The sequence below is a fragment of the Salvia splendens genome, chromosome 3 (assembly GCF_004379255.2).
Source record: "Salvia splendens isolate huo1 chromosome 3, SspV2, whole genome shotgun sequence".
In the NCBI taxonomy this organism is placed as follows: domain Eukaryota; kingdom Viridiplantae; phylum Streptophyta; class Magnoliopsida; order Lamiales; family Lamiaceae; genus Salvia; species Salvia splendens.
The window spans coordinates 42,858,063-42,930,151 of NC_056034.1; the positions used below are offsets into that span (position 1 = coordinate 42,858,063).

Here is a 72,089-nt window from a genome sequence, read left to right on the forward strand (position 1 = left end):
TGTATGCTCCCAGGCCGAGCCGCAATTCAATTTTTATTTTTTAAAAATTGAGGAGATGAGTAGTTAGGGGAAATGGAACTGGAGAAAGAAATGGAAAAAGACAGGAGGGGAAGAAGATGACTGCGGGAAGAGAGGAGGGGAATGAGAGAAATGGAAAAATTTTAGGTTTAATATATTTAATAGGCTGAGCTTTATTTCAATTTTATGTATTTAAGTAGGATAATTTGTTCAATTTTAATGGGCTGGCTTTTTTAATTTTTAATTTCTATGTTTGTAATTTTTAATTTTCGAATGAAGAATGAATTTTTTGTGTTATAATTGCTCAATGTTTTCTATTTTACAAGTAAAATAGCTTGTAGTTGTGAATATTGTAATTTAATAGTTGGAGTCTGGATGAGGCCTGCAGAGTTATGAGAGTTGTGACCCAACGTAGAAAATGAGGAGAATGATGATACGAAGGGGACTTGAAGCTTCACTCCTGAACGAGCTTAAAAGTACCCACTACCGTGCTCTTGCCAATGAGCACGATTGTGAGCCCGACGCCACTATTTCTGGCTGCTCTTAGGCAAGAGCACAACACCCACAGCTGTGCTCTTCCGCAAGGACGAGCACAAGAGTCCCACCATTTTATTATTCAATTTAAATAAAAAAATTTCCATAATATTAAAATTCATTAAAAAAATTGAAATAATATTACAAATTACAAATTACAAATTACAAATAAAATAAAAAAGACATAATTAAAATCCTAAAAAATAAAAATTACATAATTAAAATCCTAAAAATTAAAAATTACATAATTAAAGCTAAAAATATCCCTGTGGAAGACTATTCATCCGGCGGTACTACCCCAAATTGTTTTTGGAGGCCCAATATGATGGCCTCGTGCGATCGAAGTTGCAAGGGGGTCATAGTTGACCTATCGGCCATATTGAGTTGGGCAAAAATCGCCCACAACGAGTTGGTGGGGGGTGGAGGTGACACATAGGGCACGGGAACGGGAACGGGAGCGGGTTCGGGAGCATCGCCGAATGAAGTCGAGGCGCGACGGCGGTTGGCCGCCGCCTTCTTCCTTCCTTGCGGTCGGCGTTGGGAACCGCTCAGGCCGGCGTCGGGGCTACCCAAGTTAGCTCCGGCGAGTTGGCTAACCACGTCTTCGGAGCCGACGTCGGATAGGGATACCGACCTTGACCGTTTGGAGGAGCCGCTAGAGGAGGGTGTTACGTCTCCCCTATACTTCGGATGCGACCGCGTCTTCTGCCAAATGTTGAGGTACTTGAACGCCTTGTAGTTCATGGATTGGTAGGTCGACATGGCGGAACTGATGATGTCGACCTCGCTCCGGCCGCTCCTCGCCGACCGCTCTTCCTGGAGGTAATACCCTTGGAACTTTTGGATTTCTTCCTCGGCTCTGTAGATGGCGTTGCGCACCATACTCTCGTTGCGCTCGATTGTTCCCTCCGGCCGATTTTCATTGTAATGCGCCACCAAAAGTGATCGCCGGATTGGTTCGTGCCAACCTTCGGATCTTCGGAGATTGACAAGAACGCCTTGAACAATTGCTCCATCTCCGCCGGAGTGTACGGTGTGCGGACACCGCGAGTAGGAGGAGTCGGAGTTTGGGAGGGGGCGGTCGACCTCGCTCTAAGTTTGGGTGTCCACCAGTATAGCCCTTCGGGGGCATCTTGGTCGTTGATCGAGTAAGGCCGGTAGTCACCTGGAACGCCCGAACTTTGGGTTTGAGGAGAGGTCGAATATTTTGTTTCCGGACTAGGAAACGGAATTAAACGAACCAATCGGGGTTCCAACCGTGGGAGCCCGGAGGGTGATCGCCATGGCCGGATATTGTTATGTTGTATGAGTGGAAGAAAGAGTGAGAATGGAGATGAGAGAATGTAGATGAGAATGTAAATGAGAGAATGTAGATGAGAATTGTGTAGTGTGGTGTGAATTTTTTGGTGTGAAAGTGAGGGTATTTATAGATGAAAATGTGTATTTTTGGGGGAAAAAATAAAAAAAAAATTAAAAGTTGGTAGAAAATGGATATATTTTTTTTGGGAAGTGAGAAAATATTTTTTTTATTTTAAATCGGTTTTTTTTAATTAAAAACCGATTTTTTTTAAAAAAAAATTCGAATGCAATAACTATATCGTTGTCCAATCATGTCCGACCACATCACCTGCTCGCTGGCACGGACGTGCTTGATGCATCGAGCAGCGCCGTGCCAGCAGCGCAAGCGCAGCGGCGGACGACGTCTTCCGTGCCGCTGGCACAGACGGACGGACGCCGTCCGTTCACCGTTGCAGATGCGGGCGTCCACTATGGCACGGACGCCCGACCGCCGCGCCGCCCCCCTTCTCGCACAGCCGCCCCACCGCCGCGGCGCCCACATCCACCCCGTTTCCACACTATAGGGCGCCGCGGTCATCGCCCCACCCATTCTTCCTCCATTCACCCCAGCCGCGGGGTCGCCCCGAATGCGGCTATCCCGCGTCCGCCACCCCCACCGTCCCCAAATGTTGTCCGCCCACCTTCTCCACTATAGCCGCCCGCCCACCGCCCCAACCCGCGGCTATAGCTGCGGGCGTCCCATAGTGGACATTCTAGTGTCCACTATATGGGGCGGACAACCCCCTCCCACCGCCGCCCCCCTTCTCGAACCGCCGCGCCGCCGCGTCAGCCGCGGCTATAGCCCCACTCCTTCTCTCTCTGCCACCCTCAGCCGCGTCCTCGCCCCGCACGCGGCGATTCCGCGTCCGCCGTCCCTCCCCTCACCCGCCACGTCCACCCCCGCGGCGGACACCCTTCCCACTATAAGCCGCCCCGCTTCCGCCCCGCCATCGCCCCGCTCGCGGCTATAGCCACGTCCACGTTATAGTGGACGCTCTAGGTGGGCACGCCCAATAGCCCCGCCCCAGTTTTTTGTCCATAGCCCCAGTTTATTGTCCACAGCCCCAAAATTCTATTTCCGCTACTATAGTGGACACCTCCAATAGCCCCAAATTTTATAATCAACTTTCATTTTAAAATGTTTCAAGTAATTACGAACAAATTTATCGGGCTATACGTACGTAGAAGAAGTCGACTATACGAATTAAAAATAAAATTTAAATTTAAATTTAAATTTAAATACAAATTAAAGTGTAAAAAAAAAAATTCAAAATGAAACCGCCGCGGCGGTTGTCCGCTGCTATAGGAGCCGCGCCTATAGCCCCGCCCGCCGCGTCCTCGCCCCGCACGCGGCGAAGCCTCGTCCGCCGCCCTCCCCCCACCAGCCGCGTCCGCCCTCGCGGCGGACACCCCCCACTATGACCGCCGCGTCGACCGACCCCACCGCCCCCCTTCGCGGCGACCGCCACGTCCACCTTATAGTGGACGCTCTCACTATAGTTTTTGAATTGGCGTGAGTCAAAAACTTGGAAAAAGGCTTTACTAAATCAAGTTTTGCACTTGGTGCGAGTCAAAAACTTGGGAAAAAAATACTGACTAAAGTTTTTCTAAAAAGAGAATCACTAGTAATTTTTCATCCATCCTATAATAATTCAAATCCTCGACTTATTGAAAAGACGAAAAGTATCTTACTAACTGTGCTACGATTCCATCCACTTATAAATTAAACCGCCAGATTATTCTTTCCTTTGAAAAATTAATGGCAATCATCCCTAAATTAAATAATCAACTAAACTTAATACTAATAAGTTACAAGTATACATGCTGTGATTAATATATGGAGATTTTGTTATATTCAGTTCGATACATATCATATGAAAATCTAAAAGCCCACGCGACACTTGTTTTTGTAGGGTTGATTGTAAATAGTGACGTTGGAGCCTAGCAGTATTGTAAATAGGGTTGATTACTATATATATATTTAGTAATAATATATGTCAATCTATGAACAAAAATATTTCTTTTACCTCCAAAATATGTAAATATATCAGTACTATCTTTTATATTTAATCACGTTTTTTTTTTCAAAAAAAAAATCCATCCTTTGATCTATTCGTTTATTTTTATCGATCATTCTCTTAATTATTATTTTCATCAACCATTTTTCTCGCTCGCAGCCTTTACTACAGTAGTATTTTCTCGCAGCAGCTTATGACAAAGACGGCATCATTATGAATAAGGCTGTACTATAAATTACAACCTTTGAAAATACTACAGTGAAAGTCAGTGACAATAAAGAAATATCCAGTCGTAAGTGTACAACAAATCATGAATTATTAAGCATTACAACCTTTGAATACAACAAATCATGAATTAATAAACATTACAACCTTTGAATACAGCGAAAGATAGTGAAAAACAAGAAATAGAAAGATAGTCAAACACTACAAACCTAATACACCCTCTGTCGTCCTCAAAATAGTTGGAGCATTTCTTTTGAGCAAAATTTAAAAAATTAATTTGTTAATGATTAAAGTAAAAAGAGTAAAGTAAGTGAAGAAATAAAATAAGAGAGAGAGTAAAGTTTTTATTGAAAAAGGAAATGACTCTACATTAGAAATAAAAATAAAGGAATATGACTCAACTACCTTCACAATGAAAGGAAATGACTCTACATTGGGATTAAAAATAAAGGAATATGACTCAACTAACATATATAGGGAGTATGTAAAATAAAATAGTATGCTAGTAGCTAATACTCAGCCTGAAAAAAGAATAATTATGTCGCAATGGTCATCACTCATCACATTAACTATTGAACTAAGTTATTGCCAAATTACGCATTCTACTTTTTCTCAACGATGAACATTCAACATTCAACAAACATAACTTATAATATTTCACTGTCACTAATAAAAAATCACGTGATAATTAATCCCCATCACTATTTAATGCTATAATCCTATCAAATCAAATCAAATCAAATCAAAACAAGGCAAGGCAGAAAATGTCGACGGCAGATGAAGAAGCGCGCAAGATAGCGATTGAGTACGCTTCCGGCGCGGTGCTTCCGATGGTGGTGAAAGCCGCCGTCGAGCTCGATCTCTTCCAGCTCATCCACAACGCCGGTCGCATTTCGGCAGCTGAGCTTGCCGCTCAGCTTCCGACGAGCAACCCCAGCGCCGCGGCCACGCTCGAGAAAATCCTCCGCCTCCTCACCGGCCACTCCATCCTGAGCTGCGAAGGCGGAGACGAGCGGCGCTACGCTCTGTCGCCGGTCGGGAAGTTCTTCATCAAGAATGAAGAAGTGGGGTCGTGCTGCGCCGCTTCGTTGATGACCCAAGATAAGGTCCTCATGGAGAGCTGGTAAGTCTTTTTCAGAGAATATAAATTAATTTTGATATAAAATTATTTTTGCTCCATTATCTTTTATTATATTTTATATAAGGCTTGAGTGTTTACTACAGTATAATTTAATGAATAGGTATCACCTAAAAGATGCGGTGTTGGAGGGTGGAATTCCGTTTGAGAGAGCACATGGAATGAGTATATTTGAGTATGCATCGAAGGAACCAAGATTAAGCAAAGTCATAAATGAGGCAATGGCTGAATCTGTTTTTATGTACAAGAAACTGATGGAGGTGTACAACAATTTTGAGGGGATTGGAAGCGTAGTTGATGTTGGTGGTGGAACTGGAGCATTGCTTAGCATCATCATTTCCAACAATCCTTCCATTAAGGGTATCAATTTTGATTTGCCTCATGTCGTTCAACAAGCTCCATCTTACCTAGGTCTATTTCTCTCTCACTCACTCATCATCATACTTTTCTATTTACATATACATGTATCTAAGTTACATATTATATGGGTTCAGGTATAGAGCATGTTGGTGGAGATATGTTTGCCAGTGTGCCCAAAGGAGATGCAATTCTCATGAAGGTACATTATAAACTCCATTATGTTATCATTTCAATAAAAAAAAAACAATAAACAAAGACAAAACAGTGCCAAGATTTTACGTTGAAAACTCCGAGACAAAAAAAATTAGGGTAACAACCATTTAGACTTTTTTAAGGTTTGGTGGCTAATAGAGAATAAATACCCAATTTAATGGCCTCACAGGCCTCTGTCCGTGAAATGTCGTCCAGTTTTGCTATTTTGATCCATACGTGAAATGTTGTCCACTTTACTTTTTTTCTATTTTTGATAAATGGACCCTACTTTCTAATAACTCATTACACTCACATTATTTTATAAAACTAAGTATATAAATATGAGGCCATTTTCCACTAACTTTTTCCTTACCCTTTTCTTCAAACTCGTTCCGAGTCAAACATGGACAACATTTTGCGGACAGAGGGAGTACTATTAGCCACATTTAATATTATCTTCTTTCCATTTTGGCCCCTTCCGTTTTCATTTTTGTTACTCCCTCCGTCCCCAATAATTGTCCACTTTGGTTTCAGCACGTGTTTTAAGAGATGTAAACAAAACTGGATTAAAAAATTAATTGAATACGAGTCTCACATTTATATATTATTTTTATAATAAAATGTGAGTAAAATGAGTTAGTAGAATGTGACTTATATTTATGGTAAAAAATAAAAATGAATAATTAATGGGGGACAGATAAAAATGATAAAAATAGATACTTAATTTGAGACGCAGTGAGTGTTATAGATCTCTTTTTTATTTATCCATCTATCAACCAATAACACCTCAATCATTTTATTTTATCAGAATGTTCTGCATAATTGGGACGACGAAAAATGTGTCAAAATTTTGAAAAACTGCAAAGAATCTCTGTCAGAAAACGGGAAGGTGGTAATTGTCGAAAGTGTCCTTTTGGAGAACCCGAAGAGTGGGGAAACTGCAGTGGAGTTGTTGAATTTGCTGATGTGGAGCTATAATCCGGGAGGGAAGGAGAGGACAGAAACGGAATTTCGCATCTTGGGAAAGCAAGCTGGATTCCAAGGATTCCGCAAAGTCTGCTGTGCTGCTGGTTCTTGGTTCATGGAATTTTACAATTCAAGTGCTGAATTTCCAATATAAAGGAATTCTTGATTGTGCTTGTGTTTAGCTTTTCGATTGGAGAACATTCTTCAATCAATAAATATAATAAGTTTGCTTTTATAATGTGTGACATGCAATCTCATGTATTGTAATTCATTGGTATTTACCAATGACTTCATTCATAAAAACAATAATTTGTGATTTAATTATTGAGTTGTTTAATCATGCACGCAACTTGTACCAAACCCCATTTTACATTAAGTTGGAATAAATTTAATTAATTATAGGAATGTGTTTTATAAGGAAAATGTATTTATTATACTCACTTATTTAGATTATCCATTCACTTAAAAAATAAATGACTATGATTCGAATTGTTGTGAGTTGAAACTTGGAAAAAAAACTTGGTAAAGTTAAATCTACAAAGTAAATTAGATTCTCAAGCAGTGCTTTATCCTACTAAAAAGTTAGTATCAATACATGGTGTGGTTGATATGTGAAGATTTTGTTAAATTCAATTCGATACATAGGGTTCATTGCAAATAGAATTGCAATAAACATAATTTTCTCATGTAAATATGATTTTTGGGGAACAAAACGGCATCGTTAGGAATATCAAGAACTATTTATACTTCACTTATTTGTTGCAGTAGTCGTAAATGTATAACGACTCAGGAATCGTTAGAAATTACAAGTTTACAACCTTTGAATATAGTCAAAGCTAGTGACAAAAAAGAAATTGAAAGATAGAGACAAAAAAGAGATTCGATCTTTTTTGAGTTAGTCATAAATGAATAACGAATCAACAATTATTAGTATAAATAACCTTTGAAAATGGTGAGAGATTAATAGTACCTTTTAATTAAATAGTCAGAGATAGTGCCAAAAAAAGAGACTACCATTAGTTTTCGGAAGAAAATGTGTCACTGTAAGTAAAAGTTTAGTAGTGAAGACACGTTACCAAAAGCAAATACTTTCTCCATCCTTGATGAAAAATTTCATTTTTATTTGGTTACTATAACAATTGAAAATCTATTTTTAAAAATATATTTTGAGTAAGTAAACCTCATACTCTAGTTATTATTCTATGGCTTATTCTATGGCATCAGCAGGGGTGACCTAAGGCGTGCCCTACATGTCAGCATTTTATCCTCCTACCCTTTCACCTGCAGTGGGCGCCCTAAGAATTTCCTTTTATTTGAATATTTAAATAAATACAAAAATTGGGAAAAACCTTCATTTCATTTATAAAATTAATACATTACAATACGAATTAAAAAAATACGCAAACTCAGCGACGACAGTTACGGGCCCACACTTCTTCAATCATGTCGTTCATGAGCTGAGCATGGTCTTGTTGGTTGCGCATTGAGGCTTGTCTAGATAGAACCTCATTGAAGCCCGTCGGTAATCCTTGAGCGGGGGGCGCGGTCGCCGTGCTGGAGGAGCAAGATGCACCTTCATCATCAATCCAATCGGTGATGCTCCCACCTTCATGTTCGACTATCATGTTGTGCACGATAATGCACGCATACATGACATCAGCGATGACTTCCTTGAACCAGAGACGTGTCGGCCCTTTCACTATTGCCCACCGTGATCGGAGCACACCAAATGCCCGCTCCACATCCTTCCGCGCAACCTCCTGCTTTTGCGCAAATAAAACTCTCTTCTCACCGATTGGACAACTGATCGTCTTCAGGAAAATAGGTCACCTTGGGTATATGTCATCGGCCAAGTAGTACCCCAGGTGGTATTGGCGCATGTTGGAAGTGAACTCGATGGCCGGGCCGTTGCCACTGCATTGCTCGGTGAAGAGGGTGGATGAATTGAGGACGTTGATGTCGTTGTTCGACCCGGCTACACCGAAGTATGCATGCCAGATCCAGAGCCGATGGTCAACGACGTCTTCGAGGATCATCGTCGGGTGGCTGCCCTTATATCCACTAGTAAATTGGCCTCTCCACGCCGTCGGATAATTCTTGCACTCCCAGTGCATACAGTCGATGCTCCCTAGCATCCCAGGAAAGCCGTGCGTCGTCTCGTGCATCTTCATCAGGCCCAGGCAATCTACAGCAGTCGGCTTTCGCAAATATGTGTCGATGTAAACCTCCACAACTCCCCTACAAAATCTCTTCAGGCACTCGCAGCCTGTTGTCTCTCCGACGTGGAGGTACTCGTTGAACATGTCCGCCGTGGTGCCGTAGGCCAACTGACGGAGTGCAACCGTGCACTTCTGCAACGGCGTAAGTCCGGGTCTGCCATGCCATCTTCCCGATACTCGAAGTATTCATCACGTGACTCCAACGTCTGGACAATGATGAGAAAAAGGTAACGAGGCATTCTAAACCGGCGGCGGAAAACAGTCGGGCCCCACCGTGGTTGCTCGGCAAAATAGTCTGCAACTAGACGTTCGTGAGCTGCGACGTGTTCGCGGAGGACAAACGTCCGACGTCGAATAGGCCTGGGGTTCTGCTCCACCGCCGCCTCCTCGCGCTGCATTTCGGCTAAGCATTCCGCCATTGCGTCTTGAACGGCTGCATTTAAGGCTTGAGTCAAGGTCGGACTACCACCCTCCGAGGAACTCCGGTCGTCGTCGTGGTTCAGTTTGGTTTGTGAGAGATGGAGAAATGTGAGAGATGAGAGAAATGAGAGATGTGAGAAATGTTCGTATGAAAAATAAAATGAGGCATCGGACGGACGATGGCGCGGTCGATGCCATATCGTCCGCGCTTCGTCCGCGCACCCACAGTGACGGACGATGGCGCGCCCGAGGCATCGGACGGCCTATTTGGACCCTTCAAATTATTGTAGTAGCTATGTTTCTTATTCTGATTATTGAAAAACATTTATACTATCACTCCTTATATATTTTAAATTTGTCGCCGTCTAATTTTTGGCTCCGAATAATTAATTCGTGACATATTTATTCCTTTTAAAAAATTAAAATTTGTCGAATTCTGATCAATTCTAACTTAAAAATGTTTTTTGTACTAAATGATGTCATTTTATTAAAATAAATACTTCTATTTTTTCATTTTTACTTTCTTATTTTAATAAAATGGCATCGTACTATTAAACATCAACAAACTTCGTTTTGAACATGGACGGAGACATGTATAAAATTAAAGTTTAATGATTTAATAATTTTTCAAGTCTTATAGAACCGACCAACATTTAATAAAATTTAAATAACTTTTATGTCTTTTTTAATAGTATTTTCATTTGTTTAGACTTTGGCGCATATAACAATTGTATATTTGTATGTCTGTCTTGTTGCACTAATATAGATCCAATAATATAATTCCCTCCATCACATTCAAAATGATTATCACCATTTTTTTTAATTTTTGGAATAAAATTTTCATCTTCTATCCTTATTAATATATTTAATTATTTTTTTTCTATTTTACGTATGTAACTCTATCTAAAATCTTGTGTCATTCAAGAAAATGATAATCTTAATTGAAAGAGAGTGTAAAATATAAGAGTTGATATCGATGGTTGAATTTAACTTGACTTTAAAATATTGTATTTACCTTCGAATTTTGTACTTACATTTACATTTTTTGGCCGAATGAAATTCACAAATAATGAACAATGTTTTACGAGTAATCGGTATTTACTACTATCTTATATATCTACCATAAGGTCCATAACTTATTGATATATATTCTTATAAAATATTTTAAACTTCAAGCACAACAAATAAATACTACTATTTTCATTTAAAATCTCCATATAAGGAGTTGGCGTCGACTCAGCCCATTAGCCCATTTCTAGAAGACCAGCCCATAAATGTCTGTGTTAAATGGGCTTAAACTAATCTATTATCCATTAGTTTAATTAACCAGCTTGCCTTGATTTGGTTTGAAAAGTTGACTTTTGTTTACCATTTTACTCTTAATTTGTTTAATGGATTGGAATGTATATTAATAAAGTGTATTCTATTTCATTGTAAATTTGTCTCGAAGAAAAGAGGTATATAATCATTTTCTCTATAAATCTCTAACTTCTTTTCTATAATATTTTTTAGTAAGTGAGAAGAAATGTGTTGATTTTTACTAAAAAATGAAATGACTTTACTACTATGAAACGTATCAAAATGACAAAATGACTTCACTTATATAGAGGAGGGAGTATAAAATTAGGGAAAAAATATGAAGAATTAAAAAGGGGATATCACAACAAAAAAATAAAGTGAATTAGGTAAAAGATATGAAGAATTAAAAAGGGGATATCACAACAAAAAAAAATAAAGTGAGGCTATCAATACAACTACAATTTAGTTTTTCTCTTCCTTTCTCGTATTTTAACAGTTTCGTATTAAAACGTCTCATTCTCCAAGTCTCTAGTTTTAGGAGATGCATTAAACACACGCATTGCTACCGCCATCTAGCAATATCTCTCCAATTAATTTGCATCAATTATTCAATGTCTTCACGTCAAATAATTGTAAAATGAAATTCATAACAATATAAATAACAAAATTACTTCAATAAATCCTACTCCCTTTATCCCATTATTAGCGATTCGTATTCATTTTTGGGACGTCCCACTTAAAGTGAGCCATTTTTTGATAAAATATAATACAATTATTCTCTCTTATCTAATTGAATTTTCTACTTTGTTCTCTCTTCACTCATCAACTTTATTCTCTCCTTTACTTAATTCTTTCTCTCCTTGACTCTTTAAACATCATTTTTGAGATCTCATGTCCAAAAGAATTAAGATTTTAAAATGTAATCAGTGTTGGATTTCGTTGGCGCGTGTCCAAATTTTTTTTATGAGGTCATCTTGGAGGGTAGCATGAGCTTGTTTTTCACGCATAGAAGCATGTCATATTGCAAATTCTTGGTAGTAGGGGGTGCACCTTGAGCTAAGCAAAGAACAACGGTCAATCTAGAAGTAGAAGCAGCGTGTTCATCATGCCACTTAGCAACATTGTCTCCTTCATATTCAACTATCATGTTATTCATTATAATTTATAATACATGCATACAAGATTTCAAAGAATATCGACCAAAGCCACAATCGTGCTAGACCTTTTACTTTCACCCAACATATGAATTTGGAATTATAAAATAATTACCCCACTCCCACCCCCAAAACTACCCCACCACCGACCACCGTGGCGTGCCCTCGCAATAGGCGGCGCCACTTGCCGGGACGTCTCGGGTGGCGCGGCGCCTCCCTCCCCTTGGCCTCCATTGCAGATGGCCTTAATACATCATGTCAAAGTGTAATGGACAAAATATTTGTAAGTTTCTATTAACAGGAAATAAAAAAATAGATATTATGTTTCAGTATATATGTGATAGGATAAAAATATGCCATAAAAGAATTGAACAGTGGTGCCCCGCCAGTAAGTGTAGTGATGGATCCGCGAATTTCTGATGTTAGTAAAAGCTGGTAGAGAATGAAAACTACAACACACAGAATTTACGTGGTTCGATTTACTGAAGTAAATCTACGTCCACGGGAAGAAGGGAGGGCAAGATTGTATTGCTTGATCTGGGATTACAGCTTACAACACAGACTTGCTATATGATTTTATCTCTAGAGAGCTTAACCTTCTTCTATCTGATCTAAGTTCTATTTATATCTTGAACTAAGATCGTGGCTTGCATCACCACCCTAAGTCGTGGATGTCGTGTAGGTCATGGCCTAAGATCGTGGATGTAGCGTAGGTCATGGCCTACGATCGTGGCCTGAGTTGACACCACGTGGTAGTGGGTGTGTTGGACATCCTGTATGGGTCCACTAACTCCTTGTTCGGTCGAATACTGAGACCGAACTGCTTTGGTTGCCGATCTGAGAGTAGAGCTTGATGCCGACCTGAGAGCAGAGCTTGATTGGATGGCTTTTACCGAGCTGTAGGCTGAGGCCGAACTCTTTGGTAATGCCGAACTCATACTCCTGCTTTGGTTGCCGATCTGAGAGTAGAGCTTGATGCCGACCTGAGAGCAGAGCTTGATAGGTTGGCTTTTACCGAGCTGTAGGCTGAGGCCGAACTCTTTGGTAATGCCGAACTCATACTCTTCCTTGGGCTTTGGGCTGATGGGCCGTCATTGCTGTTGGGCTTGTTTAGTACGCACCCCATCACTACCCCCCCGAAAAGCGAAGTGAATCACTTCGGCGAAGCGAGTCACTTCGGCATTCTGGAAAAGGGTACGGGGGAGGCTGAAGTCAGGGGACGTGCCCTGCGCGTGACTGCATTAAATGCGGCATTAAATGCGACAGTAAAATCCGGCCGTTGAATCCTGAAAAGGTGGGATATGAAACGGTGCGATGATTTGAAATCTTTTCCAAATCTGATAAATACCGCCTTTCTTCATCATTCGAACACCTTTGCTATTGGCTTCTTCTGCACTCTCTATCTTTTGCGTGAAAAATTTCCTTCCGCTTTCAAAAATTTCCACAGGATTTCTTCAAACTTTCAAAGAGTAAGAACCATGTCTGCTTCTTCTTCGTCTGAGTCTGGTAGCGGTAGAAAAGGGGGTAAGGGGTCTTCTAGCCGGAAAGAATCCGGGGAGAAGACCGTAGAGTATTTTCACAGTATCTTGAGTAAGGATACTGTGATATCCCTTCACGAAAAATACTCTTTTCCTGGGGGGAAGGTGGTGGTACCTGACGGTGATCATAGGGCTGACTCCCCGCCGGAGGGTTACGCCACCGTGTACGAGGCCTGCTTAGAATGCGGGCTTCGTTTCCCCCTCCCTTCTGCCTTTATAGAATTACTAGATTTTTTTCAGTTTCCTTTAGGCCAGGTGACTCCGAACTCTTGGAGGCACTTGTCGGCCTTCGCTGCCGAACTCCGTAGGTTAGATAAGGATCTGTCTCTGCGGGCAATCCTTAATTTTTTTCAATTTAAAAGGAAGGGATCTTGGTTTTACTTGATCCCCTTACAGCCTTTTAGGGCATTCTGCAAAACCAAGTGGCCGAAATGGCAAAACCGCTTCTTTTTTTATAATAGGACAGCGGCTCCGGGCTTCCCCTGGAGAGGGCCGAAGTCCGTGATTCCTCATCCTCGGTTAGAACCATTGGCCGAGCTCGATGGCGAGCTCAACAAGATTCCCATAGTTAGGAAACAATACACGGAGTCTGAGCTCGTCAAGGGCGACGTCGTGTTCGACATCTCGTCTTCGGACGAAGAGGCCGAGGGTGAGGATTTCTCTTTACCTTTATGTTCTACTGCTTTAACGAAGAAAACTAACCTTGCTTTCTTGCTTTTTGGCAGTGTACATGCTGAACAAGGCTACCCGAAAATCTTCGGAGTCCAAGGAGCCGGAGAGGCCGAAAACCACCAGCTCGGCGTCTGATGCCGAGAGGACTCCGAAAAGGCAAAAAACCTCTTCGGATCCGAAGAAGCCGGAGTCAACTTCGGCAAAGGGGAGGGGGAAGGCCCAGAAGCCCCCGAGAGCGCCAGAGAAAGACGTGGTCTTGGCGCCTCCTTCGGAACATATCTGTGAGCCGTTTTTATGGCCCACGGACTTCGCCGAGGTGAATTCTCTTCTTGATTTTCTGGCCTTGCTTTTTTCCTGTATTTTTTGTGGTCCCTTTGTTGACTTTTTTCTTTATTCATTTTCAGAGGAACGATATGCTCTCCAAGCTCGTCGCCGTCGAACTCTCCAAAGCGTCCAATGACTATGCTGAGATGCAGAGGAAGTTGGCGGCTGCTTGTCATCGGGCCGAACAGGCTGAGGCTAACTTTGAGAAGGCCAGAGCTGCTAGGATCTCGGCCCAGGATGAAGCTCAGTTTGCCAAAAACCAGCTCGTCATCCAGCGGGAGCAGACGAAACGGAGGGATGCTGCTGCCGTGGTTGCCCAAGGGGAGGCTCTCCGTGTTTACACGGAGAAACTCTTTTTGAGCAGCCAGTTCTCGGCCTTTGTCGGTAGTCTGGTAAGGCTAATTGCCGATAAGGGCGAGCAGGGGGCCGACGTCGTGCTGCCTCTGTACAGCCGAGAGATAGCAGCTCGGCTTCAGAATCTGCCGCTCCTTGAGGAGCTCGCTTCATCTTCGGTCCTGCTTTCTGCAGACCGAGTCCGGAGTTGTCGAGCTGATCGGGACGAGAACCTGGAGGCTATCTTTGCCTCCGTGGGACCCGTTTCACCCGCTTCGACTTACCACGGAGAGGGTGAGGCCGAGCCGCTGGAGCTGGAGGCCGAAGTCGAGCGGGCCGGGCATCCGGAGAAGGAGGCCGATCAGGAGGCGGAGGCGAGGCCGGCAGGATGCGAGGCCGAGGCTGAGGTAGCTCAGGAGAAAGAAGCTGAACCAGACCAAGGAGCCGGAGACGAAGCTGACGGAGTATGATTTCGTCTCCCTTCTCTTAGTCTAGTTTCTTCCTTGTAAAATGGCCTTGAAGCCCTCCTAGTGTAAAAAATTTTCCTTGTGAATGAAAAATTCTCTACACTTGTCTTCGTATAGCTTTTCGTACTCGCCTTTATTCCTGTTGTATTTTACTATCTGCTCGGTACAGCTGCCGAACTAATATAGCTGCTTTGTACTCAAGGAGATGGAGATACTTCACTGGAAACGGCTGTACTCTTCGGCTTTAGACGAAGCTGAGAAAAGAGCTATAGCCGATCAGACGAAGAATGACGAGCTTCTGGCTCGTTTAGTGAAGCTGGAGGCCGATAATAAGGACTTAGAGTCCGATAAGAAGGATCTGGAGGCCGAGCTGAATACGGCCATTGCTGAGAGGACTGCGTATGAGGATTATATCCGTGAGCGCGGGGGAGTTACCATCTCGGATGTTCAGAGTCGAGTTGACGAACTGTGGGAGGAATATCATGTACTCCGTATGAACAATGTGCTGGAGAGCCCGGCTTGCCAACAAGTTGTGACATCACTGCGGCGTTGGGCTTCTCTGTACAACATTGTTCTTTCTCGGCGCCCCTCCATAGAAAGATTCCTTCGGCATATCGTGCCAACAGATGCTCGCACTCCAGATCAAACCTCTGGTTCCCTTGTTCAAAATCCTACTCCCAGCCAACAACGAACTCCGGAACAGCCGGAAACGTCAAGACGAGAACGGGCTCAGGAGCAACCGGAATCGTCAAGACAGGGACGGACTGAAATTCGCCGAGGAGTTGTGACTATGAGCGAGCAAGATCAGCAGATGCTTATTGCAGAGACTCTTCATCGCCGAGGTGTTAGGACTTCTCGGGCTCGGGGAAGAGGCGTTGGGTCGAGGATAGCATCTCGTCGACCTGCTTATTCTTCATCTGCTCGGAACAACCGAACTCGGCTTCCAGAGGATTTTGCAGATAGGTGGCTTAACTTCAGCAACCCTGGACAGTAGAATAGTCCTTCGTAATAGCGTAACGCCATTTTGTAGGGTAGCTGAGTTGTATGCCGAACAAGATTTGAAAAATGAAATTTTGTTTTCGCTTCTAATACTGTATTTACAGCTTAGCGAAAAAATTTCATCGTACTCGTCCTCGGTCTTATGAAGTAAACTTCTTTGACCGGACTTGGGCCTTGGTCTTATGAAGTAAACTTCTTTGACCGGAATTGGTCCTTGGTCTGATGAAATAAACATCTTTGACCGGACTCGTCTTTGGTCTGATGAAATAAACATCTTTGACCGGACTCGTCTTTGGTCTGATGAAATAAACATCTTTGACCGGACTCGTCTTTGGTCTGATGAAATAAACATCTTTGACCGGACTCGTCTTTGATCTGATGAAATAAACATCTTTGACCGGACTCGTCTTTGATCTGATGAAATAAACATCTTTGACCGGACTCGTCTTTGGTCTGATGAAATAAACATCTTTGACCGGACTTGGTTTGTGTTCTAATTTGGCGATTTTTGTCGCCGGGATCGAACTTTCCCTTGTCCTAATTCGGCGAGTTTTATCGCGTGGATCGGACTTTCCCTGTTAACCGAAGTGGTCTTATGCAGTAAACCTCTTTGACTAGACATGGTCGTCCCCGGTCTTATGAGGTAAACTTCTTTGACCGATCTTGGTCGTCCTAATTCGGCGAGGTTTATCGCGTGGATCGGACTTTCCCTTATTGCAGTTCGTTTCAGACGAAGTGCTTTGTTAAGCTGAATTGCGGTCTTGTATCCTCCTTGGAAGCTTGGACTCACAATCGTTGGCTTATTGCAGTTCGTTTCAGACGGACTGCTTGTTAAGCTGAATTGTGGTCTTATATCCTCCTTAGAAGCTTGGACTCACAATAGTCTTTAATAATCGATCTAAAAAGGGGATCAGTCTTTAAAGAACGATATACCTTGGTACCATTTGTAAGAGACGACAAGCACATAGAGACAAAACACATAGAGAAAAAATGAAAAGGACGAAGGAAAAAAACTTTAAACCCCTTTTTTTTAAAAAACGACAAGTAAAAGGTACAAGTAAAAAACAAACAAATAAAAACACATACCCCTATGACCGAACTAGACACGAGACGGACTGACCGGACTTTTGTCTCTTACAAGTGGAACTTCTTGAGGTTGGAGACGTGCCATGTTCGGGGTACTTGTTCTCCTGACATGTGAGTCAATTTATAAGACCCTTTGCCGAGGACTTCTGACACCCGATATGGACCCTCCCATGTGGGTTCGAGTTTGCCCAGCTTTTCTGCTCGGCTTACTTCGTTGTTTCTCAAGACGAGATCTCCCACTTGAAATTGAAGCTTTTTTACCCTTTGGTTATAATACCGGGCCACTTGCTCCTTATACTTGGCTGCTTTTATGCACGCCAATTCTCTTCTTTCTTCGGCGAGATCTAGTTCTGCTCTCAGTCCGTCGTCATTCATTTCTGAGGAGAAATTTAGAGTTCGGGGACTGGGTACGCCGATCTCCACTGGAATTACGGCTTCAGTGCCGTACACCAGACTATACGGAGTTTCACCGTTGGAGGTTTTGGGTGTAGTTCGGTAGGACCATAGGACTTGAGGGAGATTTTCTACCCATTGTCCTTTGGCTTGTTCTAACCGAGCTTTTAACCCTTTCACCAGAATCCGGTTCGTTACTTCCGTTTGTCCGTTTGCTTGGGGATGGGAGACCGAAGTGAACCGCTGTTGAATGTTCAGCTCTTGGCACCAATTCTTGAACGTCTTGTCGGTGAACTGAGTCCCATTATCCGAGATGAGGATGTGGGGTATGCCAAATCGGCACACTATGTTCTTCCAGACGAAGTCCAATGCCTTTGAGCTCGTTATTGTAGCTAATGGTTCAGCCTCCACCCACTTCGTGAAGTAGTCCACGGCAACGATAAGGAATTTCATTTGCCGAGGAGCTTGAGGAAGTGGTCCCACTATGTCTATGCCCCATTGCATGAAAGGCCAAGGGCTTTGCATAGTGTATAGATCGGTCTGCGGCATCCTTGGGACATTTGCATGAATTTGGCACTTCGTACACTTCTTGACGAGCTGCACTGCCTCTTGTACCATGGTTGGCCAATAATATCCCCATCTCAGAACTTTTTTAGCTAAAGCTCTGGCTCCGATGTGGCTACCGCACGATCCTTCATGAACTTCTCTGAGGATGTAGTCCGTCTCTTCTGGTCCTACGCACCGCAATAACGGCTGGAGGTAAGACTTTCTAAAGAGGACTCCTTCATGAAGTTCGTACCGAAGAGCTCGGGACGTGATCTTCCGAGCTTCTCTCTTATCTTCGGGCAATTGTCCTTGATCCAGATACTGCAAGATCGGCGTCATCCAGTTCGGCGAGCTGGATACTGAATGTACCTCGGCTTCATCAATGCTTCGATGCATTAATTCTTCCGCCTTTGAGCTCGGATCTGAGGCCAATTTACTTAAGGCATCTGCTCGGCTATTTTCCACTCTGGGAATGCGGATTATCCGAAAATAGGAGAAACTTCGGCTGATGCTTTGCGCTTTGTCCAAATACTTCTTCATTCTCTCGTCACGAGCTTCACTTGTACCCAACATGTGATTTACTATGACTTGTGAATCACAATGGACTTTGAGAGATTTGACGAGCAGACTTTGCGCTAACTGGAGTCCGGCCAGGAGGGCTTCGTACTCGGCTTCATTATTAGTAGTGGGGAATAGGAAACGAAGTGAGTAGGTTACCTCGTGTCCGTCGGGAGCGACAAGTAAAATACCAGCTCCACTTCCCATCTTGTTTGAAGCTCCATCTACGAATCCGCTCCAGCAGTCCGGCGGCTCTACTTCGGATTCCAAGGGCTGTGCTAGTTCGGCATTGGCAGAATTCTTCTGTTCGGCAATAACGGGAATTGCTTGATCGAACTTCGCTTCTGCAAGAAAATCCGCCAAGGCTTGTCCCTTGATGGCTTTCCGAGGTAGATATTCAATTGTGTGCTCTCCCAACTCTATAGCCCACTTGGCGATTCTGCCTGATGCTTCTGGTTTGGTCAACACTTGCCGAAGTGGCAGATCAGTTAAGACGCATACCTTGTGAGCATAGAAGTATGGCCGCAGTCTCCTTGCTGCATTTACTAATGCTAGAGCAATCTTTTCCAGAGGTTGATACCTGGTTTCTGGACCTCTTAATGCTCGGCTTGTAAAATAGATGGGAAGCTGCTTTAGGCCTTCTTCTCGTACAAGCACCGCGCTGATGGTTTGATCCGATGCCGCTAAGTATAAGAATATTACTTCGGCTTCGGTTGGAGCAGAGAGAATAGGAAGCTCGGCTAGATAACTTTTGAGCTCGTCAAAGGCCCTTTTCTGCTCGGCTCCCCACTCGAACTTTGGTGCCTTTTTCAACACCTTGAAGAACGGCAGTTGCTTTTCGGCTGCTTGGGAAAAGAATCGATTCAGTGCGGCTAGACATCCGGTTAGCCTTTGCACGTCATGTATGGACTTCGGCATTGCCATGTTCTGAACGACTTGAACTTTTGAGGGGTTTGCCTTGAGTCCGTCCTTTGAAACCCAACAACCCAGAAACTTTCCCGAATCTACCAAAAAGGTACACTTTTGGGGATTAAGTTTGAGGTTGGCTTTCTTGAGCACGTTGAGAGTGGACTTGAGGTTGTGCTCGTACTCCGAAGTGCTTTTGCTTTTGACGACTATATCGTCAACATATACTTCGACCTCCTTTCCAATCAGGTGCCGAAAAAGCTTGTCTACCATCCTTTGATAAGTGGCTCCGGCATTCTTTAAACCGAATGGCATCTTTTTATAAGCGAAAATGCCGAAATCAGTAATGAAGGCCGTTTTTGAAGCGTCAATCTCATCCATTAAAACCTGATGGTATCCTTTGTATAGATCAAGAAAACAAAAAATTTCAAAGCCTATCAGAGCTTCTACTTTTTTATCTATGTTCGGAAGGGGATAGCAATCTTTGGGACAGTGCTTATTTAGATCGGTGAAATCTATGCACATCCGCCATCCTCCTTCCTTTTTCTTGATCATGACAGGATTGGCCACCCACGAAGGATACTTCACTTCGAATAACACATCCGCCTTCAATAATTGACGGACTTCGTCATGGATGACTTGACTTCGTTCTGCCGCAAAGAGTCTTTGCTTCTGTTTTATCGGCCGGACCGAAGGATCAATATTTAAACGATGAGTGGTTACCTCGGGGGGCACTCCGGTCATGTCCAACGGAGACCATGCAAAGACGTCTTTGTACTCCTTGAGGAGCTGGATGGTTTTTTCCCGAAGTAGAGGCGTTCCCGCGAAGCCGATCTTAACCGGTCTGGATGGATCGTCTTCGTACAGCTGAACTGTCATCGAATTCGGCTCCGGTATGACTTCGGTCATTGCCTCTGACTCCGGCTGCTGTGATTGCTATGCTTGGTGGTGCCGATCTGACTGCTCGGCACTTCTAAGCGCAATTTGCAGACATTCCTTTGCTCTCTTTTGGTCACCTCGGATGACCGCTATCCCTCCTTTAGTAGGGATCTTGATGGTGAGGTGATAAGTGGAGCAAATGGCCCGAACTGTGTTGAGCCAGTCTCTTCCCAGGATGACGTTGTACGGGGACCGAGCTTTCACCACAAAAAACTCAATCATCGTACTGGAGCTAGTAGGCGCTTTCCCCACCGTGATCGGAAGGCTGATAATACCTTCAGGGCGGGTGTCCTCCTGGGCGAAGCTCTTCAGGGGATGCGGAGCCGGGCTGAGCCGAGCTGGGTCCACTTCTAGTTTGTCGAAGCACTCTTTAAAAAGAATGCTGACTGACGCTCCTGTATCCACAAACACCCTGTGGATCAGTTTGTTTGCCACTCCGGCTTGGATGACAATGGCGTCTTGGTGAGGAGAGATGGCCGGGACGGGATCAGCATCCGAGAACGTAATCACTTCGTCCTGCTTCAGCCTTTTATGCGTTGGCTCCTCTCGATTGGAGCCCCTGCGCTCTGACTTCAGGGACGACTTGGTCTTCCCGGCAGGGAGAGCGTCAATAGTCAGGATTACTCCATCATATTGCGGCTCGTCATCGTCTTCGGGATCCGGCTGCCTTTTCGGATCCTGAGGAGCGCAGTTCGCACCTCTCTGCTTCTTATTCTTCTTTGACTGCTTGCTTTGGTATTTTTTCAATGTCCCTGCCCTCACAAGAACATCGATACCTGCAGCCAAGTTTCTGCACTCCTCGGTATCGTGACCGTGGTCTTGATGGTAGGAGCAGTAGTTATCCTGGGGTCGGCGCGCGGCCGATTTCGTCATCCGCTTTGGCTTTTCGAACAGGTCAGAGTGTAGTTCGAAAATTTCCGCTCTCGGCTTGTTCAGCGGTACGAACTGAGCGGGCGGCTTCTCGGGATTGAGACGGGGTCCCAATCTGTCTTGCACCGGGGTCCTTTGAATCCTTTCAAAAGGAGTTCGGCGAGGATGTCCCTGATCGCCAAAAGGAGTTCGGCGAGGATGTCCCTGATCGCTATGATCGGGCTTCCTCCTGTCTCCTCGGGACGATGAGCTGTCTAACGACCGTTTGCGACGGTCTGCCTCATCGGCCCGGGAGTACTGGTCCGCAATGTCCCACATTTCCTGAGCTGTCTGCGGACCGCACTCAACGAGCTTCCTGTAGAGAGCTCCGGGCAGGATTCCATTTTGGAATGCCGAGATGACAAGCAGATCGTTGAGATCGTCTACTTGCAGGCATTCCTTGTGGAATCTTGTCATAAAGTCGCTGATTTTTTCGTCGCGACCTTGACGAATGGAAAGCAGCTGAGCCGAAGTGATTCGGGCTTCCGCTTTCTGAAAGAACCTCCTGTGGAAGGCATCCATTAGATCTCGGTAAGATCTGATGCTGCCCTGGGGGAGGCTATCGAACCACCTTCTCGCGTTCCCGATGAGCAGCTCGGGAAACAGCTTGCACATGTGGACCTCGTTGAGACCCTGGTTCGCCATGTTATACTGATAGCGCCCCAAGAAATCGTGAGGGTCCACGAGCCCGTCGTAAGTCATCGACGGAGTTCGGTAGTTCTGTGGTAGGGGAGTTCGGGTGATGTCGTCCGAGAACGGAGTCTTCAGTGCTCCGTACACGGCGAATCCGATATCTCGTCGGTATGGAGGAGATTGAGTTCTCCTGTGATTCCGGTACCGAGGAAGAACAGGAATATGTCGGGGTTGAGGATTCTTCTTCCTGGAAGACACGGCACTACTGCGGTAGTGACTTTCATGTCTGGATGAGGAAGGAGAATCCTCCGTTTTCGTCTTCGGCTCTTGGCTCTTTTGCAGGAAGGCTAAGAACTCATCCTGCTTCTCAGCCAAGAACAGCTTGACAGCCTCATTCAAATCAGGCTGCTGGGAAGACTCAGTGGGACGATTTTTGGAGCGGCCTGTTCCTTCGCCATGAGAACTGGTGGTGGATTTATCCCTAGGCTGTTTTCCAGACCTATGGGATGGATTGGCTTCCTCCTGGTTCTCACGGGCAGGAATACGGGTACTCTGCGATCTGGTATGCATTTTTTGGGTGGAAAAAAATGGATCAAAAATTCGCTTTATCACAAATTTTGTTCTCTGCTTCCCACAGACGGCGCCAGTGATGGATCCGCGAATTTCTGATGTTAGTAAAAGCTGGTAGAGAATGAAAACTACAACACACAGAATTTACGTGGTTCGATTTACTGAAGTAAATCTACGTCCACGGGAAGAAGGGAGGGCAAGATTGTATTGCTTGATCTGGGATTACAGCTTACAACACAGACTTGCTATATGATTTTATCTCTAGAGAGCTTAACCTTCTTCTATCTGATCTAAGTTCTATTTATATCTTGAACTAAGATCGTGGCTTGCATCACCACCCTAAGTCGTGGATGTCGTGTAGGTCATGGCCTAAGATCGTGGATGTAGCGTAGGTCATGGCCTACGATCGTGGCCTGAGTTGACACCACGTGGTAGTGGGTGTGTTGGACATCCTGTATGGGTCCACTAACTCCTTGTTCGGTCGAATACTGAGACCGAACTGCTTTGGTTGCCGATCTGAGAGTAGAGCTTGATGCCGACCTGAGAGCAGAGCTTGATTGGATGGCTTTTACCGAGCTGTAGGCTGAGGCCGAACTCTTTGGTAATGCCGAACTCATACTCCTGCTTTGGTTGCCGATCTGAGAGTAGAGCTTGATGCCGACCTGAGAGCAGAGCTTGATAGGTTGGCTTTTACCGAGCTGTAGGCTGAGGCCGAACTCTTTGGTAATGCCGAACTCATACTCTTCCTTGGGCTTTGGGCTGATGGGCCGTCATTGCTGTTGGGCTTGTTTAGTACGCACCCCATCATGTAGCTGTTTTCATATCCACACATATCTTTACTTGTGTGCTTCCATTATTCTTAGACATGAGGCTCCACAAACACACAATCTATTCTTTTTCTTATACTAAAGTTATTGCCTAATTGACAGGGCCGTCCCGACAAAATCAGAGGCCCTGTGCAAAAATCTAAAATGAGGCCTACCACTATAGAAAAAAAGACAATGCATTTTAAAGCTATATGATAATTAAAGAAAAAAAGACAATGCATTTTAAAGAAATATACTATAGAAAAAAGACAAATTGATGCGTTTGCGCTGCTCCCAATCGCAATGGCCGACGATGGCAGGCGCTGCAGAAGCGATCAACGATGGCTCTGGTGAGCTGGTCCCTGTTGCGGCGTTTGTCGATGAGGAACACCGAACACGAACAGGCGGCTCCCAGGTCTACGATCGGGAAAAGAAACCGATCAAAATTGGAGTCACGGTGCTAGAAAAAGGCCTGGGCGTTGCTATACAAGAGAAATAGCTTTGTTGGGCTGAAAAAATAGGAATACATGTATATGGGCTGAAATATTTCAGAGGCCCCTGAAAATTGGGTGCCCTGTGCGGTCGCACGGGCCAAGGGATGAGCCTGCTAATTGATAACACATGGTCCACCATTTTTACATTATTTTGCATGTTAAAATGAATCATTTCTACTGACAATTATTTCATAGTGACTCATCCTCAATTTTAATCGAGATATTGATTTTGTTGTAATGAATCTATCGATTCTTTTTTGGGGGAATGATTGACATCATTTTTGTTATTCTTTTGATTTGGAATCCGATGGGAATATAGTGGTGAAATAAATTTGAGTCTCCGATCTCAAAAATTAATGATGAACATGTTTTCGACGAGATTTCATTTTTTTCTAATGAAATAATTTCATTGCGAATGCATTGAGTTAGAGGTTTAGTACAATGATATCGAAAATGAATTATGCCGCCAATTTTGAAACTTCTTGGGAAGAAATTGATCCGGATATAATTTTGTTTATTTAATTATGTAAATTTTATAATTTTATTTTTCAACATTTAATTGTATTGTTTTACTTAATATAAATTGAAATTTAAATTAAATTGCATATCAATTTAATTACAATATAAAATTGAGAATTATATGGAATGAGAAATAACTAGAAAAATAAAAAATGACAAAAATGAATATTTTTTGTGAAGTGCTTAGTGCTCTAGAGTTATACATGTAAAAGCACTATGGATGTCAACTGGGCCAGTCTAGCAGGTTTTAGTTCTTTCGTACTCGGGTTGCGGGCTCATAAATGATAAAGTTAAAGAGAATGTTTAAAAGATTTTCATAAATGGATATTGATTTTTTATATGGGATGGACGAAAAAAGAAATTCGGCCTAATTCTATAGGATCGGAGTGAGTATAATTTTTTAGCCCTAACCCTTTAGTTTTACCGGGCTTATCAAGTCAGTCCATCGAGTTCAGGTTCTTCCTAATAAGCACATGGCGTAAGAATGTGTAAAAATAGTCGCTCAATCTATGAATAATGGTTGTAAAAATAGTCGTGGAATCTATTACCATAAGGCTAGCTATACTTAAGTGACTCAAATGATTCTATTTCGAATATTTAAGCAATTAACAACTTTATAGTTTAGGAAAGCATAGAATTTGTTATTTATATTTGTAGATACATGCATGCAAGTGTAACAAAATTTGGTTGCAAGTCTACACATCTAGCCATATAATTTTTCATATTAAAAAGTAAGTAAATTTTGTTATTTACAAAAATTAACAAACTCAACGTTAACTGCATGCATCATAGACTTCAAAATTACTCATCACAAGATGTAACGATATTATATATTTATCCCAAAAACAGTACATAAATATAACAGAGAATATTGAGGATTTCTCATGGAGTACATGTTTTTATTTAAGGGACAAACTTAGTTGGGTACGCATTTTGCAAACCGTGGAATCAATCAAGACATTATTTATTAAGATGATTTATCAAATTCTAAAGCACAAAAAGGTAGAAAAAATTATATATGGTGGACATCCAATAACATTGCAATGGCACTTATGCCACCATAAAAAGTCAGTTGTTTTGCTGCTGAATCATATTCTTTGGTGAATTAAAATCGCATTTTCTTTAAGCAAAGTGATAAATAATATTCTTCACTACTTGCTTGCTCTGCACATGTGTATATTATATGCATTTTTTCTCTCATTATTATTTTAGTTCTATTAATTACGGTGGAAAGCTGAATTTTTTAATAAGCCAAAGTATTCCTAAATATAAAAAATAGAAAATAAAGATCTAAATATTATTACTAATTGGTAAAATATTAAAAGGTATACATTCAAACTTATCAATTGTTTTTTTTGAAATTTATCGCGAATTAACTATTGATTTCGACCAATTAGTAGTCAAACCAGGAAAAACTATATGTCTTCCATATATTCTTTAATTTATATCAGAAAATTAAAATAGGATCATTAGCTTAGAATTTTTTGGTATCATTTCAAAATTTAATTTTTTTTAATTTCGTCTCCATCCGTTTCATTAGTGTTGACACATTTATTTTTTGCACTCGTTTAAAAAAATATTATAAATAATTAAAATGAAGAGAAAGTGTAAAAAAGAAATGTATTAACGCTAATAGAATAAAGAGAGTACATTTTATTTAATCCACGTCAAATTTGCGGTGATTCCACTCCACGTTTAAGTACCCAAAAAGTTATTTGGAGATAGAATTGCATAGTTTTCCATAGTCAAGGTATTACTCGATCAACATTGACAGTTTATATGAAAAAAGTGACATAGTTTGGATAATTGGATTATATTTGACCGTTTAGCTATATAAATTTTATATTTTCTAAATTTGTTTTGGAAGTATAGACCCTAAATATATCCAATCGAAAAAAATAGTCTATGACTCGATAAATATTTTTTGACTTGATGGATAGTATCAAAAACTATACTACTACTAGTAGTATTTAACTAATTTGTGATATGTCCTTCAGGACACCAAATAGTACTTATCATCTATTCTTTGTATCAAATAAATAGATTCGGTGCACCAAACAAAATGATTACCTCCTATTTTGTATTGAAGTTTAGAGATCAAATCCAACAGTCAAATGATTGTATTAACTTTTTTTTATAACATTAAGATGCCCTAACGATCATAAGAGTGAGCTAATGAGACAAATTATAAGAGAAATTCAACTAAACAACGACAAAATTAATGATCTAAATGGTAAAATTAGCAAAAGCTAGAAGGCACTCACGACACTATAGCTTCATAAACAAACACATATCAATATAAGGATGTGATAAAATAAAACTTTAAATATTGTACAAACTCCAAATTATGATCTGGACCGTCAGAAAATGTCAACAGATGACTAAATAACAACAATAGAAAATGTCAACACAGTGTCAACGGTTGATGTTGTGTTGAAACTGTGTTGAAATTTTGTGTTGCTGTTATTTTGTCATCTGTTGACATTTTCTGACGATCGAGATCATAGTTTGGAGTTTGTACAATATTGAGAGTTTGCATTTTATCACTACCCCATCAATACATCTAAACAAAAGCAACATGCACAAAATCAAAGAATTCAAGAGAAGCCTAATTAAATTCAAAAACTTTTTTCCTAAGTTGGGATTTGAATTACCTAAATGTGTGAGTGCATTTATATTTCTTTTGCAACAATACTTTTTAGAATGAAAAAAGATCTGTTGAAAAGTTTCAACTATAAATGAATAAAATTATCGTAATTATATTCACCTTGTAAATGCTTGAGCCAAATTTGTGTGGTACGATTTTGATTATATTTTTAATTAGAGCTAGTTACTAGTATAGATAGTATAGTATACTAGTGATGGGGTGCGTACTAAACAAGCCCAACAGCAATGACGGCCCATCAGCCCAAAGCCCAAGGAAGAGTATGAGTTCGGCATTACCAAAGAGTTCGGCCTCAGCCTACAGCTCGGTAAAAGCCAACCAATCAAGCTCTGCTCTCAGGTCGGCATCAAGCTCTACTCTCAGATCGGCAACCAAAGCAGTTCGGTCTCAGTATTCGACCGAACAAAGAGTTCGGCCTCAGCCTACAGCTCGGTAAAAGCCAACTAATCAAGCTCTGCTCTCAGGTCGGCATCAAGCTCTACTCTCAGATCGGCAACCAAAGCAGTTCGGTCTCAGTATTCGACCGAACAAGGAGTTAGTGGACCCATACAGGATTTCCACAACTTCCAACACACCCACTACCACGTGGTGTCAACTCAGGCCACGATCGTAGGCCATGACCTACGCTACATCCACGATCTTAGGCCATGACCTCCACGACATCCACAACCATCATTAGTGGTGATGCAAGCCACGATCTTAGTTCAATGTATAAATAGAACTTAGATCAGATAGAAAAAGGTTAAGCTCTCTAGAGATAAAATATCATATAGCAAGTCTGTGTTGTAAGCTGTAATCCCAGATCAAGCAATACAATCTTGCCCTCCCTTCTTCCCGTGGACGTAGATTTACTTCAGTAAATCGAACCACGTAAATTCTTTGTGTCGTAGTCTTTACTCTCTACCAGCATTTACTAACATCAGAAATTCGCGGATCCATCACTGGCGCCGTCTGTGGGAAAGAATGATGTCGTACCGAGAAGCCCAGCGCCGCAATGATTTCACAACTTGTTGGCAAGCCGAGCTCTCCAGCGCATTGTTCCTCCGGAGTACATGATATTCCTCCCACAGTTCGTCAACTCGACTCTGAACATCTGATATGGTCACTCCCCCGCGCACACGGATGTAATCCTCGTACGCAGTCCTCTCAGCAATGGTCGTATTCAGCTCGGCCTCCAGATCCTTCTTATCGGACTCTAAGTCCTTATTATCGGCCTCCAGCTTCACTAAACGAGCCAGAAGCTCGTCATTCTTCGTCTGATCGGCTATAGCTCTTTTCTCAGCTTCGTCTAAAGCCGAAGAGTACAGCCGTTTCCAGTGAAGTATCTCCATCTCCTTGAGTACAAAGCAGCTATATTAGTTCGGCAGCTGTACCGAGCAGATAGTAAAATACAACAGGAATAAAGGCGAGTACGAAAAGCTATACGAAGACAAGTGTAGAGAATTTTTCATCCACAAGGAAAATTTTTTACACTAGGAGGGCTTCAAGGCCATTTTACAAGGAAGAAACTAGACTAAGAGAAGGGAGACGAAATCATACTCCGCCAGCTTCGTCTCCGGCTCCTCGGTCTGGTTCAGCTTCTTTCTCCTGAGCTACCTCAGCCTCGGCCTCGCATCCTGCCGGCCTCGCCTCCGCCTCCTGATCGGCTTCCTTCTCCGGATGCCCGGCCCGCTCGACTTCGGCCTCCTGCTCCAGCGGCTCGGCCTCACCCTCTCCGTTGTAAGTCGAAGCGGGTGAAACGGGTCCCACGGAGGCAAAGATAGCCTCCAGGTTCTCGTCCCGATCAGCTCGACAACTCCGGACTCGGTCTGCAGAAAGCAAGACCGAAGATGAAGCGAGCTCCTCAAGGAGCGGCAGATTCTGAAGCCGAGCTGCTATCTCTCGGCTGTACAGAGGCAGCACGACGTCGGCCCCCTGCTCGCCCTTATCGGTAATTAGCCTTACCAGACTACCGACAAAGGCCGAGAACTGGCTGCTCAAAAAGAGTTTCTCCGTGTAAACACGGAGAGCCTCCCCCTGGGCAGCCACGGCGGCAGCCTCCTTCTGAGCCTCCCGGTGCTTCGTCTGCTCTTGCAGGATGATGAGCTGGTTTTTGGCTGACCGGGCTTCATCCTGAGCCGAGATCCTAGCAGCTCGGGCCCTCTCAAATTTGGCCTCAGCCTGTTCGGCCAGACTACGAGCAAGATGCAACTTCTTCTGCATCTCCTCGTAGTCGTGGGATGCTTTGGAGAGCTCCACGGAGACGAGCTTGGCTCTCTGAAGATGAACAAGGAAAAAACTCAACAGAATGGCCATCAAAAAATGTGGAAAAGAAGCCAAGTCAGAAAGCTTACCTCCACAAAATTCGTCGGCCATTGAAAAGGCTCAGGGACGTGTTCCGGGATGTCTGCAACCACCTCGGAGATGACCAGGTCTTTCCCCGGCACTCTTGGGGACTCATGAAATTTCCCCTTCCCTTTAGCCGAACACGGCTCCGGCTCTTTCGGATCCGAAGAAGAGGTTCTTTGCCTCTTCGGATTCTTCTCGGCTTCAGACGCCGAGCGAGGGGCTCTCTGCCTCTCCGGCCCCACAAGCTCGGAGGACTTTCGGATAGCCTTATTCAGCAAGTTCACTGTCAAAAAAAAAAAAAAAAAAAAAAACAACAAAGTCAGATTTTCTTCGTTAAAGCAGTAGAGCATAAAGATAAAGAGAAATCCTCACCCTCGGCCTCTTCGTCCGAAGACGAGATGTCGAACACGACGTCGCCCTTGACGAGCTCAGACTCCGTGTATTGTTTCCTAACTATGGGAATCTTGTTGAGCTCGCCATCGAGCTCGTCCAACGGTTCAGGCCGAGGATGACGGATAACGGACTTCGGCCCTCTCCAGGGAAAACTAGGAGCCGCGGTCCTATCATAGTAGAAGAAGCGGTTTTGCCACTTCGGCCACTTCGTTTTACAAAAAGCCCTAAAGGGCTGTACAGGGATCAAGTAAAACCAAGACCCCTTCCTCTTAAATTGAAAGAATTTAAGGATCGCCTTCAAAGACAAATCCCTCCCTAACTTACGGAGTTCGGCAGCGAAGGCCGACAAGTGCCTCCAAGAGTTCGGAGTCACCTGGCCTAAAGGAAGCTGAAAAAAATCTAGTAAATCTATAAAGGCAGAAGGGAGGGGGAAACGAAGCCCGCATTCTAAGCAGGCCTCGTACACGGTGGCGTAACCCTCCGGCGGGGAGTCAGCCCTATGATCACCGTCAGGTACCACCGCCTTCCCCCCAGGAAAAAAGTATTTTTCGGGTAGGGATATCACAGTATCCTTACTCAAAATACTATGGAAATACTCTACGGTCTTCTCCCCGGACTCTTTCCGGCCAGAAGACCCCTTACCGCCTCTCCTACCGCTACCCGACTCCGAAGAAGAAGAAGAAGACATTTTTCTTACTTTTTGAAGGTGAAGAAAGTCTGAAGAAATTCTTGAAAGCGGAGAGAGAATTTTCGCAAAAAAGAGAGAGTGCAGAAGAAGCAGTCGCAAAAGTGCTTCAATGATGAAGAAAGGAGGTATTTATCAGATTCGGCGAAGATTTCAAAATCGTCGCACCGTTTCGAATCCCACCTTTTCAGGATTCAACGGCCGGATTTTACTGTCGCATTTAATGCAAGGCACGTCCCCTGACATCAGCCTCCCCCTTGCCTTTATCCAGAATGCCGAAGTGACTCACTTCGCCGAAGTGATTCACTCCGCCCTTCGGGGGGGGTAGTGATGGGGTGCGTACTAAACAAGCCCAACAGCAATGACGGCCCATCAGCCCAAAGCCCAAGGAAGAGTATGAGTTCGGCATTACCAAAGAGTTCGGCCTCAGCCTACAGCTCGGTAAAAGCCAACCAATCAAGCTCTGCTCTCAGGTCGGCATCAAGCTCTACTCTCAGATCGGCAACCAAAGCAGTTCGGTCTCAGTATTCGACCGAACAAAGAGTTCGGCCTCAGCCTACAGCTCGGTAAAAGCCAACTAATCAAGCTCTGCTCTCAGGTCGGCATCAAGCTCTACTCTCAGATCGGCAACCAAAGCAGTTCGGTCTCAGTATTCGACCGAACAAGAAGTTAGTGGACCCATACAGGATTTCCACAACTTCCAACACACCCACTACCACGTGGTGTCAACTCAGGCCACGATCGTAGGCCATGACCTACGCTACATCCACGATCTTAGGCCATGACCTCCACGACATCCACAACCATCATTAGTGGTGATGCAAGCCACGATCTTAGTTCAATGTATAAATAGAACTTAGATCAGATAGAAAAAGGTTAAGCTCTCTAGAGATAAAATATCATATAGCAAGTCTGTGTTGTAAGCTGTAATCCCAGATCAAGCAATACAATCTTGCCCTCCCTTCTTCCCGTGGACGTAGATTTACTTCAGTAAATCGAACCACGTAAATTCTTTGTGTCGTAGTCTTTATTCTCTACCAGCATTTACTAACATCAGAAATTCGCGGATCCATCAACTAGTATATTAGTATATCTGCAAATAGGAATAGGATAATCTGTGCACAATGGGCTATAGGCTATAGTCATAGGTGTCTTAGCAACATGTGCTTTTGTATATAAAAGAAGGGACATCTTCAATTAATTATTCCTCATTTCATTGACACTTGGAAGTTTTTGAAAGTTGCGTGTATAAATCTTCGTATGCCGACGAAGACTATCTTTCAACAATTAATACGTTTATTGCAGTATTAATGTTGATATATAATTAAATATTGATTGTCCATGAATGAATTATACTCTATATTACCTTCAATCTTGAAAAATAGCCCAAATCGTAAATAATACAAGATTAATAAGTACTAAGAAAATATAACAAACAAGTATAATTGACAAATTGTTAGCAATACAGTAAGAAAAATATATTATAAATAAATATATTAATTTCATGGATGGAAGTACTAATATAGTATTGTGATCTCCTAAGAACCCCCTTTTAAGCCGAAACATGGAACCAAGTTTGATTATTTGTATAACAAAATAGATTCCCCAGGTTTATTCCTATGGATATCAGCAGTTTGAGAGAGAAAATTTGAAAAATATACTCCAGGTGGTTATTAAGTTAAGCATGTTCTTTTTCTAAAAATATCTCAAATCTTTTATATACTATAACTCTTGATTCAATTTTTCCCACAAAATAATATTTCAATTCAAAAGGCAATTTCATTAATATTTTAACGACATCTTAATTACATATGTTCTGTTTATATTTAAAAATTCCATAATTTTGTATTACCTTCATCTTGTAAAAATGTAAACTTTTGAAATGATACAAATTTTAATGCATAATTGGGTAAAATAAGAGAGCGATAGAAATAAAAAATGAATGAAATATTGTTAGTAGAAAATGTGGCACACCTCATCAGAGATAAATTTTTTATCCTAAAATATAAAGTTTCTAATTTTAAGGGATATAAATCAAATGAGAATAATTTTCATTTTATAAATCAAATATCATCTTATCTATTATAACAAGTACTCCATATAAGTATTATAAATGTATAATATCATGTTCTTTCACACAATATTAGTATATGTTACTATAATGGTTTTCTATGGCAGCATATTGATATATTTTTATTATTCAAAATGCTTGAGCCTTAAAATAGGTGAGTTGCTGAGTACAAAGCAAAAGCAAATTATACAAATAAAACAAAAAAAAAGATAAGACACAGATTTTAATACAAAATTAGATAAGAAGGAGAAATATAGAAAGAAAAAATGATTGAAATATTGTTTGTGGGGAATGTGACTCACTTTATAAGAGAGAAATGACTTGCCAAAAATAGAAATGAGCTATTTTTATGGGATGGACCAAAACGAAAAAAGAAAACTTTTTATTATAAGACAGTAATTCATAAGCACAATATATTTTTTATTTAAGAATATTATAATAAATAAATTAACACTCCTATAAGCTAATAATTGATTCAATTTACACCTTCTGCTCATTCTTATGAATTTAGAAAAAAGTAGCATTTTATACTATCAAATAATACTCCCTCCGTCCCTCTGTAGTAGAGGCATTTCTTTTCGGCACTAAATTTAAGAAAAATTATTTTAAACGAGTTAAGTAAAAGGAGAATAAAGTAGAAAGGAAAAAGGTAGAGAGATGAAGAGAATAAAGTAAGAGAGAGTAAAATACTTTTTGCCAAAAAATGAAATGACTCAGCTACAGTGGGACAATCCAAAAATGAATACGATTCAGCTACATAGGGATGGAGGGAGTACTTCTTTTGAGCACTTGATAGGAAAGAGAATAAAGTAAAGAGGTGAATAGTGAATAAAGAGAATGCGATGGATATCGAATAAAGTAAGAGAGTGGAGGTGTGAGGCTTTTGCGCAAAAAAAAGAAAAAAGAAAAAAAAATAATGCAGCTATAGTTGGACAACCGTAAAAAAATACTCAGCTACAATAAAACGGAAGGGGTACTACTTTTTTATTAATACTAATTATAATACTAATAATAATAATAATAATAATAATAATATATGATCACGAAAGTAACTCGACAAAACACACAAATGTTGGCAATTGAAAAAATAAATACCTTACCATCGCTATAAATTAAGAAAGAATTGAAACTACAATATACTCCACAATTAATTATAAGAAATTTATAGTCTATTCCACTTATCAACAATTAAATTAAGTTAAAAGTTACAGAATTCTACTATGGTTCAGAACAAATAATTGACTGTGGACTGAAATTTTAAGAGACTAATCAGTCCAGACACAAAAAAATATTGGTGTAATTTAATAACGGATTAGGTCAACTTGTTATGAAAATAAGTCCACCTTTTACAAAAATGAAGAAAAGATGCTGATAAATGAAATAAACAAATGGTTTGTATGGACTTCTTATACTCGCTTTGTACCACTTAAGATTTCCACATAATCACAAATCTCGCACCAAATATTAAGAGAACAAACTCAAATAATGACCAAACACTCCTAATTGAACAAGCAAACAATAAAGTATTCCTAAAGAAGAGTAACACACACACTTAATTCAAATATGAAAATTGAGATGATAACACCACAAAAAAAGAAATGAAACATCAAATGTTTTAAGCTTCCAATTGAATCTCGGATGAAATTCGAAATTATTTTTGATGATTGGCAATCCCACTTAGAAGTTAGAATTAAACACATTATTTATTAGACATTCTAATTTTGTTAGTTAGGAGAACAATCATGTTCCATGTATATGGTGGATGGGGTTGAGTTTGATATGTCCCACATTGTACCATAATTTATTGCTTCAGACATCGAAAACGACTTGAGATTACCACGTCTGTGTCGTCCAATAACAAGCTTTGTCTAGCTGACGTGGATTTTCTATATCTAACAATAATTCACTTCTTAAATATATTTACGAGTAAATGCCAAAATTGGTCTTGAACATATGCTCATTTTACGATTTTGGTCATATACTTGATCTTTTGAATTTTTGCATCTTAAACATTTGAACTCGGATCACAATTGATCATACACTAACAATTCCGTCAATTTTTAAACGGTTTAACCCGATTTTGATGGTTTTAACAGCCTCATTCGGGTTAAACCGTTTAAAAATCGGTCAAAAACGGGTTAAAACCGTTTAAAAATTGACGGAATTGTTAGTGTAGGACCAATTGTGATCCGAGTTAAAATGTTCAGGATGCAAAAATTCAAAAGATAAAGTATATGACCAAAATTATAAAATGGACTTACGTTCAGAACTAGTTTTGGCCTTTCCTCTGTATTTATTACTCCATTCCATTATCTGATGTATAGTCACTGTTTCACTGTATTATCTTTGATAACAACAACTAAACTTCTTCAAACCGACATAAATCAATAAAGCTAAATTTAGTGTAGTTCAAAGTCCAATCATATGTACTCATGCAAAAATGCCAGTATCCACCATCCGCTAATTAGGAAATTACTTAAAGACCAGCATGATATCATTTTATTGGACTTAGGAAATGTATGGTTAAAATATGTGAATTGCATTATTGGCATAATAATGTTTATTTGTAATTATGTATTTCTCATAAAAATATACCTCCCTCTAATTAATTACAAAGTGGATATAACGACAAAACGCAATTCAACTGATAAGACGCTCTCTCGGTTATAGGTTGGAGGTTCTAGTCATTTCAGATGCGCGTGAATGAGTCAAAGTCAAAATACTTAAACCCACGATAATGACACTCAACTCATACACTTTACAAATTAACAAAATCAAAATAGAACGCTAGGATCAAATAAATTTAATCAACTACATAGTATACTTTTCAATCAACTAAAAATAGTCATGGAGCAGTACTTTTTTATTTTGATTTGTCTATCAAAACAAGTCTCTATCTATTTATGATAAGTTTTTTTTTTCTCTAATAAACTGAAACTCATATTCTACTAATAACACTTTCAATCTTTTTCCAATCTTTTTCTTTCTTTACTAAGTTAATTTGCATTAAAACTCATCCATTTTTCATAGACAATACACAAAATTTTGTTAACCCAATTGCATTAAACGTACGTGAATGTATTCCCGTCTAGTGAATATAGAAAAATTAAATTGTGAAAGATAGAGTTAAATCGTCAAATTATGCAAATTAAAAGATCCATCATCAAATCACTTACTTAAACAATGGAAATCTCAAACGCATAATTTTTAAAAAAAAATCAATCCCTATATCAAGATTTTCACTGCAATAAATTGTAGAGTGAAAAAAAACCGCCCCCCTCGTCCGCCGATAGCAGATCAGATAGAGACCCATTTTCCAAATTAAAAAAAATACTAAAAATAAAATAAAATTGATAATGCTGCCAAAACTACTTTCATCTCATCGAAACCCTAACCCTCAATCCTCAACCCCCTATGTATCAGTCTCAGCGACGTCGTTTCACACCACCTTTTACATTATTACTCTCTCCAATCTCACCTCACGCAGGTGGCGGTGCCTCTCTAGAAATCATAAATTTCTCAGATTCTACTATATTTTTATTTAATTCACACATAAATTCGTGTGTATATATATAGTCACCTGTGCTTGCTCATTCAGCTCAAAATTTCAAAGCAAAGCTACAAGAGAAAGAGAAAATTAGAGAGAGAGAGAGAGAGAGAAAGATTTCCCTTTTTTGTTTAATTCATCTCTAAATGGATGTGTCCGAGCAATTGCGTTACATCCCTTGCAACTTCTGCAACATCGTTCTTGCGGTACAGTTCATTTTCATCATTAAAATCAATTTTCCAAAAAGAAAAAGAGTGGATTAATTTATGAATAAAGCTGATTCCTGAGCTTCAGTGATCAGATTTTATTTGGTGGTATTATATATATGCTCCAGGCGTTTTCTTTGTTTGTTTGTGGCGATGATCATCATCTGTCCACTTCAACAATTCTCTCTTTCAATTCACAGGAAAAAAAGTCATACAAGAAAAGATTTCACTATACTGTCAAAATTAAGCTTTTTTTTATTAAAGGCACAAAATTGGACCATTCTTTTTAAAAAAGTGTAGAATTCTAGGGTTTTCAAACAGTTTGAATTGTGCAGGTGAGTGTTCCATGCAGCAGCTTGCTTGATGTTGTGACCGTTCGGTGCGGACACTGCAGCAGTCTGTGGACTGTCAACATGGCTGCGGCGGCGTTCCCACCGATGCAGCCGCCCTCTTCCTGCCACCATTTTCAGGTTTTTAATTAATTTCTAGCTTCTGAAATCTAGGGTTTCTGGATCTTGTTTATTTATTTCTTCAAGATTGTATTTTTTTTTATTTTTTGAAGATGATTACTTTTGGTTTTTAAATGATTAGGTGATTTGATGGATAGGAGATAGAGGTTTTTTTTTTAAATAATTATATTGGGGAGAAAGTTTCTCTCTCTGAAATAAATTGTGGAGTAGCACTATATTTAATAGATGTAGATGTAGATACTGGATTTTGATCAGGAATTGTCCAGTGCAGTGGAAACACATGATTTTTTTCCTAGATTCCGGCTAGATCTTGCAACTGTCAATTCTAGCAGCCATTTTCTTAACTGAATCAGTCATTTCATTATTCTTGTTTTATCCTTTTCATTTATTTATTCATCTTCTGAGTAAACATCTTTTCAGGCTATCCTTTTGGTCTAAATGTGTGTGTGTTTGATTTTTAAATTATTTTTTCAACATTGCTTAAATTCATTACTTGAATTTTAGAATCTATAATTATGTAATTATTTGTTTTAATTAATATTGCAGGCATCTAACAGCGCAGATTCAAATTGCTAGTTAAAACACTAATCAAACTTTTATGATTTATGAAAATAAAATTTAGTGTGTGTATTTAGTAATCACACCGTTCTTGATTATAAATGTGTTTCAGCATATGTTAATATCACAACTTGAAAATTATAAGCTATAATTATGTAATGTGTTTTATATTTCAGGCATCTAACATCACCACTACTCCAGCTGAGTACAAGGTTGATCTAGGCTCATCTTCTAAGTGGAACTACAAGATACAGCCTTCAATTTCGAAGAAGCCTGAGCCCAGAATCGTGAATCGACGTATATTACTTCTTGATTCGATTAATTCTTATTTAATTAATTTTTGCAGTTTCGAGTTCGATTTTCATGATCATGATCATGCTCTTGTGTGCAGCTCCGGAGAAGAGGCAGCGAGTTCCATCAGCTTATAACCAATTCATCAAGTAATGGAATTTTGAAATTTTATATTAGTTCAATTTGTTTCTCATTTTTCTTTAGTCATATTTCGTTATTATTAATTGATTGCAACAATTGATTGCTAATTACCTCACACCATAAATGTATATAATCAGAGAGGAGATTCAAAGGATCAAGGCCAATAATCCAGACATTAGTCACAGGGAAGCTTTCAGTACTGCTGCAAAAAATGTAAGTTAGTTAGACCAAAATATCTACAATTAATACTATTTCATGTAGTAAGTAATAGTTCTAGTTTATAGTACAATTATTGCGACGAACATGAATTGATGAAATAAAATACGAGATTGGATATGTTCGAAAAGGGAAATAACATTTGGATGATTTAATTTGGTTTTGGGTACTGAGTTTGTGGAGATATTTATACATGGTGCAGTGGGCACACTTTCCTCATATTCATTTTGGGCTGATGTTGGAGACAAATAGCCAACCTAAACTTAATGAGGTAATGTCGATCTACCTTTCCATTTTCTCGAATTATACTTTTGTGAAAATCTAGCTTCATTTCTTCAATATATGAACACACACCTCAGCCATCCACAAAATGACAACCATTCGATATTATCTTTCCCTTATTGGAAAAATTGATCGTGCACCTTTTATGCCAAACTTTCTACATGCTTTTCATGAGCAATTATTATGCATATATATATTTATATATATAGTTCTCTAACTCAGATATTTTTTTTCCTGAAATTCAAATTGCTTTTCCTGTATGCTAGACTATTTAATCTAGGCAATGACAGAACCAGTTGGGAATAAAAATGTTGACAAATGTATCCAAAAAATTATTTTTTTAAAGACTATTATACTATAAGTAGTACTACTATTTAACTAGATATCCTCAAAATAATTTTAAAAGTCCATTTTTACATAGGTCATTTATTTAAAATTTTATTTTGTCATTTGAGATTTTTATTTCTTAAGTTAAAATTGAAATAAAAAAAAGTCAGTAGCTCATAGACTTTAGTGTTTGTCTCATTATTTTTCGGTCTGCTCGAACTTCGAGGCTCGAAGTTGTAATTATTTGTCTATTTTGAATAAAAAATTCAGAATCCGCCACTGTATCTAGGGACATATTCCCATATGTAAGATATATGTGTGTGTGCATATTTAATTAATTTGTGTTGTGTAGTTTTAATTACAGGGGTCGGAAAAGCATCAATTCAGAAGGACAGCTATACGAAACAAGTGAAATTGATGTACATCTATCTGCCTGGATAAACAGATCTATGGGAATCCCTAATATATGGAGATATTTCAAGTTAAAGTTTATTTCATTTAAAAAGTGATATTATATCACGTATGTTTTTTAATGTTTTTGCGTGAAATGTAACTCTGGTAATTTCGTATAGACCATGTGTAATACTCCATGATATTATGTGTTTATTTTTGTCAATATATATAATTAAATTGGCTTTTAATTCTTCTCTACCTGCTGTGTTTCCGGAATTCAGATTTAAGTATACTTGTATATTTTTGGGAACAAATTAATGTGCTCAATATGAGTGTAGTTGAATATGGCTTTTCGTTTCTGATAATTTATAAGTCCATTCATTCAAAAGTTGGATATGATGGATTATTGACCTCGGCGCACTATCAAGATTACATAATTAATAAGAGTAGTATTATTTAATTTGTTAAAATATGGAATCGAGATTTTGGGAATAAATTAAATCAAAGTTTGTAGCTTAGAATTGGGTTTTGTATTTTAAACATGTCGTGGACAAATTCCTATTCAAAATAGGGTATGTAAAAATCAATTACAATCGTTCGATTTATATCTTGAGATTTTCCATTACTGAATAATAAGACTAGCGTGTTGGTTGGATTATTATTGTGTCGATTTATATAACGATCCAACATAGGAGTAGTATTTAATTAGTACAAATCCGAATATGATATGTTAAAAAAACCATCAACTCGAATATGGACTATACTTGCTACATTTCAAATCTGAACACGACACGGTCTTATTCAGGTTGATACAACAGTTCAGCACTGTGACAACTCGATAACAATATAGATCCGCATAACAATCACATGATAACGACAAAAACCGATTATAACATGTTGCAAATGAGATGTCACCCGGCGACTAACTTAGTAGTGGAGGTTGTAATAGTGAAGGAAATGAATGGAATGGAGACAACATATGAAAAGTGAGAAAAAGATAGCATAATGTGAATATAATAAAGTAATAAAAAAATATTGAATTAAAATAATTAAAATCAAGTATTAATGAGTTATTTGAATCCAATTCAAACCCAATTTAAAATTATCGTGTTCTTATGAATCAATTATGTTGGGTTTGTGTGGCTGATAAACCAATCGGGCCCAAACAAAAATCATTCGCGCGGCCCAATCTTGAAGGCCCAAGTAGCAACTGCGGTTTCAACCTCAGGAACTAGCCGTTAGAATAGTTTCAATTCGGTTAAGCTCTCAACCGAATTGCATCACCTTTATTAGCTCGATTCCAGTTGAATCAGAGAGCAGTTTTTCAAGAGAAGTGAATACACATTGTAAACATTAGCTAGCTAGTTGAGTTTTCACAATCGAGTAGGATTTCTCCGATTGAGTAGCGAGCTAGAAGATTGAGTGTATTGTAATTGTTTCTTCATTTGAGTTCTTAATAAATCGTCTCCATCTTTGCCCGTGGATGTAGATCCGGTTGTGGATCGAACCACGTTAAATCTTGCGTCGATCTCGCATATTTGAAATCTTCAAATTGGCGCCGTCTGTGGGAATCTAGTTGATCGGCGCGATGGCTTCGGCAAAGTTCGAATTGGAGAAGTTTACCGGCAATAACGATTTCGGCCTGTGGAGGTTGAAGTTGAAGGCAGTGATGATGCAGCAAGGGCTCTGGGAAATCATCAGTCAGGGAAAGGATGATGTCGTCAAAGATTCTGGTGAGGAGGCCGATCCGAAGGCTCAAGAACTCCAACAAAAGGCTTATAGCACTCTGATCTTAAGCCTTGGTGATCGAGTTCTGAGGGAGGTCTCGAAGGAGGAGACCGCCGCGGCAATTTGGAAGAAGCTTGAATCGATATATATGACGAAGTCTCTTGCTAATCGTCTTCATCTGAAGCAGAAGCTCTTCACTTTCAAGATTTCAGAGACGAAGAGTATCTTGGAGCAACTCGAGGATTTTGGCAAGTGTGTGGATGATCTAGAGAACATCGATGATCAGATCAAGGATGAAGATAAAGCGCTCATGCTATTAAACTCACTGCCAAAGAGCTTCGAGCAATTCAAGGACGCTATACTCCTTGGAAGGGACTCCAAGATCACCTATGAGGAGGTGTATTCGGCTTTGAAGCTGAAAGATTTTCAGAATTCCTCAGTAAAGTCGCATGATCAAGCTGGGGAGAGTTTGAATGTGAAGGCCAATATCAAGAAGGCCGAAAATTGGAAGAAGCAGGGCTTTGACAAATGGAAAGGGAAGAGCCATAAGGAATCAGATCAGAAGGATTCTAGGACTTGCAATTATTGCAAGAAACCGGGGCATATCAAGAAGAACTGTTTTGCTTGGAAGAAGAAGCAGTCCGAGAGCAGCTCTGATCAGAACACTGCTGATTGTGCAGCAGAGTTAGAACCAGCTCAGATCTTGAATGTTGCTGAGAGATCCATTGCAGACTCTTGGATCATAGACTCCGGGTGCTCTTTCCACATTTGTAGCCACAAGAGCTGGTTTGAGGGCCTCACTGAAGCACAGGGGTCAGTTTTACTTGGAAATAACCAGGTATGTGTTGTCAAGGGAGTTGGAAATGTTCGCTTCAAGGTTCATGATGGCTCTATTAAATTGCTCACTGAAGTCACATATATACCTAGTATTAAGAGGAATTTGATATCTGTTGGTGTGTTAGAAATGAAGGGATTCTCCTGCATATTTTCTGATGGATGCATGAAAGTCATGAATGGTAATGCCACTGTTATGTCAGCATCTAGAAAGTATATGCTGTATTATTTGGAAGCTGAGGTTATTGTGGGTGATTCATGTATTGCTGAGGATCAAAGTTTGGTCTTATGGCATAAAAGGCTAGGACATGTGGGTGATAAAGGACTCAAGTTTTTTTATCAAGAAAGGCATTTTCACTTGTAAAGAAGATGAGAGTGTGAAGATGTGTGAGTCATGTTTGTTAGGAAAGGGAAAGAAATTACCTTATGGCTCGGGAAAACACAGTTCAACAAGGCCTTTGGACTACTGTCACAGTGATCTATGGGGTCCAAGTCCAGTAAAGTCCATAGGAGGTGGAAGATATTTCTTGAGCATTATTGATGACTATAGCAGAAAGGTCTAGGTCTGCATTCTCAAAGAAAAATCAGAGACTTTTGATAGATTCAAGACTTGGTATAAGGCTGTAGAAGTTGAAAAAGGGCATGGTTTGAAGTGCCTAAGGACAGACAATGGGCTTGAGTTCTTATCAAATGAGTTTGACAGCTTTTGCAAGCAGCTTGGGGTGAAAAGACATAGAACTGCTCCAGGGAATCCTCAGCAAAATGGTACCGCAGAGAGGATGAATAGAACACTCCTAGAGAGGGTCAGATGTATGATGTTCACCTCTGGAGTTTCCAAGAGATTTTGGGCAGAAGCTGTCTCCACTGCAGCAAAATTGGTGAATAAATGTCCAAGCTCGGCCATAGGTTTTGACACCCCAGACAGCAGATGGTATGGCAGTTTGGGAGGCTATGAGAGGCTTAGAGTTTTTGGATGCAGAGCCTTTGCTCACATCAAGCAAGGAAAGCTAGAGCCTAGAGCACTAAGGTGCATTTTTCTTGGCTATCAAGATGGTGCAAAAGCATATAGACTATGGTGCACGGAGGAAGGAAATCAGAAAAAGTCATCATTAGTCGTGATGTTGTTTTTGATGAATCCATCATGCCATATAAGCCAAGGGAGCAAGTAGAGACATCTCCAGAAGCTACTAGCATCAGTTTTGAGCAGACAGAACCAGCAGATAATGGCTCTGAAGCTGCTGATTTCAGAGAACAATTGATACCCTCAGATGATGAAGATGAGCAGCCTACTCAATTGCATCCAGACTTATCTGAACAGGAGCCACAGAACCAGCAGTATGCTCTGGCAAGAGACAGGACCAGAAGAGAAATAAGGCCACCAGCCAGGTTCAGAGATCCAGACTTCGTTTACTATGCACTGTGTGTTGCAGAAGAGCTGGATGTTTCTGAGCCAAACACTTACAAGGATGCTATTGGGAGTAAGGATAAGGAGAAGTGGATAAAGGCCATGAAAGAAGAGATAGATTCTCTCATTAAGAACATGACATGGATCCTTGTTCTCAGATCCCAGATCTAACAAAGGCCTATCTCATGTAAGTGGATTTACAAGAAAAAGGTGGAGGTATCTGAGAATGATAGTATCAGATTTAAAGCTCGTTTGGTTGCAAGGGGTTTCACACAGGAGGAGGGGATAGACTACACCGAGGTCTTCTCTCCCGTTGTGAAACACAGCTCTATAAGAATCCTTTTGGCTATAGTGGCTCGGAGAGATTGGGAGTTACAACAACTAGATGTAAAAACAGTTTTTTTGCATGGTGAGTTGGAAGAAACTATCTACATGAAGCAGCCAAAAGGTTTTATAAAGCCGGGGGATGAAGATAAGGTGTGTTGCATGAAGAAGAGTCTATATGGACTCAAGCAAAGTAGTAGGCAATGGTACTTGACTTTTGACAGACAGATGGAGAAGATGGGCTTCAGAAAATCTGCATTTGATAACTGTGTTTACATGAGATACAAGGGAGGCAAGGCTGTTGCATACTTGTTACTTTATGTAGATGACATGCTTGTAGCAGGGCCTAGTAAGGCAGATGTCACACAGGTGAAGGAGGATTTGGAAGAGGCTTTTGAGATGAAGGACTTAGGGAAGGCAAAGAGAATTCTTGGTATGGACATTATCAGGGACATGGCTGCTAAGAAGCTATGGCTGATGCAGCATAGCTATATCAAGAAGATGCTGACTAAGTTCCAGATGATGGACTCCAGAAAGGTGTCAACTCCAACAAGTCCACACTTCAAGTTATCAGTCAGTCAGAGACCAGCTACTGACCAAGAAAGAAAGCTAATGAGCAAAATCCCTTATGCAAGCATTGTTGGAAGCATTATGTATATGATGCTATGTACACGGCCTGATCTAGCTCATGCCATTAGTTTAACCAGCAGGTATATGGCAGACCCGGGTGGCACACATTGGCAGGCCCTTAAGTGGATAATGAAGTATCTAGTTGGTACACAAGATTTGGGTTTGTTGTTCTGCAGAATGGAGGATGAAGATGATCTCATTGGATATTGTGATGCAGACTATGCTGCAAATGTTGACAGCAGAAAGTCTCAGTCAGCTTACATCTTCAAGTTGTTTGGTACTGCAGTGAGTTGGAGATCCAATCTTCAACCAGTGGTTGCACTCTCCACAACAGAGGCCGAGTACATTTCATTGGCAGAGGCAGTCAAGGAGGCAAAGTGGCTAAAGGGAATCTTGGGTGACTTTGGTGTGGTGCAAAGTTCTGTCACAGTCTTATGTGATAATAATAGTGCCATCAGTTTGGCAAAGCATCAAACCTTTCATGAAAGAAGTAAACACATCGACATCAAGCTCCATTTTGTGAGAGATGAGATTAGCAGAGGTGAGGTGGTGATCAAGAAAGTTCATACATCTGAGAATGCAGCTGATATGATGACAAAACCTCTGCCGAGTGCTAAGTTCGAGCATTGCTTGGACTTAGTTAATTTGACATCTAGGAGATGAGGGAACTTTGGTGAAGGTGGAGATGGTTTGTTGGTAGGTGCATGTGGATGCAGGAGGTTGCAGCCAAGGTGAAGTTTTGTTGGGTTTGTGTGGCTGATAAACCAATCGTGCCCAAACAAAAATAATTCGCGCGGCCCAATCTTGAAGGCCCAAGTAGCAACTGCGGTTTCAACCTCAGGAACTAGCCGTTAGAATAGTTTCAATTCGGTTAAGCTCTCAACCGAATTGCATCACCTTTATTAGCTCGATTCCAGTTGAATCAGAGAGCAGTTTTTCAAGAGAAGTGAATACACATTGTAAACATTAGCTAGCTAGTTGAGTTTTCACAATCGAGTAGGATTTCTCCGATTGAGTAGCGAGCTAGAAGATTGAGTGTATTGTAATTGTTTCTTCATTTGAGTTCTTAATAAATCGTCTCCATCTTTGCCCGTGGATGTAGATCCGGTTGTGGATCGAACCACGTTAAATCTTGCGTCGATCTCGCATATTTGAAATCTTCAAATTAGATAAAGATATGATCACCATAAGACTTGACACTAAAACATTAATTTTGTGTGTATATGTGCTCGATGCAACTCTTTTTGTAATTTACTTAATTCTTTCATGTAATTGTATTGTTTTAACCACATACATAGTAAATTGTAACCAATTTTGAGATGTTGGAACACAAATTTATTTTGTTAATATCAACACCACAATGACACACGAAGGCTGCATATATAAAATAAAAACACAAAAGCAAAGCTATATAAAAAGGGAAAGTTTGAGCATGACTCGCCCACCGCCGCACCCTCCTTCTGCAGAGATTCTTTATCAGATTGCAAACCTTTAATTTCACTTCTTTTTGTGGCAAATTTATTTTGGTTTTATAGTATTTACTTAATATAAGATTTTATGCTTTAAATAAAATTATATTTATGAATACATATTTGCCCAAGGGATTCGTGGAAATCGCAAAAAAATATTGCTAGATATAAATGAAGCTTGAGATTGTAGCACTATAAATTACGTTGTGAATTACAAATTGACGAGATTGTATGTATATTTATAGGTGGCCACCAAAAAAATTTCATGATATGGAGGTGGTATATGGTTTTTAGTTAATAATCTAAAAGCTGTATTTAGCCGCCATATTAATAAGAAATGATAATTATAGGAAAGAAATCAACATCGTTTCAATTCACCAAAATCTAAGGTGAATAATGCATCTTATTGTTAGGATCGTCGACTGCAACATTAGTTTGATATTGTCCGCTTTGGGTCAAGCCCGCACGGATTTGTTTTTGGGTCACTCCCAAAAGGCCTCAAACTAATTGGGGTTGGACATGAATTATATACACCTTCCAACTTCCCTCACTCATCCGATGTGGGATGGGTTTGTAACCCAACAAACCTCCCCTCAAACCGAGACCACATCGGGAACGCAGTCGACACGAACATGGGTCGTTCCAGCCCTGGCCCTTGGGTCATCCTGGGCCCGATTCTAACCCGAGTCCTTCATGGCCCGACCCTAACCGGGGCTCATCCAGGCACAACCCATAGCCACCTTCGTTTATCAGGGCCTTCTCCTGCCTCTGCATAACACTCGGGCTCACCACCATCAGTAAGTAACAAATAGAAATTAGAGGGCGAGTACCTATCAGGTGCACGTCGCTCTCTAGTCGATTTAGGCAGCGGAATAGTCGGTGGTGGAGTGCTTGGTTCTTCTTCAAGCACCTCTTCAGCATTCTGACTCTCCTTGCTCGCCTCTGTCGCAGCTACATATTCATCCTCCGTAGTAGACAAAGCAACAGTCTTCTGCAACTTAGAAGTCCATGAAATAGCAGTACCACCATAAGTAAATACATACCCGGTTGTGCTTCTTCTCCCATCAAGATCATTGGACGCCAAGTCTGCATCCACATAACCTGCCAGCTCGACATTCTTGCCATTGAAACATAAGAAGCTTTCTGTAGTACCTCTCAAGTATCGAAGGATCCATTTAACTGCTTCCCAATGTTGCTTGCCCGGATCACCCATGAACCGGCTCACTACTCCCACTGCTTGTGCAATATCAGGCCTCGTACACACCATTGCATACATAATACTGCCAATTGCTGAAGCATAAGGAATTTTCTTCATTTCAGCACGTTCTTCTTTTGTACTCGGCGACTCCTTCTTCGACAGCTTAAAGTGACTGCCCAAAGGCACACTTACTGGCTTCGAATTATCCATGTTGAATCTTTCCAAAACCTTACCAATGTAAGCAGCTTGCGAAAGATACAATTTTCCTGCCGCCTTGTCACGCTCGATTCTCATGCCCAAAATTTGATTAGCCTTTCCAAGATCTTTCATGGAGAATCGTTCAGATAATTGCCTTTTCAACTTATCCATCTCCTTTTGATCACCTCCTGCGATCAACATATCATCAACATATAATAACAAAATAAGATAGCTCTTGTCAAACCTCTTGTAGTAATAACAATGGTCAGCGTAGCATCTTTTATAGCCAATCTCCATCATGAATCCATCAAACTTCTTGTACCACTGCTTTGGAGCTTGCTTTAAACCATACAAGCTCTTCTTCAACTTGCATACAAGGTTTTCCATTCTCGGCGCAGAATTCCTTGAACTTTGCAAGTTCATATTCTCCTCCATTATCGGATCTTAGACACTTCACCTTCATCCCGGTTTCAGTTTCAACAAGGGCTTTCCATTTCCTGAAAGCGTCAAACGCATCGGATTTACTCTTCAGAAAATAAACCCATAGCTTTCGAGTAGAGTCGTCGATGAAAGTCATATAATATTCAGAGCCTCCTAGGGACTTCACAGGTGCTGGTCCCCATAGATCAGTGTGGACCATCTCCAACTTCTGTGTCTTCAATTTTCTGCCTCCTCTTGAGAAACTCACCCTTTTCTGTTTCCCAAACACGCAATCCTCGCACAGGCCAACTTCAACAGTTTTCAGGCCAGGCAGTAAACCTCTTGAGCACATTATCTTCATCCCTTTCTCGCTCATGTGGCCAAGACGACAGTGCCACAAATCTGCATTATTTGCCTCACTTGCAATATCAATGCAATCTTTGGAGTTAGTTGTGGTATACAACGTACCCTCCTTCATACCTCGAGCTACTATCATAGCTCCCTTGGTAATCTTCCAATTGTACATCTGGCGATTTTGGGAAGGTACATCTGGCTGATGACGAGCCCTTAGATATCGTGGGAAAGGGAAACGTGAAGTTGGAAGGTGTATATAATTCCTGTCCAACCCCAATTAGTTTGAGGCCTTTTGGGAGTGACTCAAAAACAAATCCGTGTGGGCTTGACCCAAAGCGGACAATATCAAACTAATGTTGCAGTCGACGATCCTAACAAGTGGTATCAGAGCCCAGGTGGCTATGGGTTGTGCCTGGATAAGCCCAGGTTAGGGTCGGGCCATGAAGGACTCGGGTTAGAGTCGGGCCTAGGATGACCCAGGGGCCAGGGCTGGAACGACCCATGTTCGTGTCAACTGCGTTCCCGATGTGGTCTCGGTTTGAGGGGAGGTTTGTTGGGTTACAAACCCATCCCACATCGGGTGATGGAGGGAAGTTGGAAGGTGTATATAATTCATGTCCAACCCCAATTAGTTTGAGGCCTTTTGGGAGTGACCCAAAAATGAATCCGTGCAGGCTTGACCCAAAGCGGACAATATCAAACTAATGTTGCAGTCGACGATCCTAACACTTATTACTAGATGAATAAAACAAATGGGTTCGAATTTTGCTGGGAGCAAAAAATTCATTTTTATTTGTTCATCTCCTGTTCATTAAACTATCCAATTTTTATATAAGAGCATCTCCAAGGGAAGAAGGTATATAGAAAATGTATATTATGTATTTACCTTCGTAAAAAATGAAATATATCTTTCTAAAAAGAAACACATTCCAAAGGGAAAAGGTATATACAAAGATAAATTATCTTTTAAAAATAAAATAATAGCACAAAATGCATTAAAAAATATAAAGTGTAATAGCTTCTCAAATACCTTTCCACTTGGAGAATGTTTTTTCATGAAAAGAAGGCAAATATGGTAGTTATAAGATTTTACCTCTCCATTGATTGGGAGGTAAAGATACCTCTTTAAAATGGGAAAAATATATAACACATTCTCAAATACCTCTCCCCTTTGGTGAATAATTTTTTTATGAAAAAAGGGTAAATATGGTAGTTATATTAGTTTACCTCTCCATTTACCTCTCCCCTTGGAGATGCTCTAAAGAGATCGCATTTGCCAATTCTCAGGTGTATATAGCATTCTTATTTGATAGGAGTATTTTTTTTCCTCTATGGACAACTTGCGAACCTTTATATAATTCCAGCCTAAAAATTTACTCCATCCGTCCCGGATTAGACGACTCATGTCTTCGTCAGCATAAGATTCAGGAATTGTTTGTTAATATGTTAATTAGAGGAAAAAAAAAGGTGTTTATAAGTATTAATTGGAGAGGGAAAAAAAGTTCAATATTTTAATTAGAGAACTGAGAAAAAATGATCAATATTTAATTAATTTGAGAAGATGATTTAAGGATGGTGGGAGTAATAAGTTTGGATATGACGTGGCATATATAATTAATACTTGCGGCAAAAAGGTTGAAAATATATTAGCTTTCTTGAAAAATGTATTTATTTTATTTCTTGTATTCTTATAGGATGGAAATTAACTCGTTGTCCCTTTTCACTTGCATCTATATGTGCCAAGAATATGCTTAGGCGGCTTTTAGTTCTACGCCTGAAAACTTTTGAGATATGAATTATTGAATTATGCCTTTTTTTACATTATATATATAAGTATAATCGCTGTTAATTTTTTATTGGCTGATTATTTTATTTATAGGTTGATGAAATTAGATGCACAATAAAGCAACTCGCCTAAATTTCCCTCTTTGATGAGCTAGTACGGTAAACAGATAAAAAAATTAAGTTATTTTATAATTCAATAGTATTTTATTCCCTATAAATAGATATTTAATTCAACAAATACCTTCTCCATTCACCAATAATTATCCTATTTTATCATTTTTGTCAGTCCATTTTTGACCTGTTAATTTTTCTCTCTATAATTTTAAATAAATAAATACAGAGCAAAAAATAAACTGAAATTTTATTATCAATAATTTTTTTTGTATATATTAGAATTAAACTAAATGTATAAAATAAAAATACTAACATTAAGCGCGAACTAAACAAGAATATTGGTATTAAGAGATTTTGCTTTTGTTCGTGCATAATGTCATACCCCAATAGAAGTCTTAGATAGCTGAAATTTTGCAGAAATAGTGAAGAGAGTAATCAAAATAAAACAAAACAAAACTGAATTAAAAAAAGAAACACAAAACAAAATTGAATTCAAACTTTTCCCGGAGGCTAGGGGTATGACATGTGAAACAATTTGAAGCCTCCCCAATCATTTGTCAACCAAAACCAGCTCAATTTGCTAAATTTTAATTGGATCATTTTAGGAAAATATTTTAATAATCATACAATAAGTGCAATTTATCCTTGAAAAATCAAATGTGACAAACAACAATTCGCAAATCATACAAAACAAATAATCCATACAAATAATCAAAATTAAATGTGATGATATTCAAACTTATGGCATTTGAACTAAAAAACGCTCACCTTAGGCTTCGTTTGATTGTACAGATAAGATAGTGCAAGAAAACTACATAGAGATAGTGTTTTTGGGCCGAAAGTATGATAGTGTCAAGATAATCTTTTTTAAATGTTGTTTAAAGCATGATAGTGTCAAGATAGTCCTTCCAATCGTCGATGTAAAAGCAAACAGGGAATTAAAAAGAATGTATAAACCATTTTTTGATTGCTTAGCTTAGTCTACGGAAATTTACATAAATCTGGTGCAGCAGCTGGGAAAACTTTTGAGTTTGGACGAACGTATGTGGTGAAGCCTAAAGGTAAAGACCAAGCAACCATTGTGTGGGTCCATGGCCTTGGGGACAATGGCCATAGGTAATCACTCTCTCACTTGACAAACACATTTGGTTTTAGGATTATCTTACATGTTTCTGATAATCCTCTTTGGTCCGATCGGTGTCTCTTGCAGCTGGTGCACTCTCTTGGAAACCCTTCCCCTTCCAAATGTAAGGATGAGCATTACATGTAGATATAATATATATATATATATATATATATATATATTCATTTCAAATGATCATTGTTGGGTTAATTTTAGCAATACTATGCAGAGGGAAATTCGAGAATGGCAACAAGTTCTCCCCAAATATAAGTGGTGTTGTTGGACTTGGATTAAGCAAAGTTTGTTTCAATCCAAACAATATTCTCTTGATTGTCAAAATGGCCAATTCATGTTATCATAAAATGATGCCACTTTTCCAGGACTGTGAGTCACAAATTAGAAGGTGTAGCCGAGGCTTTCGAGCGCGCTGCGTCCTTGCCTATTCTGCTTTGGCACGGCCAAGGTAATGATAATAATAATAGCTGACTAGAGGTCTCCAAACCGAACCGAACCGGACGAACCGGCCCGGAACCGTCACCGGCTGTTCCGAACCGGAACCAGAACCGTCGGCGGAGGTTCGAACCGGGACCGGAACCGCCCGAACCGCCGTGCCGGTTCAGGTTTGCAGAATTTGAAGAACCGTAACCACCGGCTCCGAACCGCCGGTTCGGCGGTTCCCGACACCTCCCGACACCTTTTCAGGCCTACTTCCTAGCCTTTTCAGAAACCGCTCCCACGGCCACCGGTTTGGTCAGAAACCGTTGACGGAAACCGCCGGTTTCGGCCGAAAAACCGGCGGTTCCGGCGGTAAACCGGCGGTTCCAACGGCTTTTTTTAAAAATTTGAATTTTGAATTTGATGAAAAACCGCCGGTTCCAACCGAAAACCGGCGGTTCAACCGTTTTTTTCAAATATTAATTTTTTTAATCACAATTTTCCCCTATAAATACCCCCATCCTCTTCATTTCTACTCACCCCATTTTTGTGTTAATAAGAATTTCTCTCTCAATCTCAATTTCTCTATTCTCCATCCTCATTCTCTCAAGTTGTTTACGTTATTTGCTCTCATACTTTACTCTCACGTTGTTCACGTTATCAACTTCACACAATCACACTACTCTATATTCTTCACTTTCAATTTCCATAAATATTTATATCATGTCTTCATCTCGTCGTGGTGGTGATCGGGGCAAGGGAATTGCCCAAGATCAAAGTCAAAGTGATACTCGTCGTCGACTTGCCCCTTCTAGAGCACAAGTTGCGGAGGAGGTGGGAAGGCTAGCCGCTCTTCGAGCTCAAGTAAGTTATAATATGTTTTAATTTTTTGTTAATTCATTTTTATTAAATTCATAATTTCATTTTTCAACATCTATGTGTCTATGTGTTTTATTTTTGTGTTAGTATTTTTACTTAGTTGTATAATTTTGTAGGAGGAAGAAGATCGAAATGCGGCCTTGTTACTTGCCCTCGCCGACGACGACCAACAAGGGGGCATTCACATTCGGCTTCGCGTTTCGAGTACGATGTGAATCTATCGTCGGACGAAGGCGATGATGGATCGCATCAATTCCCCCCTTCTAGCACCGGCCAAATTGGCGACAATGATGAGGAGGAGGCCGATCCTCCTCCTTCCGCAGGACGACAAAAGAAAAAGATGCCTCCCAAGTTGAAATCTGAGATTTTCACCAAACATTTCAAGAAGGTCCCGGTGGTAATTTCAAATCCTAATGATCCGACCACTACCGTTGAGACAAGTGAGTTCAAAGCATATTGCAACTATTGCGATAAAGTCTATCCATTTGTTATCGGTGGGGGATATGGTACTCTCCATCGCCATTTGAAGTCAAAACACCCCATGGAATATGGGCATACTAAGTCCCAAAGCCAAATAAACTTCCCCGCCGGCTCATCGTCTCAAACAGGTACGCCGCTATTTAAATATGATCCGAAAAATGTTACCGATGCTATGGTAAGATGGGCGGCAATGAAACATTTGCCGCTCAATTTTTTTAATGACAAAAAATATGAAGTTACTATGCAAACCGCTTTTAATGTTGCTACAAAGATAATTCCCCCCTCTACTGCTCAAAGATCTAACAACCGTCAGTTTTTTGACAAAAAACGAGAGGTTGGAAAATTCATCTCCACCTTGGGGTACAAAGTTAATATTTGCTCCGATGTGTGGACGGATTCTTTCCAACGAAATTCTTACATGGGAATTTCATGTCATTTTATAGACAATAGTTGGTCTTTAAATAAACGTTTAATTGGTTTTAGACAATTTCCTTCCCCACACACCGCACAAGCAATTGCATCTTTAATTATTCAAGTTTTGAATGAGTATGAGTTAAGCAACAAGATATTTTCGGTTGGTTTTGATAACGCCACCGCTAACACCGCAAGTATAACCGATTTAATTGCGGCTTGCTCCCCGGTGATAAGTGGTAAGTATTTTCACCAACGATGTATTTGTCATATTTTAAACTTATGTGTACAAGATGCTTTGTCTTTATGGCAAAGACATATTCAACCTATTACTACAGCTATATCCTTGATCCACTGGAAGCCTCAAATTAGCAAGGCGTGGAAGAAGTATTGCCACTCGAAGAAAATAAGGTACACAACTTTTACTTTAGACGTGTCTACTAGATGGAACTCCACATATGATATGTTGCAATCTACATTGGAGCATATAGAATATTTAGTTGATTTTTATAGAACTTACCCTGTTGATGATTTATATCTAACATCTTCTTGTTGGGATCAAAGCATGAGCTTGTTTAAGTTATTCAAAGGTTTTCGAAATGCCACTATTGAGTTATCGGGTGTGTATTATTGCACATCCGTTCGTGTTTTAGAACATTGCATGATCATATCACTTGGTTTTAAAACTGCAATGAAAAATTCCACAAACAATCTTGAGTTAATGTGTGTTTTATATTATATGGTTGAAAAATGGCTCAAGTATTTCAATGAGATCCCCACGGTTTTTTTGCTTGCCAAAGTTTTGGATCCAAAGTGGAAACTAGTTGGTACTTTCAAAATTTAGAATTTTATTACAACAATTTGGCTTCTATTGATCTTGAACCACTCCGAGCTTTGCAAACTGACGAGGACGACGACAACTACATAAACCTAGCCCAAACATTCCAAATAAACATCCCCCACCTCCCAAGCCTCCAAAGAAGTTTTGAGTTCGACTTGCGGGCTCTCTTTCACGATTACGAAGCCAAGTACAACCGTACCCACCAAGTGAGACCTAGACCCCCCGTCAAACACATAACTTTGGCTTCTTCCAAGTTGATGACCCCGACGCCCAATCCCAATTGGCGGACCTATACGGCTTCAGCAGCGGAGGAAGGACGGCAAATTCGACAAGTGAGTTAGACTTATATTTTGACTCACACTTTTCATTCAATGAGGAAGAAGGAGGTCCCGTTCCCCAACAAATCGACGTCCTAGATTGGTGGGGATCACACGAGAAAGATTTTCCCATCCTTGCATCAATGGCCAAGGAGATCTTTTCGGTTCCGGCTTCCACTGTCGCCGTCGAGTCCGCCTTTAGTATTGGAGGCAACGTCTTGGACGACAGAAGAAGTAGACTCACCGGGCAAAACATGGAAGCCACCATGTTACTTGATGATTGGTGCTCCGCCGAAATTAGAGACCAAGAACCGGATTGGAACAATCAAGTAGTACAACCCGACCAAGACTACTTCCCCGACGAAAAAGAGTAGGCGCGCCGCCAATTCCTCCGATCAAGCCAAATAGGTAAGCAAGGTAAGAGAACTACGTGAACTTTGATTCCAAAATGCAATTGAGCATTGAGGATACTTAGGCATCTCAACTTAAATTTTAAATTTAAGTTGAGCTCGAGTCCTTTTCCTTTATTTTTTTTCTCCCCTTTGTTTCGAATATGTAATTTGTAAATTGTAATCAAGACTTTAGGTCTTTTGTAATTTTTAAATTTTAAGTTGTAATTTGTAAATTTTAAGTTGTAATTTGTAATTTTAAAGTTGTAGTTTGTAAATTTTAAGTTGTAATTTGTAATTTTAAAGTTGTAATTTGCAATTTTAAAGTTGTAATTTGTAATTTTGAAATTGTAATGTGTATCAATAAAATTGCATTTGTACATCGTTTTATTCTAATTTTATTTATGCAAATATATTTACATTTTTTACTTGAATTTCAAATTTACAATTAAAAAAAATCGAACCGCCGAACCGGCCCGGAACCGGATTTGCCCGGCGGTTCACGAACCGGAACCGCCGAACCTTGGCCGGGCCGGTTCAGGTTCATCCAAATCTTGAACCGGAACCGGCGGTTCCGAACCGTGAACCGCCGGTTCCCGAACCGTGGTGACGTCTATAGCTGACCTTCCAAGGATAATCAATAAACTGAATTTGAGTCTGGTTAAGTTGGAAAATAAAAGGATGATCAACTGATTGAACATTCACTGGTGTGAAACTATCCAGATTTAATTTCTATGTTATTTATAATGTTTCACTATTTCTCTACATTTACTACTAGTACATGTTTGATGATAGTGGCAAATAACATTGCAGGGGATGATGAAGTTGCTCATAAATTTGGTGAGAGGTGTGTGATCAGAAGTTAACTTCGGTTGGATTTCGAGATGTCACGTTTAAATCCTATACTACGTAAGCCATGTTCTCGATTTACCGAGCCTTTTTTCCCCCTTGGTTCAAATTAATGATAGTTCAAAAATGTACTATCATATCATACAGGCTTGGTCACTATACTATTAGGAGTCGTTTGGTTGTACTGATAGGCCTTGATAGGATCGCCTATCGGAGGTATATCAGGTGTTTGGTTGCCATGATACTACTATCTCTAAGCCCGAAAATTTACTAAAAGCCCGCCTTGGCCCGGTGGACTATCCATAAATGTGTGAATACACTATACCACCCAAAAGCAGTGATAGTGTACTGTTCCTCTATGATAGTCAATATTGCCCTCTCTCTCCCACTTTTACTCTCTCTCTCCTGCAACTCTTCTCTCACCCCCAATTTTACTCACTTTTCTATATCTTCGGCAAATCTTCAAAGCTCATTCTATTGAATGATTTTGGTGGTGTTTTTATTGTATTTTTGGAGTTGGGCTTCTCAGAGCTTGCAATTGAGATCGCCATCGAGAAGTACGTTCGAAGGCTTAACGTCGGCGTGGACGATGTGAGGGGCGCAGGTATCGTGGAGGTGGGCGATGGCGGAGGCGAGCTGGAACGCGACGGCGGAGTGGCGGAATTGATCTTCCGCGTAGCCGAGGAGCTTCACGATGTTTGGGTGGCGGATGTGGAGCACGATTTGGAGCTTCATCAATGGAGTTGTTGCTATAAAGGGAGATGCAGGGGCTTAAATTGATTAATTAGTTCACTTCATATTCCTCTTATTTTTATTTTTTTTTTCATGGGAGTCCATAGTATAGTATACATTTTTTCTTTAATTTCAATTTTAATTTTTATATGTTTTAGTTGATTTCTTTACTATTAATCATTATGCAACTAATTAGAGGCATATAATTATTTTTAGAATTTTATTATCATTTTTAATAATTAAAAACTCGTAACTATTAGAGTTGATAAATTCAAAAGTCAGAATGTTATTTCTTCAAAATCAATCTTTTTTTCAAATTTTCAATGGAAAATTTAAGTTGTTCATCTTTTCTTTGGGCATTTTAATTATGATTTGTATTAACCTCGCATTGTGTCTGGTACTTACAATCTTGATTATCGTTAATAATTTTGTTGATACCATGATCATTAACACCCATTTACTTAACTTAATCATAAAATAGAGATACACATTTACATACAAATATATTTAGTAACAAGGACATTTCTGTCATTTTACATCTTATCTATAAAACACTATCTTGTCAATCAAACAACATCATAAAAATACTATCAGACACTATCTCATTTTCGGCCTGAAAATGCTATCTTAAGATAACTATCTTGCTATTTTCTATCATGGCAATCAAACGAGCCCTTATTCCAGAGGAAATGGATGACCTTTGTGCTTGGCTATCTTCTAAAATGGGACTGGATGGTGAATGATGAAGGATGCACCATTACTGGATGGATGTCGATGACTTTCAAAATTTATTTGTTTCAGTCTTACTTGTGTGAAATCACCATACAAGACATGGTGATGAAAATTGTTTACTCAAATTATAGATGACGACCGATTCTATTTTCCTAGTTACTGTATTATGAAACTTATTTTGCTACTTCCCAGGTTGTTATCATGTGAAAATTAAGCAATTAGAAGATGATCAAACTTAGCTCATACTTTATCATATCAATTGTGAAATAAAGTTACAATTCATGTCATCCCAAAATGTGTTACTTTTATAGGACCGGAGGAAGTACTCCCTCTATCTCCTATTAATTGTCTACTTCGGTTCTCGCACAGATTTTAAGAAATGTAATGAAAAGTGAATTGAAATAATTAGCGGAATATAGGTCTCACATTTGTATATTAGTTTTATAATAAAATGTGAGTGAAATAAGTTAATGGAATGTGAGACCTACTTAGCATTTATAGTTAAAAATGAAAATGGATAATTAATGAGGGACGAACAAAAATGATAAAAGTAAACAATTAATAAGGGACGGAGGGAGTATTAAATAGTGGAATACATGTCTCACTATTATATATTAGTTTTATAATAAAATATTAGTGAAATGAGTTAGTGGAATGTAGGGTCTACTTATCATTTATGGTAAAAGTGAAAGTGAACAATTAATAGAGGACAAACGAAAATGACAAAAATAAACAATTAATTAGGGACGGAGGGTGTAAGTGTTTTTTTGAAAAGAAAATTTCAACTCCCATTTTTCAACAACTTAATAAGAAAGTGAAACTTGCCTCACTTATTCTATTAAGTACTCCCTCCGTCCCAAGAAAGATGACCCCTTTCTGGGGCGGCAAGGGATTTTAGGTAACTTTATTTTGTGTGTTTAGTGGAGAGAGAGAATAAAGTAGAAATAAATGTGTTTCTATTTTTAATAATGAGTCATCTTGATTGGGACAAACCAAAAAGAAAAGTGAGTCATTTTTAGGATTGTTATATATAGATGTTCGGTTGGTAAAATTATATTTCAGGATTAATTAAATATGTACTATTGTGTTTGGTTCATAAGATTGAATCTCACAACTTAATCCTAGATATGAATAGTTATGTGATAATTATTCATAATTACCCTTCCGATTATTATATGATGATTAGTCATATTAGGTAGTGTTCGGTTTTCAAGATAAAATAATACCAAGATATAATCTAGGATTGAGTTGTGAGATTATTTTAGTCATAGGGGGTTAGCTATGACTAATTATTCCATGATTATCCATCTAGGATTGAGTTGTGGGGTTGAATCTTACGACCAAACACACTACAAATTTAATCTCGGATACAATCTTGCAAATCGAACTCCCCTTAATAGAATGAATGTGTCTTTGCAGCTGGTGTACTCTCTTTGAAACCATTGCCCTTCCAAATGTAAGGATGAATTAATACTCAGTTGTAATGATTAATTGCCACAATAATTTTCTTAGGATACAACTTACAATTGAGATAAATAAGCAATTTAGTGAGCCTTTAATCCTAGTAACGCCCTAAAAATATATGTATGGACTGATGTGATCGTAGGCTGATTCATTTTTCCTTTATTGAATAATAACTATATTTGTATTGATAACAAGCATCAAACCTGATTGTAAAAGGACTCTGAGTAACAAAATAGAGGGTGTGGCTGTGGCTTCTGCACGTGCTGCATCCTTGCCTATTCTGCTTTCGCATGGCAAAGGTAAGATTAATGATAGCTTTTCTTTGATACCCCAGATAATTTGTCTCATTTTTTCATCTCGGTCCGTCCCGCATAGTTTGTCTTATTTCACTTTTTACCATTTTTAGTAGCGGACCTCATATTCCACTAACTCATTCATACTCACATTTTATTATGAAACTAATATATAAAAGTAGGACCCACAATCCACTAACCTATTCAACTCACTTTTCATTACATTTCTTAAAATCCGTGTCCGGTCAAAGTGAGTCAAATTATCTGGGACGAAGAGAGTACTTGTATTGTAAATATGGATATCAATCGGGTCAGACTCGTTGGGCTAAGACCATGTATATGAGAGTTAGATGGATGAGAGTTAGTAGGACTATAAACGAGGTCATGGGGATGCTTAAACGGTTCTCCGGTTCTTGATTAACCGCAACCTCAACCGGAATTGGCCGGTTAATTGAGAAACCGGGAACCCGGAAAACCGGTTCCAACTTTTTAAATTTTAACCGGTTAGAACCGGAACCGGCCGAATAAGCAGGCCTATGAGGGAGCATATATAAGGATAAAATTGGAAACAAAAAATATGGATATTGTTCTATTTGTGGATTTGATCACATACCTACGTAGGAAATTATTTTAATCATATAACAAAATGAAATTCAATGTCTAAATATATTTTTATAAAATCCAAGGGGATGCATGATCTTTCTAATGTATAATGTGAAAAATTATGCATATTTTATATATTATACTAGAATATCTAATTGGGAGAATTTCAAAATATATACTTAAACTCAAAAACGATTAAATACTACTTACAGTGCAAAAGAATTTAAAAAACTAGTATAACATTTGATAAGAATGACTTATGTTAAATCTTTAGTCGATGAATGATTTAACAAGAATGAATTAGTTATCATTAATCTTCACATATTTAAAAATAAAGCATGAACACACTTTAATAAATTTTAAATTATTTTACTATAAAATTCCGAATAGTTCTTATAATAGTTCTTATTATTCATATCAATTCTCTAATACCTTAATATCAGTTGGCATAATAAAACATAATATCAGTTACTAATATTTAATCAGAAATGGATATTCATGAATCAGCGAAGTGATAGTAAGTCAAAAACTGATATGTTTTGTGATTATATCATTGTATTTGTGAACCAATATAATTTTGTGTTCTGACTTAAAAAAAATTTCTGTCATCATCATCCATCTCCTATATATTAAACATATTGCATGATTGATATTTTTCTATTTATTCATTTTATCAAAATTATTATTGAAGTATTGAATTAGTTGGATTAGTTTTGAGCTGCATTAACATCTGTGGCCATATTAACGTAGAATGAGGTGAAAGAATGTTGAACCACTAATATTCACAGATAATCAATGGATCGAACATGAGTCTGATTATGTTGGAATGAAACATTATTATCAATTTCTCTACACAATTACATGTTTGATGACACTGGCAAATAACAATGTAGAAGATGATATGGTTGATTATAAATTTGGTGTCACTTCAACTGGATTTCGAGATGTCACGTTTAAATCCTATGCCACGTAAGCCATCTTTTGCAGTTAGCATTTGTTCTCATAATTAATTAGTTCAAATGATTGTTACTACAATTTACAAAATGTATCATAATCATACAGGCTTGGCAAATGGATGACCTCTTTGCTTGCCTATCTTTTAAATTGGGACTGGATGGTAAATGATGAATGATGCACCATTACATGTAAACGTGTCATTTCTGATTTTATTCTTGTAATCAATCATATAAAAAATTAGATAATCATATCGTAATATTATATTTTCATAAGTAAACTTAGTATAATTCACAAAATATGTGTCTTACTACGTTGCGGTTCAAGTTTAGTGACATGAGGAGATGCAACTACTCAAGTGGGAAGAAATTTAATTTGCAAGGAGATTAATTGGAGGGGGTGAGCTTTATGTTACATCTGCCTTTCTTCTATATATCCTTTTATTTTTATTTTTGTTCGTGACTGAACGTCGAATATTTAGTCGTATGTCATCTTCGTTGTTTCGGACATTAATGGAATAGTATTACCACGCGACCCAAGTTCTTTCCATGAGATTATTCGGGATGTCCATATTTTTAAGGACGGATGAAGCATTAAAGAGATATTGGGCATCTTAAAATAGTGTTACGCAATTTTTTTCTATAAAAAAGAGAGATTTTAATCCTAAGTTAAATAACATACTAGGAGTATATGATTTGAATTTGTAGCACAATTAATATGTTCTAAAGAATTTGTTTCAGTCTATCTTTCTTGTGTGGTAAAAGAACATTGTTTCCTACTCCCTTCGTCCCATTAAAGATGACCCATTTTCTTTTTTTGATTGTCTCAACCAAGATGACTCATTACTAAAAATGGAAACATAATTAGTTGAAGACTTCTTTGTTGGTCATCATAAAATGTAGATCTAAAGCACTTCAAAATAAAATCTTGCGTTTTCAGTGCCGTCAATCCAATCTCTATTGCGAATATATTGGCTTTGTGATAATAATTTATGAAATTGAAGAGAATCAAGTCGCATGTACAGATAGATATATAGAGTATATGAATATGCAACTTGCACAACTAAATAAAACTTTCTATATCAATTCATGAATCCAATAAAAAAGTCTGATCAATTCAATATTTCGATCTAATATTAATAAATACGCATCTCAACTCCCTCTTTATTTTAAAATAAAACATCATTTTCTATAGTAATGACTAATGAGAGTAGGCCAACGTCCATGATTCATCAAGAAGCAGTCAAACCAAAAAACTGGGAATAAGTCTTTCAAATGAAGAATTCAATCGATTACCTCTCAAATTCCAAGCTCTGATCATGGAGGAGGACATCAAAACAATTTGATCCAAAATGGAAGACAAAAGAGCAATATTGATCTCCATCTCCATAATCCTGCTGCTCCTGACCTCTATCGTCATCGCTCGACTCTCCCTCAAACTCTCCAAGACCTTCTACCTCATCTGCGGCGCCGCCGTCGCCGCCATTCTATCCGTCGCCGCGATCTTCGTGATCCGCACTCGCTACCACAGCCGCCGCAGGCAGCTCGAGCACCAGCTCAGCTTCCAGGGCCGCGAGCTGCGGATCGATTACAGCTTCCTCCGCAAAGTCGCCGGCGTCCCGACCAAATTCCGCCACCGCGAGCTGGAGGAGGCGACGGACGGCTTCCGCGCGGTAATCGGCCGCGGCGGATCCGGCTCCGTCTACAAAGGCATACTCAGCGACGGCACCGCCGTCGCCGTCAAGCGGATCGACGGCGGCGACGAGCGCGGCGAGAAGGCGTTCAAAGCCGAGGTCGCCGCGATCGCCAGCGTGCAGCACGTTAACCTAGCTCGCCTCCTCGGCTACTGCATTGCGTCGCGCGAGGGAGCTCGATTCATCGTCTACGAATTCGTATTCAACGGATCGCTGGATAATTGGATTTTCCCCAAAATTAGGGCTAATCAGAGAAGCGGCTGCTTGAGCTGGAACCTCAGATGCAGAGTTGCATTGGATGTAGCAAAAGCCCTATCTTATCTCCACCAGGATTGCCGATCGTGCGTGCTGCATTTGGATGTGAAGCCGGAGAATATACTCCTCGACGGCGATCACCGTGCCCTAGTTTCCGATTTCGGACTATCGAAGCTCAAGGGGAGAGACGAGAGCCGAGTGGAGATGACGACGATCCGCGGCACCAGAGGCTACCTCGCGCCGGAATGGCTTCTCGAAAACGGAATATCGGAGAAATGCGACGTTTACAGCTACGGAATGGTGCTGATGGAGATGATTGGGGGAAGGAGATGCATAACTGTTCTTGACAAAGGGCATCACTCGAAGAAGAAGTTTCAGTTCTTTCCGAGGATTGTGGTTGAGAAATTGAAGGAAGGGAAGCTGATGGAGATTGTGGATGATCGGTTGTTGGTGGAGGGTTCAGGAGTGGATGAGAGGGAGTTGCGGCGGATGGTCGGGGTGGCGCTGTGGTGCATACAGGAGAAGCCGAGGACGAGGCCAACCATGGCCGAGGTGGTCGAGATGCTCGAGGGGCGGAGGCTGGTGCAGGAGGCGCCCCACACGCAGATGCTCGTCGTGGATCTCTTGTCCGATGATGAGGACGACGACGATGGAAGGACGGATAATCATCGCCGCCAGCCGAGGGGTGCGACGGTGGATCACGGTAATCCGTCGTCGTCGGATTACTCGATGGCCTTCTCCGTGATGTCGGGACGTTGAGTCGGAAAACGGTACAACAATTTTGCCATTTATAAAACAAGAATCATAGGCTTTTGAGGTCACCAACTGTGAAAATGGATGTATTACAACTTTGGTTTTGAAATACACACAGTCATCATCTCAACTGCTGTACTATACAAAAATGATGACAAACAAGACATGGAAAGAGATCAGAACTGTACATTTTGCTATACAAAGGGAAAAAATGAATACAAAATGCCTTTTTCTCATCATTCTTGCCTGAGCCAAGTCTATATATAGAATAAATATTGCGGTGTCTCTAGCCTTGGCTTCCATTTGAATCTGTGGTAGGGGGCTTGGATTGAGTTGAATGTGATGGAGGTGCTGCGATTGCGTACGTAAGCCTGGATGACGAACTCTCGATGAGACCGGCAACTCCCGCAGGTGAAGTTTGAGCATTTGAAGGGAGAAACAGATCATGCCTCTGATCTTTATAGGCATTCCATACCTGCATTGTGTTATTGTACAAGGCAAGTCCATCAACCTCCCCTTTTAGTTAAATACATATGGAGGGAGACGTGTTTGTCGAAACCCAGCGTTGTTTCACAACAATGACTCGATACAGTGTGTCTTGAGGTCTAGATTGTAAAATAGTATGCAAAATAGGAAAGATTGAGGAGTTGCAACTTACACTTGAGGCATCTAGTATAGCACGCACTTTGGTACAATACGCCCCTTCTGCTGCAAATGCATGTAAAACCTAAATATAAACAATTTAAAGGTTAATGATTATTATCAAAGGTCGTCACACTGAAAACTAACATCGCCAGTTATAGGATATAGGAGTATTCAATAATCAAAACATCAATATCAGTAGCCTATCAATCAATTTTGTTAGATTCTGACCTCGATTGCGAGAACCCTGCCAATCGCTGCTTCAGACTCATTCCATTTCATCTGCGCAAAGAGCTCACTTCTTCCTCCAGCTCGCCAATCGAGAAGGCCAAGAAGGACTTCGACAAGACCAACCCTACAGAAATGATATCACGTATCAATATTAAATCATACTGGCAGTGCAACTTCAAGAATATACGACCTACAACCCGGTGCTAGTAGAGTGATGTTGCATTATCTTTATACTTATTTTCTGCATTGTAACAATAGCAACTAACTGCATAATGTCTCATTATATAATGCACTGATTAGAAGTAATCATAGGACAGATTGATTTATGTGGATGGTAGTTTCCCTGATTCAACTAGCACATTTCATAGGCATAAGTACATAACGAATACTCCATCCGTCCCTTAAAAATATTAACTTTTGAAGGGGCACGGATTTTAATGCACAATTGGTAAAGTAAGGGAGAGAGAAAAAAAAGTGATTGAAGTTTTGTTAGTGGAGAATAAGTCCACCTCATTAGAGAGAAAGAAGTTTCCTAAACAGAAAGCTCAGAGACGAACTAAAATGGAAATAGTAATATTTTTAAGTGACGGAGGGAGTATATGTTATACTCCTGTATAGATAGATACTCACTTGAGACCCTGTGCAACAAGTGCATCTCTTGCTCGGTTTCCCGCAACTACAACACGCTTCAAGGTTTCAAGAGCAAGGATACTTCCACCTTGCCAACCGATAGCTTTCATTAAAAGTGGAACTACCTGCATTAAAGATCAGCCATGTGAAAGGAAACTTGTTACTAGATGTTTATCCAGTTATTTTGTGTGCAGTAAAAAGTCAAACCCACCACATACCTGAGGCATTCCCGCACTGGTGGCTGCCATAGCTTCTGCACAAGTGGTGCTGCCTGCAAGTTGGTGCAGAACACGCAAACAGCTAAGGCGAACACGCTCCTGAGGGGTCTGTATATTTTGTTGGGGAGTATCATCATCAGATGAATAGGTATCTGAAGCCATTGACTCTCTACTAGCTTCATAAGCCACTGCAGACACGAGTTTGGGCACATAACCAAGATATCCAACATGATCTGCGAGAGCAGGGTACACTCTCAGCAAAGAGACCAGGGCAGCAGAAAGAAGTAGAGGAAGCTCAGGGTCAACAGTTTGGCCATCATAGTGTGTGGCTGCAATTGATGATAGGTACTGATCCAGCAAACCCTCGAGAAACCTTTTGGGATTTCTAAGAGGAAATTTGGGGTCTTTCAGGAATAACCGGACATATATTCCTCCAACCTAGATGGAAATCAACAATGCAAGTCATTAGATATAACCAATCATCCTTGAGTACACTGAAAATACAACAGTTATACCTGAGGTTCATCTCTCATTTCCTGTTGGCCAGAGGCATGTTCGGGTGCATCCCAATCAACAAGATGCCCTTTCACCTGTTCACGATACAGATCTGAAGCCATAGTCGCAAGTTGTGCAGATAAAGATGCTGCCATTGCTGGGGTCCAAACAAGTTCTGGAGTTTCCGTTGTTTGCTCAAGTGCAAGGACAACTGCTTCACCAGGACCATCCCTGATCAGAGAGACGAGGCCATCAGGAAGAAATCTAGCCAGGGCTATTGCAACTCTGGGCCCATGCATTGTCTGCCCAACAAGCTTTCCTAGTAATGAAGCCGCTGCCGCTCTTTGCTGCAACGGAATCTCTTCTGCAGAGAATTTCTATTTAGAAGCAAGACAGAAACCTTTCAAAGAAATAACCATGTGTCAGATCAGTATACCTTTTATTGGCAAGAGCACCTCTAGAATGAAAACAACCCCACCATGCTTAGCAGCTGCCCATGCAAGTTCTGGTGTGCTTGCCAAGGCATAGAGGACATGCAGAGCTCCTTCTCGACAGCTGGGAGATGAATGAAGCATCTGTAGTAATGTAAGCAAACTCGAGGTATCTGCGACCATAGCCTCCAAGCAAGGGGCAAATGTTGTCAAGCGTGATAGCACAATTAAACAAAGCTGGGGAATGTTGCTTGTAGAAGCAGCAGGAAGAGAAAAACACTCGAAGAGGGGTTTTAACTTTTCCTTTGAAGACACAACAGAAGCTAAATTGGGATTTTTCGTCAATAAGTGCTGCATTTACAGAAAAAAAATCAGATATCGCTCAAGTGTTGAAATAAACAAAAACAGCCCAATTTGTACCTGGAGAGATATCAGACCATATTGGAGATTCTTTATTAACTCAGTTTCCTCCCTGTTTGTAGGCTTCCCATCAACAGATGGTGAAGAATCATCAGAGGAGGGATGCTCGCCAGATGATTCAGTGGATTCATCACCATTAACTTGATTAATTGCAGCAGGTGCATTATGCACAAGATGTGATATATAATCAACTAGGGCAAGACAGAAACTCTCAGGTTCAGTAAGTTCAGAATCTGGTTGATCATTATAGACTCTCAAGTATACATTGCCAATATACAGTTCCTTAGATATTGCTTCATAAAGAAAGGAATGTGAATCTCTCAGTTCACATGAGCCCTCTTGTCTGAGGCTTGCACTCTGCTCCTCCACAAAATTCAACAGTTCTGCTCGAGTGGAGGAATTCCAGATTATCTGCAAAACAATATAAAGACAGGTTGCATCATGCTCTATGTACATCAAATATGGCACACACAACAGACCACTTGACATGCAGCTCCATACAACATTCATTTGTGTTGTGACACTTCAAATCTAGATAATGAAATGCTAACTAACAAATGTTCGAATTCAAATCACTCATAGAATTGTTATGGGAGCTTCATACCAAGTAATTAAAGCCTAAAAGACTTCGTAGGCATATGTTTGGGCTTAGCAATAGCAAAAATGTGTAAAATATATTGCAAGGGGTTCTATCCTATCTCACTTTTCTGCTTCTGATAAAAAATTTCTACACATCAAGGCATCTGAAAACACATCCAATAAGAATTCCATGGAATTTCACAATCACAAGTTAAACTAATACAATTACGATGCAAGAAAGAAAGAAAGCTACTCCTTGAGAAACTGAAGGACAAGAGATCTTCGGGTGAGTTCTCTTACCTCAGGAGATTCCAAGTTTGAGTTTAATATGGACAAGAGATCTTTGGGTGAGTTCTCTTTCAGCATGCTTGCAAGTTTAGGAGTCAGCAAAGCTTTAAGGGCATCAGCTGCAGCTTCATTATAGGGTGCCGGAGAGTCACTGCTGCCCAAACCGCTAAGCCTTGACAAGGCATTAGATGCCTGAACAGCATGTGAATTTTTTGCTATTTGAACACTAGTACCAACACCATGAGCACCAGTCTTATCTGATTCCCCAGCTGTTGAATCATACTGAAGCAATAACGGTATTAGGTACCTGAACATGCAAAAAAGTCAACTCTATAAGACCACATCTGAAATGGAATGGACTCGGAAAAAAACAGCCTTTCACCAGAAACACAAGATGCATCAGGCAACTACTGCAATGAACTACAAATTGCCATTGTTCATCAACTGCAGCTTCATGCATGGGTCTTTCAAAGAACAGCCCTCTAACGAAATTCAACACCACAGTTCAAAGAGCTACTTATTCTCAATAATAGAATATGAGACATTTTACAGTAAACTTCCTTCCAAGAAAATCTAAACAAAGCCTATTCCATTAGCAGAGAAGCTAGAGAGAAGAGCACCATGGTCCATAAGTACAGTTGCCATAAAAAAATTATCGCTAAGAGCATCAAAATCAGGGAGCAATCAAAGATCATCATAGAAAATGCATAATTAATCATAAAAATCCCAATCATCTAACCCTAATTTCTTGAAAACATCCAGACAAATGGAACTTGTAGAACTTAGATAAAGACATGAACCTAGACATCATAATCATTACATAATCCCACTTACCAGAGGGCACCAGCCTTCAAAAGAGCAGTTTGAAATTCGGAGGAGATAGAAACATGAGCAATAGTCTGAAGCGCAGCATCAACAGCTGCTGGCACCAGCTCAAGTTCTGTGCAATGAACAATGTCATCAACTAAACCAGAGAACTCAAGCATTTCTGTTCTGGCACTTTCAAACTGACTTATGACAGAAAATGTTTGCATTATGTTGGCAACAATAGTGGCAGATGGTTCACTGGAAGGAGTCGTCGGTTGGACCACACACGTGCATCGAGAAAGAAGAGTAGCAAGAAGTGGTATTCCACCATCCCTCACAAGCTCTTCACCATTCAATGAAGAGGAACCACACCTAAATTAGGTACACATTGTAAAGATTGTGTGAGCTGAATAAATAAAGTGGAGAGTATTTGCAAACAACAACGATATGGAAACTAAATGGAAGAGTAAGTTTACGTCAGCCAAACAAGCTCCGAGGCTGCAATTAAGAGAGGTGCTCGATCAGAAGAAAGAAAATTAGTATCATCTTTATCCACTGTAATGGCATTTAACAGCATTGGATACCCAGCATATTTGAACGGCATCAAGACAGTCCCATAACGCCTGTATAGGATACATTGGCCCTTTAAGAGAAGCAACAACCTCCAAGTTTGAGGTCCCTGCAACCCTTGCATAGTTGCCTGAAGAGGATGAATACAGCATTTGATTAAGAAAAGATAGTGAAATACTATGCAAAATGACCTAGGTAATTACCAAATTATAGATATATAATCCAAATGCACCCTCAGCCCATACAAAACATTTTTATTAATTTGGTATCATCTATGATAAGGTGTTTAGCAAATGTCCCAACTTAAAATATCACCATCAGCTAGGACACCATCTCTCTTCTTGATATGAACAGTTTAAAAGTAAGCTAAATTTGCAAGAGCAGCACTCTAACCAATGTAAAACTTCTGGACAATATCTGAAAAGTATTTGTGTAACTCACTAAATGCTAGTATTTTTAGTCTCAATTGACGATAATAAAGAATGAAAATAAGAAATATGCTCCACCTGTCGATGGTTGATAAGTGGTAACAGACACAAATCTTAAATTTCTCTAGTTTTTACCCCAGTCCCTTGACACCATCTTTATTGGACCAAACTGAAATCACAAAACTATAGGACGCCAGTATCTTCTAATTTCCATTTTGTTTTTATTTTACAATTATGAGACCTGGTTATCTGTTCAGTTCCATTTTGGTTTAAAAAATAGATGCAGTTGCCGATCTGATGAATAGATTAAGATTTTAATCTTGAACGTACCTGCAGGCATTCATAAGCTTTTTGCACTCCTAGAAACTTCTCTCTCCCTTCAGGATTTTTGTCTGGATGATATTTCATTGCAAGTTTTCTATACTGTCTTTTGAGCTTCTCCTCGTCAATATTCTCGATCTGCTTTGATATGTCCTCAAGTGATCCAAATCCTCGTTTTGTAGGGGCATCATCCCTGGTCACTTCTTCAATTGAAATCTCCAGTATCCTACAAGCTTCTTCTTCAGAAAGATCCATTGGCCTTCGGGTTAATTCCTCTCGCCACATTACCAGCAATGATTGCAAAAACTCAACATGTTCAACAATTGGCCAACTAGGAAATCTAATTTCATCACATAAGTTTCTAAGATAATAACGGTGACACCACATTTCATCCTTCAGCTCTGGATATGTAACTGGGGGCATTGGAGCATAATCATATAAGGAATGGCAATGTTGTGACAATTTCTGAGGGAAATCACCAAGATGCTGCAGAACCTATAAAAAATAAAACCATAATTGATATTACTATTAGATGTATTACTTATGAGCTTCTAGGATAATACCAGCAGTATATATTCCATAATATTAATTAAATTCTATAGAGAATGGTTTTGCATGATTAAGAGGATCTCAGAATCCTAATTGCAGGAATAGCACTACCTGGCATATTAGATTCTCTGCTCGCATCTTATGTGTCCAAATAATTTCAGGAGTGTCTGAATCAGAGACCATTGCTGCTGCAAAAGCAACTGGCCCACTACGTTCCAGTACATAGAGCAATGACTCAGGTAAGAGGCCCCCCAGAACACTTCGTTTCGCCAAAGGTAGAGAAGAGGAGACTGCAGCTTCCTCCCCTCCATGAAAAGCTTGGTGAACATGAGTCATAGAGAAAAGCTGGGCAATTGAATGAAGATTAGATCCAGGATACGCCAGGGCAAAATAAAAGGCGCCTGTACTGTATAATCTTATCATGGCTTTGGGATTCCTGGTAACTATAGCCTTAAGCAAAGCAGCGGCAGCCTCAACTATGGTTGGTTCACCAGAAAGCAAAGCCTGCATTAGATATTATTCAGGTAAAAATGTTCTATAAGATAGATGAAGGTAGCAATTTGAAATACAATTAACGTTCACCACGCTGCAATCAGGGAAAAAAAAAGAAACTGCTCAAAAATCAACAGTTATGAATGCATATATAATCTAAAAGAAGATGAAGAAAATGAGTAAGGCCACCTCCTAAACAAAGATACCATTGAAAGTTTACCAAATTTAAAAGCTGATATTTTTCAGTAAGATACCAAAGAGGAATATTAATGACAAAGGAATTTAAACAAAAAGGGATGATGAGGAAAGCCATAGTAGAAACAAATCCTTGCAGTCTCTATAGTTTGTCAGAAAAATATACTCCATATGTGATAACCCCCTTTCATGCAAGCAAATTACTATAAATTAAAGCCTCGGATGAACTCTTTTTAATAACGGGTGGTGGCGTGAGATTAGCACTTTTGACCTTTTTATTTTTCTGTAACCTCCTATTTCAGATTAACAGGTTATATAAATCAAAGATAGGAAAATAAGTAGCTTTAGCAATTTACAGGATTCCAACATTAACGAGCACATATTATCTGAGGACAAATACAGACACCTGCAGATGACCAATTCAAGGACGGCACAATAATATCACCTGAGCTATATGTGGAAGACAACGTGGACTTGACAAGATTCCCTTTACTCTAGGTGTCGGAGTAACAATCTCTCCTGCATCATCGATATCTGAATGAGCAGCTACCATGCTGTGTAATATGGAAAGTGCCACCTCTGCTACCTGCACAAGGTACCAAGTACCAATACATTTTAGGTACACTATAAACCAAGCAACACAACTACAGTTCAGATACATCAAATGACTGAACAACGTTCAAACTAATGCTATCTAATCCTCTTGCCAAGGCTCTGCTTGACTCCTAGATTTCCTAAGCCTACATGTATAGCGTAAAAGGAAACTCTTAAACATATTTATTATATTAACAACAAATATGGTAAATAAGTACAGACAATGGTTAAAATTCTGTGTTTTTTATTTATAGGTTTTTTAAAAGTTTGTATAGAAAGTGTCAGTACCTAATACTAACATGTATTGGCTAAATCCATGACTTGAATGAAGGTACTCCAGAGGTTCTTAGACTGCTTGCTGTAGACTGATGACTGAACCTAGAACCATTTCACGCAGGAATTGAAACCAGTTCACTTAAAGAATTTATCGCATGGTGAGGAAAATTATACTAAGAGGGTGTTTGGCTGAGCTTACAAGCTCCTTAACTCCTTCAAACATCTTATAAGCTCTTGGAGTCATATTGATTTTCGAAGTAAATAAAAAACAACAAAAATTCATGTAGTTGACATCATTACCATGCTCTATAATGCTATACCTGAACTGGAGTAAGAACAGGAACTCGAACATCCATTGCCCACCTAAGCTCACGGATGTCTCTTAGTCTCTTCCAGTCAGGCATCCCTGATGCCCAGCATCTGGTCGTCCAGTCAATTTCATTTTTTGACCAAAACCTTCTAACAGTGTCCTTCTCAACGGGCCCAACTTGGGTATTGTTCTTGTCGGTGACCATCCATTCTTTCAAGGGTTCCATGAAAGCAGTAGCAGCAATTAGGTTAGATTGCAATGGTATAGCAGTTCTTTCTGAAGCCTCGTGGACAACGGTTAGTAAATCAACAGCAAGCACACATCCTCCAACCAAAACACATGCCTCCACATTCGAAAGAACTTTCATCAAAACCTAAACCAGAAGCAGAAATGGAATTAGCTTAAAGATATCCAGATATTCAAAGTTTTAATTATAATAGTCGTGCTCTGATCCAGTACAGGTAAAGCAACAGATCAATTGCAAACAAGAGAGATAAATAGGTTGGCAACAAATATTAAGGTTAAAATGAGGAACTAAATATAGAAAATGAAATTTTCATGACAGTCAAAAGTAGCAAAGTTAAGCATGCATAAGTGAGTATGAGTAACAAGCTTCACTATTTCATGTGAGTATTGCACTGTGCCTCCCTTACACCGAACATGAACATCAACAAAAAATAATGTGGGAATTTCGTGGCAGGTTCCATGAGTCCCTTTTTCAACTCAATTGGGTGTTGTAATAAAAACCATGACTGTGTAGTTAGACTCCGGATTGATTGAGTCCATAAATGCGTGTTCAAAATCT

At 39.9% G+C, this 72,089-nt stretch overlaps 4 protein-coding genes across 5 annotated transcripts in view; 3 read left to right on the forward strand and 1 right to left on the reverse strand.

Moving 5' to 3' along the window:
- Positions 1-4,884: 4,884 nt before the first annotated feature.
- LOC121793860 (caffeic acid 3-O-methyltransferase-like) lies at positions 4,885-7,188 on the forward strand. The gene is made up of 4 exons (XM_042191888.1): positions 4,885-5,256; positions 5,375-5,682; positions 5,766-5,830; positions 6,632-7,188. The coding sequence occupies exons 1-4, from the start codon at positions 4,898-4,900 to the stop codon at positions 6,941-6,943; spliced, it is 1,044 nt and encodes a 347-aa protein (XP_042047822.1). The 5' UTR covers positions 4,885-4,897; the 3' UTR covers positions 6,944-7,188.
- Positions 7,189-36,184: 28,996 nt separating this feature from the next.
- Positions 36,185-39,404, forward strand: LOC121793597 (axial regulator YABBY 5-like). Of its 2 annotated transcripts, none has more exons than XM_042191628.1 (7): positions 36,185-36,468; positions 36,804-36,938; positions 37,673-37,793; positions 37,888-37,936; positions 38,066-38,141; positions 38,347-38,415; positions 39,118-39,404. In XM_042191628.1, exons 1-7 carry the CDS (start codon positions 36,409-36,411, stop codon positions 39,163-39,165), a joined length of 558 nt encoding a protein of 185 aa, XP_042047562.1. In that variant the 5' UTR covers positions 36,185-36,408; the 3' UTR covers positions 39,166-39,404. The 2 variants fall into 2 exon arrangements, with proteins under 2 accessions (XP_042047562.1, XP_042047564.1); XM_042191630.1 differs by having other exon boundaries at positions 36,186-36,468; positions 39,106-39,404.
- A 21,772-nt stretch (positions 39,405-61,176) lies between these two features.
- Positions 61,177-62,816, forward strand: LOC121796185 (probable receptor-like protein kinase At5g20050). The gene has a single exon (XM_042194949.1). It carries the CDS (start codon positions 61,459-61,461, stop codon positions 62,812-62,814), a length of 1,356 nt encoding a protein of 451 aa, XP_042050883.1. The 5' UTR covers positions 61,177-61,458; the 3' UTR covers positions 62,815-62,816.
- A 49-nt stretch (positions 62,817-62,865) lies between these two features.
- Positions 62,866-72,089, reverse strand: part of LOC121796184 (dnaJ homolog subfamily C GRV2-like) — a 16,940-nt gene continuing 7,716 nt past the window's right edge. Inside the window, exons 8-22 of the mRNA XM_042194948.1 lie at positions 71,295-71,657; positions 70,550-70,690; positions 69,529-69,921; positions 68,878-69,363; positions 68,026-68,249; positions 67,577-67,921; positions 66,755-67,049; positions 65,876-66,286; positions 65,461-65,806; positions 65,045-65,388; positions 64,530-64,967; positions 64,312-64,436; positions 63,682-63,805; positions 63,467-63,535; positions 62,866-63,283 (exon numbers count right to left, since the gene is read on the reverse strand). Of these exons, the coding sequence (XP_042050882.1) occupies positions 63,095-63,283; positions 63,467-63,535; positions 63,682-63,805; positions 64,312-64,436; positions 64,530-64,967; positions 65,045-65,388; positions 65,461-65,806; positions 65,876-66,286; positions 66,755-67,049; positions 67,577-67,921; positions 68,026-68,249; positions 68,878-69,363; positions 69,529-69,921; positions 70,550-70,690; positions 71,295-71,657 (4,293 nt within the window). The 3' untranslated portion in view covers positions 62,866-63,094. The remainder of the gene's footprint in view (positions 63,284-63,466; positions 63,536-63,681; positions 63,806-64,311; positions 64,437-64,529; positions 64,968-65,044; positions 65,389-65,460; positions 65,807-65,875; positions 66,287-66,754; positions 67,050-67,576; positions 67,922-68,025; positions 68,250-68,877; positions 69,364-69,528; positions 69,922-70,549; positions 70,691-71,294; positions 71,658-72,089) is intronic.

Bases quoted from the DNA above. Each gene is read 5' to 3' on its own strand.
- LOC121793860 (XM_042191888.1), top strand. From the start codon at position 4,898: ATGTCGACGGCAGATGAAGAAGCGCGCAAGATAGCGATTGAGTACGCT. The intron at 5,257-5,374 runs GTAAGTCTTTTT...TTTAATGAATAG, and splicing joins AAGGTCCTCATGGAGAGCTG to GTATCACCTAAAAGATGCGG. The intron at 5,683-5,765 runs GTCTATTTCTCT...ATATGGGTTCAG, and splicing joins ACAAGCTCCATCTTACCTAG to GTATAGAGCATGTTGGTGGA.
- LOC121793597 (XM_042191628.1), top strand. From the start codon at position 36,409: ATGGATGTGTCCGAGCAATTGCGTTACATCCCTTGCAACTTCTGCAAC. The intron at 37,794-37,887 runs GTATATTACTTC...TCTTGTGTGCAG, and splicing joins GCCCAGAATCGTGAATCGAC to CTCCGGAGAAGAGGCAGCGA. The intron at 38,416-39,117 runs GTAATGTCGATC...TTTTAATTACAG, and splicing joins GCCAACCTAAACTTAATGAG to GGGTCGGAAAAGCATCAATT.
- LOC121796185 (XM_042194949.1), top strand. From the start codon at position 61,459: ATGGAAGACAAAAGAGCAATATTGATCTCCATCTCCATAATCCTGCTG.